A 72,089-nucleotide genomic window follows, 5' to 3' on the forward strand; every position below is an offset into this window, starting at 1 on the left:
GGGCCGCAAGAGGTGGCTGGACTGAGGAATCCAGAGGGTCTCCTAGACAGGGGATCGAAGGGTAAATAGTTACAAAATGCAATTATATAGTTTTTTGATGGGAAACTTTTGCACCACAAATAACTTTTCTTCTATCTCGGCCTTGGGCCTTCCCTTCGAGTTCTCAGAAGATAGTGAAGAGCTCTCTTGAGCTAGATTTAGCTTCCACAATTCTAGAATTTTAACTGGCTTGCTTGACCGACAGCATGGCTCGCTTGTAGTCAGCCGCAGCCTTTTTGTATTTAGTTGATCAAGGTGTCAGGGCAAGGATTCTTCCTCCATAGACGCTCTCCTGCCGCTTCAGTTTCCTATTTGATATAATCTCAACATTAAAGCATGTATTTTTCTTTACACCACTTTTAATGTTTTTACACAAACCAGAGCAATAGTGTTAACAGCCTCAAGGAAGACCTGTTGGAATTGCTGCAGTCACATATCATTTTAGCCTAAGATTTAAACATTTTCCAATTCTGATATGCCATAAAAAGCTAACGTGAGGTAGGTTAGGAGGTATTCTTTCAGCCAAACGTATTGATGTGTTGAGGTTTCATATTCTGATTTTCTACATTTTATTATTGCCTTGATTTTTAAAGTAAGTGGGTGGTACTTTCTTCATGTGTCACGATACATTTTGATGCCTTGATACTTGTGTACTTGTCACTAAAGTAATTCACATATAAAGATTACGGGGCCGATTCATGGAATAAATGTGCGCCGAAAATCATGGTGCAAGCTGGTGCAAGCGTGACAAAGCAAGCGTGCGAATCATGGAAGGGCCTGCGCATGTTTTCCCTGAGATGTGCGCCAAATCCATGCGTGGCGCACACAGGCACACACATCATTGCAACATCCAGAATACCAAGCGCGACGCCACAGCAAAAGCACACAACGTTAGCGCTCACACCAAAAAGGGGGCGGAACATGGGGCGGAATGCGCGTAATGGGGAACAACGCGTGAAAAATAAGGGCGTAACTGGGGATGTACTGCTGGGAAGTACACCGAATACCCACACGCACGCGAACCACACGTATTCATGGATTCAAATAGGGGAAACCTGCGCATGGCCAAAGACACGCACAAACACGTCCGCCACATGAAGGGAGGTGGTAGAGTCCCTGCGCATTACAAAGGTGTGCGCAAACAACAAACACGTATATTCAGCTATGATGAATGTCCCATTATGTGGCCCCCTAGTAGAAATGACATGTCAAGCAACGCTCAGGCATCCCAAAAAAGCAAAAAAAAGAGATGGCGGACATAAACCCGGGCCTGCTTGCAGGTGCCCGTCACTGGGGGTGGGTTGGGGACATAAGTCGGGGCTCCCAAGTGCATGGTGCCATGTGGCCTGCCTGTGGGGCATACCCAGGGGCGCGGGGTGGTCCCATCTGGCGTTGGCTGCGTGAGGGCCATGGGGAGGGTGGGGGACACACCCGGGAGGGAACACACTGCCAAATCACGTGTAAAACTTCACACACACCCCCGGAATACACGTACCCCACTCACGCCAGTGAAATTGCGTGTAAAACTCCCTGCACACCCCTCTTAATACACGTACCCTGCACGCGCCAGCCCTATCACGTCTGAAACTCCACGTGCACCCCTGGAATACACATACCCCGCTTGCGCCAGCCCTACTGCATGTGAAACTCCACCCGCACCCCCGGAATACGCACAGGCAGCCCATCCACCCTCCCCATGCCCCGCAGGAGGCCCATCACCCCTGGGCATGCCCCGCATGCAGCCCACTCCACAGGGGGGACTTTTTCCACATGTTTTTGCTGGCGCGAGCGGGGTACGTGTATTTCGAGGTGTGCGCAGGGAGTTTTACACACGATTTCGCTGGCGCGAGCGGGGTACGTACACGCGTTTTTGTGGTTGCGGGGGCTGTATGCTGGTCCACTGGCCTTTGCACCATGTATTGGATTTGTGTGATGTTTTTGGTGCACAGGGCGGGGCGTAACTGGCACTGCTGCAGGGTCGCTGCACCACTCTGCGCCACGGCTGCTTATGGATGTATAAATCCATGAATATGCTGTGCGCCTAAATGGGTTTTGGCGCACGCGTCTGGTGCAGACTGCCGCACGTGCACTGTGTGCGCCAGCCGCGTGCGCCACTTGTGCGCCGAATGCTATGAATTACCCCCTACATGTTTAGAGCAGCCATTCACTTATGATAATTTATGGATGCAAATGTGTTTGAATAAGCAGTTATTTCTGTGTTCTATGTTTTTCATTAATGAGAGCAAAACTAGATTAGGTTATGTTATGATGAAATATTGAATTACTTGACAACATGTATGCGTAGCAGTTTGGTACTTCCCCCTGCTGTGAAGTGGGGGTCACGTGCATTTACATTAATTTAATTCTTTAGAAATACAAATGTACTATTTTAACTGAAACTGTCTGTTTCTTGTCCCTGATTTTGGGGTGAGATTGTCTTGCAGGCATCACTAAACCGGTGGCATTCTTTTTGGTTGAAGGAGTTGGATTGAAGAGTTGTGGACACTTGACTTTAAGGCGGGGTGTAAATTGCCCAGGGAGAGTGTCATCCGATGACATGTAAAAATCGGCATTACTCATTGACATTAATTGCTGCATTTTTGACAATTAAAGAAACACAAATCTCTGAGAAGAATATAAGTACACTGCAAAGCCTGTGATACCCGATCTTTGAATATTAATAAAGCTGTGGTGTTCTATAGGATTTTGCTACTAGTTCGCTTAGTATGACATTTTAAATACAACTGCAATAATGGTTCCATTTACCCATAAAGCAGTCTGGGAGTGGTGAATGGTGATATTTCAGATATTGGGCTAAGGTGCTCCCTACTGCCACTATTCTCTCTTGATCACTCTTCTCTTACTCACTACACCACATCTATTTACTTCTACTTTCTCTGCTCAACTACTCTCTTTTGCTTTCCTTCCATACACCGGCATCACTAGCTCTCTTGCGACACCTCCACCACCACCACCCTCGCACTGGTTTTCAAAGCACCTTTTATTGGACCGCAGATTTGCTACAAGGATTGGATAGTAAAGAATGAGCATCAGCTGTAGTGTGTGGATTACTTTGTGCTAGGATTGTCTCAACAAATTGGAACTCAGGGTTGCAGCTTGTTGGGCAGTCATTGGCAACATGGTTCAATGAGCCAAACCATTAAGAACGGTGTCCACCATCTTGCCCTTCACACCATGTCATAGCCATTGCAGCACAATACATTATCTGTACACCTCCTGCCACAAGGCCTTGTAGACAGCCTTCCAGATCACAACAAATCACTGCACAATACTGAGGAGCTGTTCTTAGTGAGAACCCAAGGCTGTGGCCTGCTCCACGGGTCCTGCTGTCAACAGTCTATTTACTAGTGTATGCTCCTCCTAATTTCCATACTCCAAGAAGCAATCGGGTGGGTCACAATTGTCAAGGGTAGGTCTCACAGTAGCAGGCAACCAATACAGGTAAGACATTAGCAATGGAGGTCAGGGGCCCTCTTTATTCCTCTTCCAGGCCATACATTATGCTGCAGTTTGGGATAACATGCCACCATACTGTCCTCAGCTTCATTCCTAACATAAAACTATTCTCTTATCCACCCACCATTCACAAACCTATCCCACTCATTCTGTCACTCAGTCACTCATCCACTTACTAACTCATCCATGCACTCATTCACACATCCATCTGATTTTTCGGCACTCCACCCATTCACCCAGCTATATACTGACACAGTCATTGATTGATTGATTGTTTATTTATTATGCACTTATACACAAGTGTTTCAAAGCGCAATCATGCATGGGAGGGGAAGACATAGGGAAGACAAGACTAACGATCTTACTAGGTATGGCACATTCAAATCATGCAGGTGAACAGACAGGAAGTGCGTGAGCGGGCATTAGAGACCAAGTGTGCCCAGTCCTGTCAGAACATGGGTTATGTGCAGAGAGATACCACTCTCATGGGTCATAACCGAAGTGCAGTAGTGCTGAGTCAAGTGCAGGGCCCGGTGGCAAGTGAAGCAGACTGGAGAGGAAAGCTTTGGACCTGTGAGGCTCTGAAGGTACACCAGACAGCCAGTCAGCGAAACTGAGCAGAATTAGAGGATAGAACGCAAGAGAGCAGAAAGAGGTGGTTAGCAGTGGAGAGGGAGATAGAAGGAGGAGGTGAAGCGGAATTCTTGAGGAGTTACTAGAATTTAAGGACATCCGACTCAAGACAATTACACCCATAGCCATCCATCCATCCATTGCAACAGCAAGGGTACTACATTCCTGAGCTGCAGTATTTAAAATGTAACAGTGCCAGTAATATGATGAAAAACTGGCAGAGCTTGAATAGGACAATATCCATGCTTCTCTACAAGACTGCAATAATTTAAATGGAACAGTATAATAGCTCATCTACTGGACTGTAATATTCAGAGTGGTAAAGTAGGAAGTTTATCTGCAGAACTGTAATAACTGAAAAGTAAACATTTATGTAAAGTGCTTTGATAGCCCAGTGCTTAATAAAGTCCTAGCAATTTGCTGCAGAACCAACACAGCTTTGATTATGATTGTAAGTATGTTGTGGACATTTTGAACTCTAGAAAAAGGTTTAAAAAATCAAGGCTTACGAACCCAAAAGTCACGTCTTTGCATAGTTTGCAAATATGTGTTTAAAATGTGTCTTCAGTTGTGGATCATCAGAGGTATTCCTAACATTGCTTATTGTTTTTCTTTAAAGATATTTCTTGTAAAGTTTCCTCCAGCACCTCCCTATGCTCACTGTGGCCAGATCTTCACATTTACAAATCTAAATGCTGCTTTGTTAAATGTTTTCCTCTCAGACTTGGGAAAACAGAAGGCATGCACATTCTTCTTGTAGTTTGTTTTCTTATCTGCTCCTTGACTTCCCTTTATGTTATGGAAGTCATCCCATTGCTTGGAAGTCAAAATACATTACATTATAACATGCAATTCAAGATTACTTTAAATAGCGTGCCTTTGCCACATCAGATGACTCATTGCAAGAAAGATAGTGGGGAAGGCAGATTCAAAGCCCGAGGTATCGATGCATGTACCCCAGAAGTACCTGAGTACCCAATGCCAACATGATTCCAAGTGATATGTGGTGGTGCCACTCAGGCATGTTTTTCTACTGGAGAGGAGAGCCCAAGATTGATTAAATGAAAATCAAGACTTTGCAACTGGGTTAACCACTGTTGTGGATGGCTGTGTGATAGAGCTAGAAATGTGATCCATTGCATTGGTCTATTAATTTGATATTTCGTGCTCCTAGCACTGCCATGTAGAAGAGTTCACTCTATTAGTGTGTACGGTGGTAAGAAATGGAGAAATGACTCAGTTAGTAAGTATGAATTGGGATTGGGATAGTGAGCACTGCACTAATGAGATCTTCAAGATAGACTTAACCTTTTCAATTCTATTCCGGTGTTGATCTAGCATGACAAACCTATTAATTATATAACTGGTTGGGAAAGCTCTGCAAGACTGGATGTGGATGCATTTCCTAGTTGTGGATTCTAAGCCCCCATCATGGAAAGCAACTTGGGTAGTATAGACAGTTTTGATATACATCTTAAATTTGATTGGAATCTAGTGCATAATTTGGAGACCATTTTTGGAGTATCAGAAAGTGCATAGTGTCCACATTCGTACTCTTGTTAGTGTGTTCTGTAAACAAAATTAGGTAGTACCAGGTAGGGGATATTGGCAGTCTGGAGAGTACTAGATAAATTACTGTATTGGTTCTGTGTGGGAATGACAGGTAAGATATGATACGCCAACTAGCTTGGAAGTGAAAGAAACAACTTGTCTGATGGATTTTTACTAGCAGATTCAGAGTTAAGGTGTTGTCCTTTTGTAATAGGAGGATTTTAACAGTTGAAGTCAGCTGAAGGAAGGTTCTCATTTCTACATGACCCATGATACGACATGCAAACCATCACAATAGGTAAAACAACGGGTCCAGATACAGTTACCCCATCTGTTTGTCGATTGTTGATTGTTTGTTGTTGTGATATTTCTCTCCAATGAGTATAAACAGAACATCCAGGAAGCCATGCATGCGATCACACAACAACTCCCATGAACACTAGGGAGTTCGTAGTTTGAATCGCCACATCAGCGACATCACACAGTAGTGCATATACAACAAGACTGCACACACATTACAGCCTTGGAAAGCACTCCGCAATAAAAGCGGGATGAGGTTTCAATAATCCTCCATTTTTCTAACTTACAGACACGACACTTGACTAATAGACACGGAGCGACTACAACTTCCATGAACACCTGGGAGGCAGTCGCAGCCCTTAGCGCCGTAGTTCGGCGTGGAACTGACATGACACGTGATAATACAACTCCCATGAGTACATGGGAGGAGACCATAGTTTGAACCGCCACAGATCAGGTAACTTAGCGAAAGAAGTAAAACACTCAAATACAAGAACACCCAATGTCCGTGCACCTGTTTTCACCAATAGGAGAAGCCGAGGCTAAGGATGATTTGGATTAACTCAAAAATACAACAATTATTCCACACGCGAGTAGTCACGTGATTGCAGCATGTCACTATAAATAGGGAACACCCCCAATATGGCGACTGTGACCGAATTCCGAAAACAAGATGCGGCGGTAGCCAGAAACCAAGGTAAGCCAATCGAACCAATGGCTACTCCACTCTGGGGTTGGGATACCTCTTTTAGAGTCACAGCATACAATTATTAGAGACTCTATAGCTTGAATAGCCAAAATTGGTGCTCGTTTTTGTTAATCACGATGCAGTACAATATTGCACTCCATATTGGGGATAGAAGACTTTTCCAGGAACCATAGCCTACAAACCACACGTATTGTATTTTGTATATTGCAACAGTCATCACAACTTGGCCCCAAACTGCCACCAATAGATATCCTAGCAACTAAGAAAGATGTTTTAAGCATTACATCCTAGATACCCACATATTGGGATTTGACACCAATAGTTGAATAGGAAGCCTACAACGTGGATTACCTACAGGAATCCAGTCATACAACAGGTAAATTGGGCTTCAGATATAGATATAGAGGTTGTGTCATTTAAGAAAATGGTGGCATGATTATAAGAGCACTATCACACTCTGTATTGACCGTAGATACTGACCTGAGTGAGACCCTGGAAGCCACCCACACCAGGATCCGACTACTACATCTGACTTAGGACAGATGCACTAATAGTGACACACATGTCACTACAGGTAAGGGAAACTGAACCCTCGCAATATTCCTTGCCTGTCTTATTTAAGCACTCTGAGACTGATGATGCCCCATCTGTCTCTTTAACCCCATAGGGCCCGGAAAATTATCCATTATGCCCGTCTAGAAACCCGAAGATTTCCCCAAGATACCCATAAAAGGGAGGATTGAAAAAAAAATATTTATCTTACGCAGAATGCAACAAGATATTACCCGTCCTGAAGAAAGCGGCCATTAACCAGAACCGCTGAAACCGGTTGACTTTCACTAAGCAGTCATGGGCTGATGACCCAGACTCCAAGACCCACTATATTTATGATAAAAGGGCTTGAATAAATATACAAACCTAGAAATATCTGAGTGTCCCACTCATATACAAGAAGCAGGACACTCATATACATTTTTAACTGTATATCGACCAATTGGTCGAATAAGAATTATTTTTACTGATAAAACACACACATTGGAGGCGGGAATATTAAAGAAGAAAACCGACCACCAATGGATGTGCACCTAAATATTTTAGCATAGGAAAGTAGTGAGAGAGGAAAGGGAAAGGCTTTCTACACTCCAATTATAGCCGTCACACCAGCGACCTCTAGGGCTGTTGTGATAACTGCATATGTAGAACAGCAACACAGGGCTAACTAGCTAGCGACATAGACGTAGGAATAAATCCCTCTCAGTAAAAACATCTGTCAATTGTGTGTTACAAATATCGAGTATAGACAGGAGGTGACAGCCCCTTCACTCTATTTGTATCATCTAATTTCTTCAGGCCAGGGGATTGGTCTGTGTTGAAGCTTGTGGGACAGACATCATCAATTACTTTTGTTTGGGCAGGGTTTCAGTATATTTGTCATCATTCATGAGTTGACAAGATGGTAAGATCCATTTTATTTGATGTTGAGTTATCTGTATGTTTTAGGATGCTATGGTTATTGTCAGCGTTGTGGAAGTCTGAGTTAGTATTGGGTTCCAGGAGGTGGGTGTAAAATCCATGAGATTAAAGGGAGAACCTTTCTTTAGTTCCTTTGTCCTTTGTATCAGTATGGTTAAGGATGAGGGTTAAGACCTAGCATTGTGTTCCTTGTGCGAATTCTAAACAAGGAACTACTAAAAAAAAATAGTTGTCAACCTTTGACTAACTAACATGTGATGGAGTCTATATTCACCGTTCATCCAGTCTTAGAACCTTGTCTTTCTTGTTCTGTGTCCTGTGTAGTTCAAATAGCAACTCAATGTTGCTGACATTTTATAGAGCTAATGTTCTTGGTCCAGTTCTTCTTAGCTTGTATAAGATTCATCGGAATGTCACGTTGGTCTTCTTTGAATTTGTGCTACCAGACACCACCACCCCAGCAACAATCGCTCATCTGATGGGGGTGAGGCATCAGACTCTTCAACAATAGAAGGAGTTCAGGGTACATTCCCCACCAGAGAAGTCTTTATATGGCACCCTTCTTCTCTTCACCCTTTACTAGTGTATTACTCCAATACTTCCTTTGTATCACTTATCCCTCGCCCTTTGGCTGTCACATGCTCCATCGGCACCGGTGCACAAAATTGGAAGAGTTCCTCCACAACACTCTGCCACAACTACCTTCCTTTCGCCTGCTGGTGACTTGCCTTCTGACCTCTCTTTCGCACTAGCTTTCCTTCTTTTTTAGTGCATCCTCCTCCTCTTCTCTATATTTCACTTTCCCTGACCTTTTCCACCACTCTTCCTTCTCTGTCTCAGGTTGTTTCTGCTCCTCTTTTCATGATGTTTCCCCCTTTCCTCCTTGCTCTTTCTCTCACTTGTTTTATCTCTCTTGATGGTTCTCCTTCTCCACTTCTATGCCTCTCTCCCTCTTGATACTCCTCCGTCTCGCTTCTCTCACTCTTTTGATTATTGTTAATCCTCCTTTATCTCCCACTGTTTCATCTTACTTGCCTCTGTTTCTCTCTCATTGGTTCTCCTCCTATCCTTTAATTCCCTCTTGAAGTTTACTCCCCCCTCTCTCTCTCCCTCTTTCTCTCAATTGTTCTCCTCCTCTCTCATCTCTCGCTCTCTCGCTCTCTTTGTCGCTCCCTCACAACACTTCATGCTCTGCCCTCTCTTTCCTCCATCTCTCAACCCTGTCTCCTCTCTGTGTTTGCTTTTGTGTTGTTTTCCTGCCATCTCTCCATATGTGGAGACTGGGTGGATGAACTCTCAGCTACTCATAAGTGGCCTGTAACTTTACTGACTGAAGGCTAAAAAAGGAGGTATGTAAGTTGGTATAATGTGGTCCTGCCCCCCTGGCTACCCCACCAAAGGATAGCAGTGCTGGTCTATATCGCTGTGGTGCTTCTTTATGCACTTGCCTGATCCATTGTATGGCCAACAAACAACTTCCCTATGCAGAGCAAGGAAGCTCCCTAGTGTGCTCAGTAATGTTGGTATGCTTGCCTGCCATCAGATGTTGCCTGGTTTCCGAGGGACGAAGAAGGAATCTTGCAGAGTTAAATGAGCAGAGGCACATAAACCTTTGATCACATGTCATATATATCTCCACTACTAAGAGGCATACTACAATTCATGCTTATGGAACATGGGGAACGTTCTGGGTCACTATGTGGGGTACAGCCCAAAAAGCTAGTGATGGGGTGGATGCCTTGGAGGATATCTCGTACACTGCCTCTCTGGTATGGCAACCCCATCCCAGGGTGTCCAGGAACCCATATAATACCCTTCCCAAAGTAACATTGTCTCATGGGTCATGTAGAATTGGAAGACAAGAGATGAAGCCTTTGTCATTTGGATACTGTATAGCTGAGGTGGTAGAGATTTTATGTGAAAGGTAACATGTTTGTGGTTTCTGTCCTGTCAGTGAGGAATGCAATAGAGATGCCAAGCAGGATAAGGTCATTTGATGTATTAGATTTTCCTTTTAGCATGTCAAAGATAGAGGAGAGTGTAGACTCCATTCCCCTCATTGGTCTGAATCTGTGTTTTGACTTGAGATTGGAGGTTGTTGTTTACACGTGCAATCTACAGATACATCTCCTACACACAATAGGACACATCTTTCCACTTGACAGCTTCCACACTACAGAACATGCACTCATTCTCTACAATCTTGACTATCACAACACAATCCTGATTGGACTCTCCAACAACACGCTTGCCCCCTGCAAGCCAGATAAAACACAGCAGCAAGACACATCCTGCACTTACACAATCACTCACATATGATTTGTATAGAAACATCAAAGTAGTGCCAAAATCTTCATCAAATGTGTTGAAAGGTAATAGCTGGCCTTCTGACATTGGTAAGAAATGACTTGGGGTTGGTAGTTCTACAGACCTGCAACACAAACCCGTTTATACATGTGCTTCTGATTAGAATAGAGTTGGAAGGGGTCGAGGCCTCAAAACTGGTAGTAATTTATAATTGGTTATTTAAAACGCACTTAATAACCAGAGGTTTCTAAGCGCAGACCCGGGGATCGAACCTGTGTTGCTCTACGTCGTCTTGGTTCCAAAGCAAGTGCATTGTCCCTGAGCTATCCTCCTGAGACCAATCCTGTGGGGATGGACCCTGGCAAATATGTGGATGTTGTAATGAATATAATCACTGTGTGTAATGCTCAATGCTCATTGGGCCGCACCCAATATTTTATATGTGGAGATCTGACTATAACGTGTTTGTCCAGATAACAGGAGATGTTCAGGGTAGACCTAAGTGGTCTATGGGTCCCCAGCTTGTAGACCTGGACTACTTTTTTGGCTTAGGGACTATGATCCCCTTTGAAAAATCATGGGAGGTTATCAAAACTACAAGGAGGTTATCAAAACTACAAGGAGTGATCATTGTTTATTAAAAATGACATGGAGTGCAGCATCAAAATTAAGAAGGGAATGGTGGACTCCCACCCTTGAGGTAAGACAAGGTAGAAACCGGTTGAGAATCAAGCCTTACAATGTCTCACACTTATTGGAAAAATATAAGGAGGACCTGAGGAATAAAAAATCTGTACCGAATTATGCATCTCTCTTGGTTGAGTTTCAGGTGGTTGGTAAAAACAGAGATTCTCGCATAAACATACTTATGATAGGGATATTGTAGATGCTAACAAACAGTTATGTGACAACATTTGGAAAATAAACGCAATTTCGGAAGGGACAACTGAAGTGCTTTCGAGGAAAAGAAAACAACGATATAGAAATTGGGAAATCCATCATAGAGCTCAAATGATACAACATGATGCAGAAGTAATGTTAAAGGCTATTTGCAGCAGAAATACAACTGAAATTTGGCAACAAATTAATAATAAAAGCACTCCTCAGTTGGGTCGAGCACTTTGGAAACTTGTTTGCTCCTATTAATAGCACTAATAAATCCATAGAGAAAGAAGTAGCTAGTGCATGGTCATTTACGTTTGACAAAGACGATATTAAAGTATTAATTAAGAAGGCTTGTACTTCAAGAGCACCTGACCCGTATATTATGAAAGAGGCGCCTGTGCAGTGGGCTGATTGCATTAATAGTCTTTTTAAGAAGGTGATCAAGGCACGGGATGTTGAAAACTTGTGGCAATCAGCACTAATAGTGCTCATATTTAAGAAGGACAGTAGGGCGGACCCTAACAATTTCTGCACTTTTGCACTTTTGTATGTTCGGGGAAAATTGTTTGCTTCAGTGATTTTTGGACACCTGAAAAAATGGGGTAACCAAGTAGGCCAATTTGATCCTAGACAAACAGGGTTTGTGAAGGGGGTTGGAATCAATTTGAACCTGTTCTTACTAAATGTCTTAAAATTTAAGTCAATTGGAAATTGTACCAATATTTATTTGGCCTTCATTGATCTGGCTAAAGCCTTCAATAATATTGACAGTGACGGTTACATGACTTTATAACAAATTCATTTCTAACAAATGACTTTATAATGACAAATATATAACAACACAAAATAATGAACAATTCAGTAGCCTTTATTTGTAGGAACCACTAAACAATGTACCAACATGTCATACTAACTAATTGCCTCCCTTCCATCATCTTCTTTTCCTTCCCGACTATGGATATACCATGTTAAGTATTATGCTATTGTATACAACATGCAATATATATGGTTTTCCCATCAATCCAAAATCATACCATATCATATTTATTTGGCCTTTATTGATTTTGCTAAAGCCTTCGATAGGATTGACAGTGACAGTTACGTGTCTTTATAACAAATTAATTTATAATGGATTAATTTATAATGAGAAATATATAATGACAAAAAATTACAAACAATTGAGTAGCCCTTATTCATAGAAATCACTAAAGAATGTACCAACATGTCATACTAACTAATTGCCTCCCTTCCTTCTTCTCCTTTTCCTTTTTCCTTCTCGACTACGGATATACCATGTTCATTAATATGCTATTGTATACAACAAGCAATATATATGGTTTTCCCATCAATGCTAAAATAATACCAATCACTGAATACACTAACTAATATCACAATATATCACAAACTGTTGCACAAATTGTTGCAATTGTAATGACTCAGCCTTGATAAAGACCATGAGGGTTCAAAACATGTGTCGGATGACCACTTAAATCACCACAAACAATAAAAAGTACACAACCTAATTTCAAACTAAGACGCAAAGTGTTAGAATCCTTTCTTTCAAGTGTGAGTTATCCGGGAAAACACAAGTAATAATCATAACAAGAGGTGCAACACCTCCACAACCCATGATCTTACAGACAAACAGTTCATATATAACAAAAAAACTCAACAAGAAATTATCAAGTGCAGCTCAAGTGGATTCAATACCCTAGTGCCCAAACAACTCTACTCATAAATGAGGGAAGAGCCCCACAAGACATACTGAGGTTGAGGCAGACCAAAGACCAGGTGCATCTATTCAATGGGGAAGAAATACCGGTGGAGGGTGTCGCTGAGGTTGACATCAAGATAAGGGGGCATAGAATGAGACAGGAGGTGATGGTCACACCCATTAAAGAGATACCATTCCTTATGGGAACAAATTGCCTGAAGAGATTGTCTCTCCTTATTGATGGGGTAAAAGGGGTGCTGTGGTCCTTCGCCTAAAAAAATGAAACCTAAAACGGTAGTGAGCCAGAGTAACAGTGCAAAAGACTGTCACACCATTGCTAGATCAGATAGTGCAGTGGAGGTATATCTTCAAGATCTCTGTGCACCTAGTGCCACTGTCATTCTCATGTGCCAAGATGAAATACAAGGAGAAAAAGAAAAGCACTCTTTAGAGATTTATTTGGACCCCATGAAAAACTGGTAGATACCGATAAATGAAAACACATTGTGATTCTATCTAAGAGAGGACAACTGTAAATAAAATATTGCTGCAGAGCCAGGTCAAGAAAAATATATTTGAACAATTGTAGAAATACACATGAAAGAAGGGCAGGCCTGGCTCCCTTTGCATGTTGTGTGGAAGGGAAGGTAATTTTTTGAACCACCTCGCCTTCATTCCCTTCCCGATATGCACTCTATGCTCACCCCACGCCTGGCTACGTGCCTCTGGCCAAAGGTGCCAGGCAGCCTCTGGTCGACACATTGGTGCAGCATCTGTAAAAGAACGAAGAACGGACTCCATTTTGTAACAAACCCTGACTCCATTTTGAATGTACCCAGGCAGGCCTCAAAGCAAAGCCAGTTTACAGGCCTGTAGCTCTCCCCTGGAGCCGCGCACAGTTAGCCAGCTAATCCCTCCACCTCCTCCCTTGTAGTGTCCCTGCAGCTGCCCTGTTCTCATGGAAGACTGGGCAAGAACCGCTACAAAATAAACACTGTATCTCTCGCCTTCCTCCTTACATCACTGCCCTGCGAATGACCGGGCTAGAGCCTGGTCCTGGAAAAAAACATTTGCCTCCACAAATCTGCCTCCACATCTGCAGATCCTGCCCATAAGACATATGACCCACACAACCCCTAACCTCGTACCTCTTTTGATGTGGCAGATGCATGCCCCATGACTGTTTGCCACCCTACTTCACCCACAATGCTAGTCATGTCTGAGACAATAAATTCCCTTCTGTGTTAACATGTGATGAAGCCATCCCTCTGAGATGTAACAGAACAATCGATAAATGATACACCACACAAATTGAAATGAATATGATATTTTAACCCACATGCTTTTGTTATATGATGTAGATTAATTGTTTTTTAGTACGGTGCGTCCTATGGGTCCAATGTACATAGAACAATTCTGTAGCACTGTGACCACGGTATATATGAAGATATAGCCCACAATGTAATCAGAAACTCTTTTCTACTTGTTATAAATGAAGTCACAGAAAACGTGTTCAAACCCCATCCCAATCGTTTACTTATAATTCCACTCATCGAACTGGGCCAAACTTGAAGAGTCAAAGGGCCTTCTCTCCCCTTTCCAGCAGCGCAGCGCACGACAAGCGCACAGCCCCACCTTTTTCCCTCTCCATGATAGTGATGCAGCCAAAGGCCCATTTCTCATTGCTGCCTTAATGCAACAAATGTATACTCTCATCCTTCCACTGGGCCCGCACGGAGTGTTCACCCCCATGCCCCTGGCATAAGATGACCCCCATACCTTTCTCCCATCCAGGGATACAAGACAAATGTATGCTTATACAACCTGTGAAATATATGATTCTCCCCCCAACTGCCATGATGTTAATGGTTATATTTTATGGGTGACTTTTATTGTGTACTTTGAAGTGGTGTTTAGATTAGAGAGTTAGTATTAATCACCTTATCCAGAGCCATATAACATTCACCTCACACTGACCAGCCCGGCTGACGCACGTGATGTCCGCCTTCCTGCCCAGCAACTATCCAATTATCTGAAGGCAGTGCCTACGAGGCTATACTGGACCTTTGGCTCATCCAATGAAATTTATCTTCTGTACCTTATAGAATGTTGTCGTTAACAATGCTGTAACCCTTTTTAAATTAATGTCAGATTAATGTTGGGCAGAGCACTCTCAGAGTTTGCAGTCCTCTGCTTGCCCTATTTTGGCTTTAGATAAACTTTACCTTTAACTTCACCCGCACTTGGTCTTGGTCTCATTCCCTCCTGGGGTGTGTCCATTATTAACTCTCATTGGGGAGTTTTGAATTGTTTTTTGGGGGACTGCTCACTTTCAATGTGTTTGGGCATGCAGAAATGTTTGAAGCAGTGTTGGCCCTAGAACAGGAAAAGAGTTTCTTTAATGAAACATGTTTAAAAAAATGCCTGAAAGAGAGGAAATACCAAGTTTGAAAATAAAAAAAATCAACAAATCTTTGGCTTGGATGGTCCTGTATCAGGGTAAAGAATTGTGGAAAGATGCATGTTGAAAGTCACAATTGGTTCCAAATGCATTAATCACAATGTAAGCGGGACCAAAAATAAATTATATTTGGGAACTGGTATCATGCACAGAATGTGTATGGTTTTAGGCTAACTGAATCAGAAGGTTTGGTCTAGGCTGTGTGGAGCAGCACCTGAATTTGAGAACAAGCTATCAATTGTGATACATTACAAAGAAGTAAACAAAATAATCAATACATATATACACGTGCATATCAGAACAGAAATATAAATACAAATGCATACATCCATACTTAATTAATACTAAGACTGCATACAACAAATATATGTTCTAAAATTGCTTATCAGTACTTTTACAAACAAGGGAAACCCCTAAGGCTTATCCAAAATGTTTACACACATCTGTTAGGAATCTCACCACTGGAAGAGGATGTGAGACTGAGCCGTTGTGCAACATCTCCAACCAGGGCAAATCTAAATCAACTCTTTGTACGTTCCTCAAATATTTACTAAAAAAAACATACAGTCTTGTCTTAAGGCAAAACAATCTATTAATGGGTGCTGCAGAGTTTCTTTACAGGCAATCTGATGACAAAATCTACAATTAGACGAACCGGAACCCAACCCGCCTGTCACGTTCCTCTTCTCAGGAAATAGGGTTCAGGGCTGCACATTCTTTTGTAGTAAGAAACCTACTGAGAGAATAATTTAGTATTGAGCACATCCTGCATTGTCTTAGCCCAATCATCAAACTGCAGTAGCTTTTTTACTTGTAATGGGCTACCAATAAGAGAATCCAAGGTTAACCCCAATTTACCCAGAATGTCATGCCATTCATCCTTTAGATTGAACAAGAAGCACGCCTCTGGGGAGCCTAATCTTATGCCTTCCCCTAAAATTGCATACAAGGTATAATTGTGGCCTATCAGGAGTTTGCTGAAAAGGGAAAGTCTTCTCCAGTTTATAAGGCTTCCCGCTGACTGTGGGCCCAATTCCTAGTGAATAGCTATATACAGAACTAAATTGGGCAGACAGTGAAAGATAGGTCTCCAGATTTTCGCCTCTTACTTACATAGTTCAGACTTTACCCAGAGAGGAAATAATTCAAGGCAAGAGCACAGTTGGGGAACAATCTTAGTTTTATAGAAATGGAGTAAGGGGATCAATGAGAATTTCCCATACCAGTAATACACTTTTGTAATCTGTGCTGTGTACTTTCTCACCTTCCCTTCTAAAAATTGGCAATAATGCAATTTTTTTGAGATCAGAAAAATAGGGAACCCCAAGTATCTCAAAGAGGATCTAAGTGCAAGTTTTTCATTATTCAGGAACCACGCATAGCCCAAAGCTGTGGTACTCCTGGTCAGCCTCATTATTGATTTTAGGATATTCCTGAGCACTCCCAGGTGCAGCTGAGAGGGAACTATTATTTACGTGGATGATGTGCTAATTAAGAATGAACTCGGCCAATTACAAAAAGCTGGTGCAAAAGTATCTTTACTGAAAGGGCAGTGGTGTAGAAAAAGGGTAAACTCCCTGGGGCATGAAGTAACAGAGCAAGGGTAAAACCTACAAAAGAAAAAGGTTGAAACTATTCAGAAATGTAAGGATCTCACTAATCTGAAAGGCCTCAAGAGTTTGTTAGGAATTACAAGTTGCAACAGAAAATGTGTTGAATATTATGCAGAAATTAAAGAGCCATTGACTAAATTACTGAAGTAGGGGGTACCCTGGAAATGGGGAAAAGAGCAATGTGAGGCAGTGGCCAAGTTAAAAAACTGTTTGATAAAAGCCCCATGTTTAGCGTATCCAATAAAGAACCAGGATATCTTCATAGAGATAGGATTCACAGATCAATGTATGTCAGCAGTCCTATACCAAAACATGATACAAATATCAAAACATTGCATATGCCAGCAAAGCTTTGTCACAGGTAGAAGCAAAATCTTGTGAATATGAAAAGGGACTGTTGACCAGTGTCTGGCCATTACAACATTTCCGCCCCATTATTCAGGGGGAGTGGGTGATTGTTGAAACAAATCATCAGCCTCTGCAATTTTTACAGAGTAAAAGAATTAGATCAGGGAATTAAGCCCAGTTAAGAATCACATCATGCACATTGGCATTTCAAGGATTCCCAGTTGAGTTGAGATATGGGTAGAAAAATAAAAGTCCAGTTGCTCAAGGGATGGCAGACTTACATGATTGTGCAGCTGTCTGTGCCTCTGATGACAGAGTTAGAAACAAATGTAATCAAATTTGAACAATCTCCACACAAGGCTTTCTATGAAGACACATGTAGGGATCTCCCAGCCATGTATGTAGATGGGTGTGCATACCACATGGGGTGTGGTTCTGAAAAAGAACTAGTGGTAGGAATAGGAATTTGTCGGGTCAAGTATAATAGCATTCCAAGAGTAAACATGAGGTTAGGTTCCAAAAGCAGTCAACTTGCAGATCCCCTGGTACTGATTGGGCACTGCCCCAGAGTGGCTAGGTGCCTCTTCTGTGTCCGTGGCTTCAGTTCCGCAATTCTATTCTGCTGGACACAGTGAAGCATACGGTGAGGCTGGTTTGACTGCTGTGCTTGTGACTGCATGTTTGGGCATCCATTGAACTGAATGTGCAACTTTTCTCGACCCCCATTGTTAGTGTGTTGGGCTCCATCTGTATTGAAAAACTGTACTAAATTGCTGAAGTTTGTGTTATACTTAGCCACCTTGTGGCCTCATTCCCTTCCCCTCCTCTTGTTCCTCATCCTGCACCCACCCTCCCCTGGTACTGAATGGGCACTTTCCTCCAGATGCTAGGTGCCGATTCTGCATTGGTGGCTTCGGAATTCAATTCTGCTGGACACAAGATGCACACAGTGATGCTGGTTAGAGCGCTGTGCTTGTGACCGTATGTTTGGGCATCCATTGAACCAAATGTGCAACTTATCTTGACCCCCCCATTGTCAGTGTGTTAGGCACCATCTGCATTGAAAAACTGTGCTAAATTGCTGAAGTGTGTATTTAATCTCAGTTGCCTTGCAGCCTTCTTCCCTCGTTCCCTTCCCATCCCTTTTTCCTCGTCCTGCACTTTCCCTCCCCTAGTCCTGATTGGGCACTAGGACCTACATACATCTGCCTCCAGGGCAGCCTCACTGTCCATTGCAGCCTCCAGCAGATAAAGACAAAGGACAGCTCCCTGAGCAGCAGCACCAGATGGTGTCAGCTGTGGAAGCAGGAAGCCTGCAGCCGTCAACCTGCTGCAACGGACCTGGTAGGTGAGCCAGTGGGGTGCACCCCATTAAACTAACCATTGTCATATCATTTCTACATTGTTTACTGCACCACACATAAGCATCTCAGTAAATTGTATTGTTTAGCCTTCCCTCACATCTCCCCAGGAAAGTCACATTCTTTTGCATTTCTGCTGTTTTAAAAAGTAGGCCTTTTCCCTCTTTTTAGGAAAGTTGAATCTGGGTGTTTTGCATTGCTGCTGTGTTTAAAAACGAGGGTCCTGATTCACAGAGCGGTTTCTAATGGGAATGCACCATTATAAAACGCTTCTGTGAATCAGGCCCTAGGTCTTTTTCCCTATTTTTAGGAAAGTTCAATCTTGGTGTTTTGCATTGCTGCTGTGTTTAAAAGCTAGGTCATTTTCCCTCTTTTTTAGGAAGGTTGAATCTGGTTTACATTGTGGTAACTGTGGTACTGTTCACTTGTCCCATTGGCTCTCTCCAACTCTTTAGATCTGCACCCCACTTGGAGCACCTTTGTACTGTTGCGTGCACCTGTCTGCCCCTTCGTGCAACCCCCCCGCTGCATCCTCATATGGTCTCTGTTCTCTCTCCTTTCTCCTCTTCTCCCATTAATGGTGGCACTCGGTGGGAGGCCCTCTTGGCCTCCTTCTACTCCCCCAAGACCATCATTAGCGTCTATCTGAATGGCACCGTCTTGGTGCAGGGCCCTCAGCCCAAACTCATCCGTTTCGACAGGCATCTGCCACATCTTATCAACTTCCTTCCTTCTCCCACAACTCCTACTTGCACCTTGCTGGCTCCTCCACCACCTCCTTCTTCCGCTACCTCTCTGGCACCCTCCGCCTCCTCTCTGGCTATGATGACATATTCTTCTACCACTTCTGACCACTTTTGGGCCCCTCTACCGCTTCCACAGGGCATACCTCAATCCTGTACCCCACACGGAAGTCATTCAAATGTGGCAACCTGCTCCACGTCACTACTCTCAACTCTTGCTCTGCTGTCAAACACTCCTCAAACCTCTGCCACTTCCTCAAAGAACATAACCTGGATGTCCTCACTCTCACTGAGACGTGGTTCACAGTCAGCTCTATCACAGGTTTTGACACTCTCCTCCATGATGTCCACAAGATCCTCTCCGGAACCCGAACAAACTGTCCATTTGGGGGCGTATCTCAGATCTTTCCAGATTGGGTCTCTACATCTGTCATTCCTACACATGCCTACTCCTCCTTTGAATGGCTGGTCTGCAGGTTCTCCATCTCTCCTGGCCTCTCTCTGACTGTGGCCACCATCTGAGGCCACCTGGCAAGGTCGCTCTCTTCCTCCCAGAGTGGGCTGACCTATTCTCTTCTCTCCTTGCCTCTACCTCTCAACTTCTCCTCCTTGGAGAGCTCAACATCCACCTGGATGCTTCCAATCCCTCCTTGGGGCTCTCCTGCACCTCTGCAACACTCTCTCTCTCCCTCCAATCTACCCTCTGGTTCAACACACTCTTCCGGGCACACCATGGATTTTCTCATCACCTCAAAAATTCCCCTCTCGAACCCACTCACCACTCCTGTCTCTTGGCTTGGCCACTTTCTGGTGTCCTCTCACCTGACGCTCTCTGTCCCCTGGGCTAAGCCCACTGCAGCACTGCCACCTACCTTCTTGGCCATTCGGTGCATGAAGCGTGTGTCAGTGGATGCCTTTGCCGCTACTTTCTCTACTCCTCCCACGTCTGTGGCTGACTCACCCTCTGACACAGCCTTCTCTAACCTGCATTTTTCTTTCTCCAACAGTCTGGACGCCTGTGCCCCTGTCATGAGAATCCACCTGAAACCTACCACCAAGTGCAACTCTTGGTATGACTCCAATCTCGCTACCCTGAAACACAAGTATAGGGTGGCCGGAAGGAAGTGGAGGGCATCGGGCGCATCCTTTGACAAACTGGCCCGCCTCCTGCTCCAAAAGCAATAGAGACTCTCTGTCCTGTCCAAGAAGCGAGTCCACATCCCAGCCCACATCCCTGTGGCCTCTAACAACATGGCCAAACTCTTTAAAATCTGCAAGTTGCTGGCCAATCCTTCTGAAGTCTCCACCTCTCCTGTACACTGCCAGGCACTCTGTACTGCTTTCCCTTCTCACTTACCACTAACACTCAGGACATCCTGTCCTCTCTCCTCTTGCTCTCCTTCTACATCTCTCGACCTCCCTCTGGCTGCCTCTCCCTCTCCTCTTCTCTTCTCCTCTTTCTCTCCAACCTCACCTGATGATGTTTTTAGACAAGTCTGATTTATGAAAGTGTCATCCAAACAGGTGCTCCCCTGCTCCCCCAGAACCATCAAGGACCTCATTGACACCCTCACTCCAGCCTTGGCCAATTTCTGCAATCACTCTTTTGCCCTGACTTTCCCCTCTCTCCTCAAGCACTCCCTTGTGCAGCCCCTCCTTAAAAAGCCTTCTGCAGATCTATAATAGAGGTCCAGTAAAAAGATACCATCCCTGTCCACTGGGCCCCACTGGGCCTAACACAATCAACATGGTTACGTCTGTATACAAGGCGCTGCACATTTATACAGCAATCACTCTATCATTGACACGAGCATCCATCACCATACATTCACTCATAAGCATACACACACATCCATACACATGTTTCAATAAAAACAATGAACATAAACGTACCTTCTGCATTGGCCGGTGTGTGGGTGCTGAAACACTCTGCTCCAGGCTGCTCTGTCCATATGTGCGAGGAGGCGCAGGAGCGCCTCCTCGGACATACAGAAATGCAGTGCCCCAGGGAGAATTTTCAATGAGCTATGCAATGCTGGTGAAGCAAAACGCCCCAGCACTTGTATGGCTCAGTGAGCATGTGCGGCTGGGGCACTAAACTGAACTGTCAAAGGGAAACAGTTTTCCCTCTGACAGTTCAGCCAGCCCAGGAGCACTCCATCAGCTGGAGAAAGCAGTTGAGGGTGTGCTCACTGTTTCACTGGGCTGGCTCCTTAGCTCCTCCATAATGGATGAGCCGCCAGGCTCGGACTGGGCTATAGGGAAATGCCTGTACCAAAAATGTAAAATGCTAGTGTGGGCCAGTCAAAATGGGCCACAATTTTGGCCAATGTGGACCAGTTTGATGAGTTACTTAACTATGCAGTTAGTAATTTTGACCATTGTTGCTGAATATATCACAATTTACCTTGGGTACTATTGAAACAGTGGGCCTCATTACAACCCTGCCGGTAGCTGTGCCGCTAAAACCGGCACGGCTGCCGCCGGAGTTGCATCCGGGTCTGGCAGCCACGAATGGGCAATTTCCGGGTCATGCCGAGTTAGGCGGACCTGATTATTGCCCTTTCGCGGGTGCTGGTACCGTTAGATTCCCATTCCAAATTGAGTCCTATAGGGCTCAATGGGAATCGGGAGCTCGGATGCTCCGGCACTGTTAATAACGGTGCCGGTGCATCTGACGATCTGTGCTCGCGGGTGCTGCATGGCCTGCCAGGTCAGACCTGGCAGGCTTTCAGGCACCCGCGAGCACAACTTTTACTATGGCGGTACGGTAGCAACGGTGCTGGTAGCTTACCGGCACCCTTGTTATCGTACCGCCATAGTTGTAATGAGGCCTGTGACTAAAGGAATGAATATCCATTTACAACTGCAGGCCACTTTTTCATTGTTGCTTGAGACAGTTTCATGCTTCAGCCCTACCATGTGAGCCACACTGCCCATTTCTTCCAATGAAAAAAAAATATATATATAATACATATGTATATATTTTTTTTTAGATTTCATGCTGAGCTCTCAGGACCCCCCAGTGATGCACCCGCGGACCCCTGCAGGGTCGTGCCCCCACAGTTTGAATACCGCTGCCTTAGGCCGATGCAGCAACGGGTAAGATTAGCACAAGATGGTCGCGCCTTGTTGCCAGATTTCGCATGTGTACTAAAGAGGAAAACTAAGGTAAGGTGCATTGGATATGTTTGTGCAATCGATCAACGTATGTATAAAAATACATGCCTGAACCCTCGGAACAATAATATTTTCTGAGCATTGCTCTTGTCAAACTTATCAAATAATCTCTAAGGAGGTGAGGGGTGATGAGGATGGGATGGTATATGTGTGACTTGATTGCAAATGAGTTTACAAAGTTTGGTGGGATTCTGTCATGAGGGGGGAAAATTAGAGGGGGGGTGCCAAAATAATGTAATGGCTTATAAATGAGGTGACATTTGATGAATCTACACTTATTCTGGCAAACTGATAATCAATCTAGATATGAATGTTTTTGCGAAGTTTGGTGGGATTTTGTCAAGAGGGGGCAAAATTAGAGGGGGGGTGCCAAAATAATGTAAAGGCTTATAAATGTGGTGCCATTTGACAAATCTACACACAGGTTTGCAAAAAGATTATAGCTCTAGATATAAATGTTTTTGTTCAGTCTGAATGGATTTTGTCAAGTGGGGGCTAGGTTATATGACGATTGTGTGTGCATTCAGTTGACACTTTTGAAAAAGTGGATATGGTGGATTTGTAGCAAACTTGCGTAAGGAGCATTGGTAAGGACCTACAACCATGGTTTTGCAAATGTGCCAGTATTTAATTATTTTCCAAGTGTCATAATGTAGCTATAAAAAAAATAGCGGTATACCTTTAGTGAATGAGGGGTAGCCTGTGGCAATGGGCAGTGGCCAGATTGTCCGGTTCATGGAATAAGGTCATGATCCAGACAATCTGGCTACTGGCTATGACCACAAGGGAGAAAATATAGGATTGAAGTGTCCATGTCCACCAGGGACTGGCTTTGTGGTAAAGTTATTCGAAATTAGGATAGATATGAAAGGGAAGAAACATGTGCTTGTGGTAATATGGTCATAGGGTTCTCTTTTTGCCTTCTGCAGGCTGCCATGGAAAGCGAAGAGGGCCCTGTATGGAACCTTCGCCCTCCTTTTCCATGGTGGCCATCTTGGAAAAGGATGTTCCTTCCTATACTGGGACGCCACAGGCGTCCTGGTGTAGGAAGGAAAATCCTCTTTTTTAGCACCCCGGGTTCCGCTTTGGGAATCTGGGTTGCTAATGGCTTTCATCCCCCATTTCAGCGTTGGTCCGCGGACATATGCACAGTCCGCGGATATCAAAATCACTAGCTGGGGGTTCAGCATGTTCCATGTTACATGTATATAAAGTAAGGGAATCCTAGTAAAAATACATCAAATTCACAGTATGTATATGTATATTCAGTAAAAAAAACTTTGTTAAAGGGACGTTATGGTTAAGTTGCGCTACCAAAAACCTATGCATATTCAGTAAAAAAACTTTGTTAAAGGGACATTATGGTTAAGTTGTGCTACTAAAAACCTATGAAATTCAGTAAAATAACTTTGTTAAAGGGACATTATGGTTAAGTTGAGCTACTAAAAAGCTATGAAATTCAGTAAAAAAACTTTGTTAAAGGGACGTTATGGTTAAGTTGTGCTACAAAAACCTATGGAATTCAGGAAAAAAAACTTTGTTAAAGGGACGTTATGGTTCAAAGTAAAACCGAAAAACCCCTGAAATTCGCTAGTTATGGTAGGTAAGCAACCATAACTCGCGCCACCACTGTGCACTGCTAAGACTAACACCCAGGACATTAAATATGACATCACAAATGTCAAAGATGACATCACTGATGACATCAGATGCCTGGCTCACTCTTTTTTCCTTTACTGATATATCTAGGCCAGTAACAGTCAGGAACTAAAAATTCAAAAAGTACTATATTTGTAGAGTTATACTTGAAATATGTTCTTACAGTAATTCACTTAGGGTCCACTCACAGCATATGAAACATATACAAGGGATAACACAGAATTGGAAGACAGAAATGCTATCTATGTATGAAGATGATTAGTAAGGTTATCAACCCTGTCTTATAGTTCTGTTTTTTTTTATTACTGTACTTTCCCTGGGTATGCTCATATTTGTACACATTGCATTTACACTACTTTCCTTAGGGCCTAGTCACAATATGTGATAATTATACATAGGGAAGTAGTAGCTTTGAAGCAGAGCAATCGTTTCTGTGCATGAAGATAATCAGTTAGGTTACTTCACTTTCCCTGTATATGTTCATATTTGTATGTGTTGTTGTCTGTTTGTGTTTTGTATGCAGTAATGCAATAATGTAGTAAGTGGGTTTTATTATGTACTTATTAAATGTTTTACAGTATGCAAAACTCTAATAAGAAAGCATTTATAATTTTAGTATTTAATATGGCAAGATTATTAATATTGCATCTCCATCATGTCTGATGCACACTATGCCTATATTACTACATGCGTACGTTGGTATATTGGAAAACACTTGATAATACAATGCTATTTGGATTAATGCATTGCTTAATGCACTACGTACCTCATGATATTTATTCCAATGATCCTTGACACTTTTTTTTATTAACATTACAATGAGAATCCCTTGTACAGACTTTTCATGAAAGGTAAATGCACATGTGATGTCATCAATGACATTTGTGATGTCATCTTTGATGTCCTGGGTGTTAGGGAATTACAGAGTTTTTCGGTTTTACTTTGAACCATAACGTCCCTTTAACAAAGTTTTTTTTACTGAATTTCATAGGTTTTTAGTATCACAACTTAACCATAACGTCCCTTTAACAAAGTTTTTTTACTGAATATATATATATATATATGTAGATGAACAAGATCCTGAAATGCTGCAAGAATGGGGAGAAGCTAGCAGTTTGTGTTCTGTTACTTTTTTGAAAATCATCATCAAGTATGCATCAAGTATGCAGGAATTGACAGAAAGAAGATACTGTCAAAAATACAAGAAGTGGAGGACCAGCTTAAAACTATTGATCCAAGCGAAGAGGGAAAAGCCATGAGAAACAACATGGAGAAGGGATACAAAGCATTTGAGGATGACATCAAGTTGCGGAAACAACGCAAATGTATACGCGACAAGGATGACTACGAAAAGGGGAGGGTGTTTACCTTCGCCAAACGCTTTGATACCCTTAGACTAAAACTACCCGCTAGCACCCAATCTTCAGTAACGGAACTCCCAGCCGCATGCTCATCTTCGGAAGTGGACAGTACTGAAAGTGAAAGTGAGCAACCCATACGGAAGTTGAATTTTTTAGAAGAAATGCAGTTGTTGGGGATGGACACACGAAACGGCAACAAAAAACCAAGAGGCAAAGGCTGAGGCAAATCAATGGGACAGAGAGGAGGAAGAAAATAAGGAGGAGCAACAGGTTCAGACATCGGGGACAAGGACCAGCCAGCACGGAAGACCCGCTATGGCACCAAGAACTTGTAAAAACCAATATGGAAGAACAAGATATGTCTATCATTAACCTCTCCTCATATCCTCTATCTGACGACCAACAAAAAGTATTAAAACTTGGCCTAAACTTCTGCCCGACCAGCCATTATAACTATGCAGAAACATGCATAGACTTTGATCAATATATGCGCAAGGTCAGGCTAAAAAAGTTTTTTGCTATTAATCCATCCAAACAACCAGCTTCAGAGATGTCAGAAGGTTATACACCAGTTACCATTGAAGACATGACAACATTTGGTAACCTTATAAGCCTGGGATCAGATTGTGCAGCATCTGACGATAACACCAATCATGACTGGAACTCCAAGAATATTCACACGGATTGGCCAGGAACCAGTCAACTCAGGTGCAAATCAAGGTTTAATCCCATGTTTAATCCGGGAGGTCACATCGAAGCATTCCAGGACTTAGTGATTAATGATCTGAGAAAAATCAGAAAGATCAAATGGAGTTATAAAGACAACCTCACTCGTCATGAACTCAAGGTTCTAAAACATTTGAGTATTTTATCAGATTGTATTATTAAACCATCGACAAGGGTACGAATATTGTGGTGATGAACCGTGTGGACTACATCAAGGAGGCGGCAAGACAACTCAATGATCAATCCTGCTACGCCAAATTGGGAGAGGATCCCACTGCAGGTATGCATATGAAACTTTTTGACTTGCTAAATAAATACAAAGACAAGGGACTACTAGAGGATGATATGTGCAAGTATGCCACAACAAGACTGCAATCATGTATCTTGATATTGTTGTTAAAGTGGCTCAGGAAGAACTTGTGACAGAACTTTACAGGAAACCGACGAGTTGTAATGTACCACTACACGCCAAAAGCAACCACCCCACTCCCCTGAAATGGTCAATACCATATGGCGAATTTATTCGTATAAGAAGGAACTGTTCGAAGTTGGAGACCTTTGATGCAGAGTGTGGGTATATGGACCAGAAATTTAAACAGCAAGGTTACCCCAAGAAGATTCTTGAACGAGCCTACCATAAAGCAAGAGACAAAGATCGCTCCACACTTTTAACATCTAAAGTGGTGCCATCATCAGAAGAAAGTCAGAGTGAGACTCGTCTCATCCTTACCTATGGCACGAATTCCCAGAATATACAATGAATCATGCGAAGACACTGGCATGTTTTGCACCTGGATGAACATTTGGGGGCGATCTTGGGAGACAGGATGAATATTACATTTCGTCAATCCACCTCACTTAAAGATAATCTTGTCATGAGTTTTATGAGTGCCCCGTCGCTGTCTAGAGGCTCTACTTGGCTTCAAACATCCAATACAGGTTTTTCACAAATGCAGAAAATTCAAGGCCTGTCAGTATGCAAAAGATGTCTCCCATTACAATCATCCTATTTTGAAAAAGAGTATTCCCATTGCATCACAAATCACTTGTGACACAGAGTACGTGGTGTATGTGCTTGTGTGTCCCTGTGATAAATGGTACGTTGGCAATACTATAGGAAGGCTTAAGCTGCGGATGTTGCAGCATATTCGAGCCATCAAAAATGTTGATGTAACATACCCCATGGCTTTGCATTTTAAAGAAGTACACGAGGGCAAGTTGGAGGGCTTTACATATTTTGGCATTCATTCTATAGCCAAACACCCTAGTGGTGGGAATAGAGAATTGACACTGAGACAACTTGAAACCAAATGCATTCTTGATCTCGATACGAAGAAACCAAGCGGTCACAACTTAGATGAGGAACTCTATACCTTTTTAGGGACCTAAGTATAATCATTACTGTTTTTATATATTAGGCTATTTTAAGTCCTAGTGTTGTTCCTCCATCTTGTAAATACACATGTGTCACAGGTCTTTTCATGAGCCTATTTCTCTGTCTCCTCTTGCCTTTCTCTAAATATCTGTTATTACACGAATACTCTGCTTTAATATTAAATACAGAATCATTTTGAGACCATGTAGTTGATTGTGGATGTTTAATCCCATACATTAAGTTAGGGGTTGGATATATTTATACATTATTTCTTCTGATATTCTCTGATTGATTATCTTCGGTCCATTCTACTTTCGTATTTTTATTTATTTGTATCACTTTACTTCAGATTTTCTTATGTTTGCACTTCCTTCTCTCTCTGTTTGCTATCTAGTGGTGTGCACTATGGATGCAGGCGGTCAATAGGGTTTCCTTAGGATCAGTGGATAAGTTTGAGTTTGCACTGTTTCTGCACAGGGGGTACCCTTATGGTCTTGGAGATAGATTAGTCAACTGGGTCAATTTAAGTGTGACACTAAGGTCCCACCCCTGGCTTAGCAGAGGTAATATTTAAGTTTTTGCTTTTAGAATTTAGGTTTACTATTTTTGCCAAATTTTATCTTAATTTTGTTCCACGTAAGTGCGCCAAGGTCACATTAATAATGGGATGCTTTTTATATCGTCTCTCTTTTTCTCCTCCTCTTCCCTGTCCTACTACAATACTCTTTCCAAATCCATTACATTGATTGTTTAATTGTACATGTATTAATATTAGGTGTTTTAAATTAATGCTGTTCTATGCCATGCTGTTTTTTCTGGGATAATATTATATATACTGGACTTCATGCGTAACATGAAAATTAGCACCAATTTTGAGCTATTTTGCACTAGTCAAATGTTTACATGGACTAAGCACTTTAAAGTTAGTAATGTACTATCATTTTATAGCTGAAATGCACTAAGCACTTCATAGGCTACATGTGGTCTATTCAGAGTTACATATCCGCGATGTTGCTGCTTTGCTATGTTGCACATGGTAGCTTTTTGACATCTTAAAGTCCAGTGACAGATTACAGCATGCTGTTTAACTTATGAACGGTATCTAGAGCCTATATATTTTTGTTATGAACAGTGTTTAACATTTGAGGCAACGCCAGTCAAACTAATTATGCAATGAGGTAGGCTTTGGGAAGTATTCTACGGTGATAGAGTGTATAAACATCATTATTATTGTCATTAGACACACGTGAATGTTACTAAAAAGACTGTATGCGTTCAGAATGTAATATGCCCTAAACATAGTTGTCCCTGCAGAATGAATGCCATGCACTAAGCGCATATTATTCTTGAAGTAATGACACAGGTGGCAGGGGCATTTTGAAATTATTTTTATTTTTATTTTTATTTTCACTTTTAAGCATCTGTCAACAACAGCAGTAACATTGTTTAAATTAGTGGCTTTTATATTAATGGACGTTCTTAACATGCATAAATGTTGCAGCAATTGTTAAGTTTTTTGCACATGCAAAGATGTCTGCAATGATTTTCGAGCCTTAGCTATGTGTTAAAAACGGAGACATTCTATCTGGAATGGAGATCACAGAGACTTTGTATCCTATTTAAAGTCACCTTGTTTATGTTTTGCACGTTGAACGTGATCAAGCGGCCTGTAGACCGCGAAACGCGTCGTTTTCCTGCAAATTTCCTTGCCATGCTGACTTGAAACAATAAAGGATTGTCAGTTTGGATTTAATTTGGTGTATGAGCCTTTTTGCAGAGAGTCATCCAGGCTATCTCTGCTGTTCCTGGGAGTGCATTCCACCGACCTCCTTTTCCCGGTTCCATTGTGGATCTGGGGACCTGGTTTTTTGTTTACAATATATATATACATATATATATTCAGTAAAAAAACTTTGTTAAAGGGACGTTATGGTTAAGTTGCGCTACTAAAAACCTATGAAATTCAGTGAAAAAACTTTGTTAAAGGGACGTTATGGTTCAAAGTAAAACCGAAAAACCCCTGAAATTCGGCAGTTATGGTAACATAAGCAACCACAACTCGCGCCACCGTGCACTGCTAACGCTAACACCCAGGACATCAAAGATGACATCACAAATGTCATTGATGACATCACTGATGACATCACATGGCTGGCTCTCCTTTTTTATCCTTTACCAAAAATGTGTGATATCTGGGTCCGCTCCGCTGACCCATTTCCCTATTCGTTCCGCGGACAGAAGTCTCATTGGCCTGCGGTACGCCGTGCTGTCGGTGAACAGTGGATGTGGCCACTGGTTGGCTGGAGGGAAGCGTGCTGTGCATCAAAGGTTTTGGGAAACAACGGCATGGTGTATTGGAGGACAGTGTGGTTCCAAAAGGGACTGACAAACATACTTTACGCCATGTGGTGGTGGGAAGAAGGGAAGGAGAGGGTGGGGGAATGAGAAATGGTTCATGTGATATATGTCAGTAGGTGGAAGTAGACGTTGTGTGTCTGCAGTATCCATGCGTATTGTGCCAATTCGCGGCTGCCTCCACAGGTAACTACCTTGTGTGGGGACTGTAGGCAGTCTGCGTTACAGCACCGTAGCTGGTGAGGTGACCTGTTTCAGTGGTCACTTTTGGCACAGCAATGTATACAATGTTGGCTCCATGGGTGTGGGGATTGGTAGCACATCATAGAGTGTGTACTGCATGCCTGGACCTCATGGAGTGACCCATCATGTAGTGTGTCCACTGGGTGCAGTGGTGAAGTACTGGGTGCTTAGAAGTGTAAGGGCTGCACGGTATGTACGTGGCCACCTGTTCACCTGCATGACTCTGTTATGTTCTGCTGGGTGTGGGCAAGACCTACACTAGTGGGTGCATGGCGAAAGGCCGTAGGCCAGGCACCGAAGAGCCTAGGCCTGCACCATAGCCACGGCACCATAATGAAGGCATGTAGTTTAAAGTTTGCATGTCTCCGAGGGAGGTGACGTTTAAAGAATGGTGGGGCACGAAATTGTAAACCTGATAGAGGAGCAAAAGTAAACTGATATGCATACAGTACCATATGGTGTACATTATTGCTCATATTGCACAGTAGCTAGCCACATGTCACCATTTGCCTTTGGTATGGGTTGCCCTTTATACCACCCATCGTATTGTGCGTTTGTGGATTGCGGCACATGGCAAATGTTCCCATTCTTGGTGCCAATATGTTGTGTGGGGTCTGGGCAAGGCATACACTTTTGGGTACATGGCCAAAGGCTGTAGGCCGTTGGCCATGCACCCAAGAGAGTAGGCCTTGTGCACAACCAGCACCACATAAAGTCGCCATACAGGGTTAACTCTGCATCTCTCCGAGGATGGTGACCTTTGAAGAGGGGTTGTCGAGAACATTTTACACTTGGTGGAAAAAGCAAAAGAAGGTAATATGTGTTCACGAGCGCCTATGAGAAGGGCATTGCCATAGTCTAACCTAGACAACACCACCGCCCTGGCAATGGTGACCAAGTTGTTTTTGCTCAAAAAAGGTCTAATAATCCTCATGAGCCGCAAATAGTAGGCTGTGTTCTTTCGCAAGAGGTTGGCCTGGACTAGTGTTCAATGCAGTGGTCTTGCATGTGATTGCTACATGCTTGTGTGCCTATTTCATTCTTCCTAATGAGGGAGTGTTGCAAATGTAATAGTGGAAACGGATGAAGGACTGTGTCTGCTTTTCTCGGGTGCAGCCCTTGCTGTAGCTGGGAAGAGGCACGTGGTACATTCTGCCCTTCTGAGCATGGTAGCCTTGAAAATGGAACTGTGGGGATTATCCAATCAGGTGTGGAGGGTGTGGATGGTGACCTTTGAAGAGGGGTTGTCGAGAACATTTTATACTTGGTGGAAAAAGCAAAGGGAGGTAATGTGCATTAACTAGCACATGGTGTAGGTCAGTGAACATGTTGTACATTAGGGACCAATTGCTTAATATTTCCATTTCCTATGGGTTGCCCTGTACAGGACACTTCCTTGAAGAAGTGTCTTAACACATTGCGCCATGAGATGAACTCGTCAGCATCGCTAAGTGCACCTGTACTGTGAGTGTATAACGGTACGTCTGGAGTGCTGAACAGAAATGATAGTGTTCAATGCAGTGGTCTTGCATGTGATAGCTATATGCTTGTGTGCCTTTTGTATACTATCTAATGAGGGAGTGTTGCAAATGTAAAAGTGGAAATGGAAGAAGAACGGTTTCTGCCTTTCTGTGGTGCAACCCTCGCTGTAGTTGGGAAGAGGCACGTGGTACAATCTGCCCTTCTGAGCATCGTGGCCTTGCAAATGGAACTGTGGGGATTATCCAATGAGGTGTGGAGGGTGTGGTTCACAGGAAGGGGTGGTAACATTTTCACCCAAAACTCGATGCAGTGACTTTGGCAGAGATGGTGAGACACAGAGTGCTAATCGTGCGTGATACCTTTGTGCGAGATCTGCACATGTATGCCGTGGAAAGGGGCTGTGCTACTAACTTTCAGTTGGAAGGAGTGGAGGCTTTTTGGGGCAAAGTCTATGAGTGGGTTCAGGGTGCATGGATCTCCTTGGGACATGTGTGGCCTCTGTCGGTACTGTTGATGTGGTGGTCATGCATATTGGAGCACTACATTTGGATTACATGTCGTGCTCAAGTTTGCTTGCTCATCTAAGCCAGAGGTCGGGAGGTGTTGGATAAACAGAAGCATGTGTGACTTTATGTGCAGTTCTCGGATGTTCTGCACCGCCTATGAAAGCCTTAATAACCAGCAAGATTTGCAGTGGTTCCAAGAATATGGCATTTTATTTTATACCTCCATTGGCAATGCTGTTTTGTTCGCCACTCTGCACGAAGCGTTGCAGAGAATCCCGTAGAAATAGAAGAGAAGCGTTGACCTTCTGTCATTAGAAATGTCAGGAGGAGAAGCAAACAGGCAGTCAGCGAAAGAGAGAAAACACAAACAAAAGTATGCATGCATGTACATGACAAAAACACAACAAAAAAACATAAGTCTTTTCAGAGACAGTGCTAAAGACACACTCCTCTACCCTGTTTTACACCCCTCGCACCCCTCCCCACTCCTGTTCCTAGCACGGTAACTCTGCAGATTCCATGGTACTTTTAGGATTACACGTGCCACAACCGGCTCTTTTCAGGATGGCAGCTGTAGCATTGGCATTGTTGAGGCTAAGGCATTGCCCAATGTGGTTGCTGGTTGTGGTGTGTACACAAACACTGTGGCAGAAGGTCTGTTTGTACTGAGAAATGTAGGAGGCTATGGCGAAAGTGTGCAAGGGAAGTGGCAGGTATCCTGTTTGCATGCATGCACTGCACACACTTGCTCAACATTCATAACATATATTCCGTGCTGCTTCTGTGGGAGCCCTTTTCCAACATTTGTAGTACATGGATTACAGTGGAAAGATCATTCTGTGAAGTCAACAAGGTATGTCAGAGGCATCTTGTTGTTATAAATGCAGTGTGTGTATCATATGATATGTTGTGGCATTTGTACCACGCCTACACACAAGTGTGTGAATGCGCGACGAGGAAAGGGAGGCGGAACAGAGGCCACACAGAGACATTGATCCCACTAGGCCAGGTGACACAGAGTGTGCAAGTGAATGGGAAGGGGGAGGGCACAGTGGAGTACATGGGAACAACATAAAAAGGCAATAATTGCCACTACGGCTGGTGCTGGAAAGTGCAAGGATAAATGTAGACATCAAGTGGTAGGGTTGGACTGTTAGGGTTTCAGAAAACAGTCCCCAAGTGCGGGGGTTGGCAGAAAGCCAGTGCAGGGGTGGAACTATTGGGAGGGAGATGGGCTGGGGCACAGATTAGAGGGTGGGTGGGAAACCAGTGCACAAGCAGTTTTAGGCAGGAAGTGAGCAGAGGAGAGAAGGGAAAAAGAAGAAGCACATGGAAACGGTTTGGGGTGCTTCCAGACCCTAAGATGGTTCTCTGCAAGTTCCATGGAGGCAGAGAGCCTGTTCCAGGGGGAGGCCCCAGCAGAAGAAAGACATCTCCTTACAAATGCTTGCGTGCAGAATCAACTGACCCTGAGGGAGTAGGAGGCAGATGAGAGAAGAAAGGTGACATTTAGGAAGTGAGAGTGGAAGGTATTGAGGTCATAGGGACCAGAAGGCCTTGTGCATAATGCACAGGGTTTTAATTGTATTCTTAGCAGCCATTGGCAGCTATTGCAGACATTTCAGTCCAGTAGCGATACGATCCCAGGCCTTCAGCCCAATGACAAGCTGCGCAGACCTCTTATGGATGAGTTGCTGAGGGCAGAGAGTAGAAGCTGGAAGATTTAAAAAAGAATATGTGGCAATAGTGCAGTGTACAAAGAACCACAGCCGTGCACACACTGACCTTTTGGGAACTGCCTTTAGGTTCGTAAGACACAGATTCAGTGGTGGCTTTGGTGCCATATTTTTATGATTTATGTATGAGATGGGTTAGTTGCAAACACAATTCGTAGCATTGTCGGAAGGAAAGAAGAGAGTTCCAGTTTAGCTAATACACTTTATGATATGGCTAAATGTAAATGTTGCAAGTCGATACCTTTGAAGTGCCACTTCATGGTAAGAGATGGGGGAAAAACTACTATGCTTTTCAAAAACATAATGGACGCTTAGTTGCAGATATCTTGCGCAGAGGCACTTATAACAGAGTTTTAAATATAGTGCCAAAAAAATCTTCATACATTTATTTTGTGGTGATGGGTGGTCATGTGGATGAATTTGCTTTCCAATAACAGCACGCTTGCAGGCTGAATTTGTAACGGTCCATATGACGTCTTGTGGAGAACTGACAGCGTTAGATCCTGACGTCTTGGAAGGCATTGTTGGATATGTGTGCGACTACTTGACAATACCTAATGACGGTGTGGTGGGAAGAGGATAGTGGAAAGTGAAGAAGGACTGTTCGTGCTGTACTGGGGCGTGGCCCTCACGGTACTTTGCGAAGTGCACGTGCCACAATCTGCACTTCTCACAATGCTAACCAATGGAAATGGCAGTGTGTGGGTTTTCCAACCAGGTACTGAGAGTGTGGGTCACAGGAAGGGGCGGTAACACTGGTATTCATTACTGTGCGTAGTGATGCTGGCGGACATGGAGAAACGCATTGTGTTCACATTGGGTAATGCCTTTGTGATAGATCTGCACAAGTATGCCCAGGAAAGATGCTTTATGGCAATTTCGGTTTGGAAGCAGTGGATGTATTGTGGTGCGCTGATCTCAGTTTAGCCGATATGCATTTACTTTGCAGAGACTTGGCCAGTTCTGCTACTGTGCATGTTGTTGTCATGCATTATGGTGGCTTGCATTTGGGTTACGTGTCTTGTTTACGTTTGCTCCGTTGACTCAAGAGGCTGATGAATGCAGTGAAGAGGCTTTTTCCCACTGGCCAGGTGGTCATCTCCGCCATATCACCATGAAGAGAATGGACCACTTATATTGTCTGTTCCACCCACCCAAAGGCTGGAAGTTGTCTGAGTAACAGAAGCATGTCTGAATTTCTGTGCGCTCGTGGCCTGTTTTTCTGTAATAATGAGATCATTAGTTCTGCAAATGCAGAGGTCTTGCAATCAAATGGCATTTCGTTGCTGTCCATTGGTAATGGTGTTTTGTTTGCTCATCTCCTAGATGCATTCAAAAGGTTCCTGTAAGAATCTGAGGATGAAGAGTAAACACACTACACTATGAAACCAAAAACAAGCTCTTTGTGTGGAAGTAGATAATTAAAAAATAAAAAAATAACCCACAACGTCTCTTTTCAGAGCCACCCCTACAGCTGAAAGCCCTTACCCCGGTTGACATTTCTTCCCCCATGCACACACATCACACGAAAGCCGCATCCGGGGATTTTCATAACGGTGGCCATGGAAATGGGGCTGTAGAGGCTGAGCGATTGCGCAACAACGTTTCTGGGTGTGGTATGTACACAGGGGACCGTTGTACAGAACTGCTAGTGTTACATGAGAGCACACATGCCGCAATCTGCGCTTCTCACCATGTTGGCCAATGGAAATCCGACTGTGGAAATTGTCCAATCAGGTGGTGAGGGTGTGCGTCACAGGACAGGGCAGCATTATTTTGTTTCTTTACTCTGTGTAGTGAGGCTGGCTTAGTGGATGACCACTTTGTGCTATATCTGCTCCAGTATGCTGTGGAAAGAGGCTTTAATGGCAATTTGAAATTAGAGGAAGTGGAGGCTTTGTGGTGCAGTGTCGATGTTCGTAGTTTCAGACACTTGCTTGCAGAATGTCGATGAGTGGCCACTTGCGCAACTGTACACTTTGTGGTCGTGCACTATGGAGGCTTGCTTTTGGGTTCCATGGCTTGTTCACATGTGTACTGTCAACTCAAAAACTCAAAAAGATGATGAAAGCAGTGAAGCGCATTTTTCCCACTGCAAAAGTGCTTTTCTCATGTATACCACCAAGTACATTATATAACTATTCCAATGAATGTTGTCATCAGCGAGAGGTCGGTAGGCGTCTTATCAACAGAAACATGTGTAACTTCTTGCGTGCTGCTGGGATGTACTCCTGTGAGAATGACAACATTGGTTATCGATAACATTGGTTATCGATATGTGCAACTTCTCAATGGAAATGGCGTTTCTTTGTCGCCAGTGGCAATGACATTTTGTTTACAAATCTACAGGCTGCAGTGAAGACGATATTGTAAGAATGTGAGGCGAAGAACAATAAACACATTTTTCAATGGCAGCAGCTTTAAAACAAAAATACAAAACGGCTCTTTTGAGAGCCACCCCTGCAAACAGAATCCCCTACCCTGGTTGACATTTATTACCGCACTCCAACGCGCACAGCACGATAAATCTGTGGACATCACGATATATACAAGGTTGTACATGCCACATCCAGCCATTTTGCCCATGGCAGCCATAGCAATGGCCCTGTGCACACTACGGCATTGATGAATAAGGTTTCTGGGTGTGGCTTTTACGCATCAAACTGTGATACACGGTGTATTTGTTGATACAAATGTGCAGGTTGTGGTTATGGCTGTGTGCTTCACGCGCCACAGTGTACGGTTTTTGGGGGAGTTCAGAATATATTGATTGAAAGTGAATGGAACACACTGTGCATTGGCTGCTCATTTTGGATTCTACTATGTGCATTTGAAATGGTATGGAGTACCTGCAATGCAGTGACTGCTTTTGGTTTGTGTTTGTGAGACTTTGGTGACGCGGGATCATGCCGCCATTATTGTTCTTCATTGTGGAGGGAAAAGTGCACAATATGTTACAGTAGTTTCCATACTGTTTGCGATGAAGGAGGCATTTGCCTAGGTCATGCTTATGTTTCCAATCTAATGCATACATTTTTATTGCATTAGGCAGACACGGATGTTGTTGTGTTACTTTTCATTTAGTCCGGGAAAGGAGAAAGTACGGTACATTGTGAAGATGTCTATTTGTGCCTTTCCAACTCTGAAAGCAGCTTTTTTCATTGAGCTTTTTTCCTCTTCCAGTTGCTTTCCATTCATTTTGATCTTGTAACACACCACACAGAAAGAAAGGAAGGCAAGGCCTTGTACAGAAGGGGCACCACCTACAGAGATAACATAGGGGAAGTGCACAAAAAGAGGGACATGTTGGGTGGCCCTCACTTAAATAGCCATCCGTCATTATCATGCTCCAGGACCGACCCTTCCCAAGCACTTCCAAGTACTTTCCCTTTGTTGAGTTGCGCGTCACAGTGCATGCACAATACCATGCCCTTTCCTAGGTAAAGGTCTGCAGTGCAGCCGATGGTGTGCAAGGATATTTTAGGGATCCTCTGGCATACACGACTGTTCCTGTTGGTGGCCGGAGCAGCTGTGCAGAATGCTGTAAACGAAATTATCCTTGTGCACTGTTGTGCCTTGTGCTTCGATTTCTGTTCCCGTCACATGCAGTACAGCCACATCAGAGTATGCCATTAGCCGTAGGACCAGTATTCACGGGCATGAATACAAACTGAAATAAAAGAATGCTTACAACAAGGTGAAACGCAGCTTCATTACGTGGAGCAGGAAGAGAAGTGTTCCGCGAGAGCCATGCGGCTACACTACTTTTATAACTACCACTGATATTCTTTGCGCTCCGAAGAATGTGCTGCTTGTTTACTTCTCTTTACACGCACTTGTATGTTGGCCACCAAGGCACACCAGCTTTGCCATTTTGCAGACTCACTGCAGGCTGTTACACCTGCAATTAAATGTTTACTCTAAGTGTTCGACCCGCTGGCAAACCCTTGACACTTTCAGTCACAGTGCTCACTGCAGAGACGCTGTGTCTTTTTCACGGGTCATGGAAAGGCAAGCAGCACATCAATCAAACTAATACGACATTTAACCCACCCATCGTACATTGGAGGTTACTATTACTATTGTTTTCCAATGGGCCTCATAGAGCCAGGCAAGCTACAGCCATGCATTGGTAGGTCTGCACAGCAACCCAAACTGTCACCATGACTGCTTGAAATGGCATAGCCTATCATATGAATCCGTAGGCCGGGTGACAGGGGCGGTGTTACCAGCCCACAGAGGATGCCCTACGCATGTGAATAACTGTGCAACAGACAGACATGCGCTCCTACAACTACTAAAACGTGCATTGGAAGATGCAGCCAGTACTGGAGTCCTACGGAAACTTGCGTTGTGATTGCACATACGCCAGTCAGGTGTGATCTCCCTAGGAAACCTCCATATTACTCCCTTGAAGCCATCTGATACAGTAATGTGTGCCACAGACTCACCATGCATTGTTAACAGAAAAAGAAAAAAACACTCACACACTCCCAAACATTTAACATGTACACCTTCAATTTCTAAGATACATAGATACTGTTAGCAAAGGGAAGGGGTAGCACACATTGATACATACACAGGGGAATGTGCCTTTTCAACAAGTTTGTCATGAGGGTAGCCAAGGATTCCATGCACAAATGTTGTTAGCGGCACATTATTGTTCAGTTTCTCTACCACAAACCTTTCACCTTCACAGAAAACACTATGCTAAAGCTATGTTCTGGTTACAGTGCCCTACTAAAAACCTATGAAATAAACCAACAAAAAACGTTGTTAAGGGACGTTATGGTTAAGTTGTACTGCTAAAAACGTACCACCTTCAGTGCAAAATTTATACTGAAGGAACTTTCTGGTTCCACTGCCCTACTAAGAACCTATGAAATAAACCAACAAAAACATTGTATATATACATATATAAATATATAGAAATAAAGGGGGGGCTAGGCTTGTAATATTGTATTGTTAAATTAATGATAGATAGTATACATTTTGGCTTCCAAATAAGTGGAACAAATGGGGGATGTGTTTGAATTGTATGTTTTTGTTATGTTTAACCCATACATTTGCTTTCAGAGAGTTGCAGAGGGAGCTGTTTTATGCTGTGTAACACATGCTTTTGGTTTCAGGAAAAATTCTGAAAATGAAATGTTGCATACTTTTTAATTATTTGTTGTGGCTGAATCAACAAGCCAACCTTTCAAAACAAATAAATAACAATTCATCATCAATAAGTGTCAATACAACATTTAAATACAATGTTCAATATTAATAAAATCGGATACAAACAATCAAATTATGTAACAATTCTAAACATGTCTTTCTTCTTATTCCTTTGTCTCAAACAAACTATATAATTTCCAAAGATAATAAAAGTTTTAAGGCTGCTAAAATTAAGAAAACATGACATGATGCCCTTTAAAAATCCTTTCCCAGACCTCGTGAACAGTAATAATACAGTAATCGTTAAAATAGTATTCTAAAAAAGGTTTCCTCTTATTTAGCAGCTCCAGGCATAATTATTTAAAAAATCAACAACTAGGCTGAACTTTGCTCCAATGTCACTTTGTAGGCCATATGTTAAAACAAAGTCTTAGAAAATAGGTTATAAGCTTTGCACTTGGAAATTTGCAAAGAGAAGATTGAATTTGGTTAAAAGGTTTCAGTTCAAAATGTCCCTCTCTAAAAACCTTATATCTATGACATGATCCCCAAGTTAAGCACCAATCATATTGCCATACTTTAACTTTTGCCCTGTCCAGATTAGTCAAAAGCAAATCCAAAGTAATATTAGCCTCCACCATAAAATCGAGGACAATTTTATTCCAAGGACGCAGCAAAGTGTCAACCTGATCTTCCATCACAGTAAATATATGCAGAATCATAGTAGCAGATTTTTTTCTGTTTTAAAACACCTTAACTCAAAAATGATAAAATCTGCCATTTATACGTTATATTCAATGACAAAATCCCTAATTCATAACAAATTATTTGGATGGGTAAACTTAACTGGAGAGACAGTACCCTTTTCCAGTACAGACCCTAAACAGCATTCGATTCTGACATACTTTCCACCAATTCTGTCTCAGCGCCATAGAATAGAATAGGCACCACCATTTGCTTATAAACGGTGAGGAGTGGGAGGCAAGAGAACTTCCCATATCTACCATGGATAATTCTCCCTTTGTTTCACTGCTATTTCTGTTTTCTGCTTGATCTCTGCTAAGTATGGTGTTTCTCTTGGGCTATTATTCATATTTATGCAAAGGCAACAATATTTCTCAACTAAAAGGAGCAGTGTTTTAGCTATTGTCCAAACAAAAGGGTGGCTTTATCTGGAAGCCTTTTTTAATGTGAACCTCGTAATATTGGACTTTCTCACATTAATAGTTAAGTGGTGTTCCTTTACATTGCTCTCCAGCACCTGCAACAATCATTGGAGTCCAATCAGTGTTTTGGAAAATAGAACTAAATCATCCTCATATAGCTACTATGATAAACAAGCTTTGCCTATTTTCGGGGGATCAGACCGAACCAACTCTAAATGGTGTCCGATGTCTGTTATAAATAAGTTAAAAAGGGCTGGAGCCAAAATGCAACCCTGCTTCAGACCTCTACCAGTAGGCATTTGATGTGATAAAAGACCCTGCCTATTTAGCCTGATTTGTATTGAAGTATCGGTATGTAGCTGTGCAACAAAGATTGAATGTATGACAGGCAATTTGAAATTTTAATTTTCCATGTTAGGAGATCCCTCGGTAATGAAACAAATGCCATTTTAAAGTCTATAAAAGCAATATAAATGGGTTGCCCTAACTGCAGGGCTCTTTTTTTTAATGAGCGACAGAGCCATTGGATTGATTGAGGTACCCAACCCCTCCACAAACCCTGATTGCTGCCTATCAACCAAAGAGACCTGGTTCATTCAGGGCTTCATATCTCTTAATAAAACCTGTGCAAAAAATGTGCCTGGGGCGTCCAAAAGGGATATGGGGCTATAATTATAAGGGGAGTCAGAATCACCCTTTTTGAAAATAGGGATTATAATCGATTTCCCCCATGACTGAGGAAATTAATTTTGTATTAATTACTTGCATGAAAATAGTTGCCAATATCTTGGACCAAGCCTCTGGCTGTGCTTTGAGTATTAAATTAGTTAAACCATTCGGGCCCCGCACTCTTGATGAACTAAGACTCTTTATTAGTTCTACAATATCATCACATGCCACATCTCAGCATTATACTCCTCCTTCCTCTCTGTCGATAAAGTGGATCTGGAAGTGCTCAATCCATACTTTCTCCTCGATTGGCTTTTTCTGTAAGGGGAGTTGAAGTTCACTATTGCCCGACCTCAGTAAGGACCATATCTGTGCATTATTTTTCATCCAGGTATTGTACTTCAGTTTTAACTTACCAGTCCTCTCTCATCTTGTTGATTGATTCAAATGACCCAATTCCCGCAGTTCGTTCCTTAGAGCAGCTTTTTAAATTTTAACCTCTGTATCAAAGGTATGCTTATGGTTAAACATCGGCTGTATGTTTTTTTTCTTTGAATAATGCAAGGGCTGCTAAATAGATGCCAATATCAGACAATATCCCAGGGTCTAGGCCAGCATCACCTTGCCGTATACACTTATGTACACTCCATAATAAATCATTAGTCCACTTTAGCCTATTTCTACCACTGTTACCTCCAATTTTAGGCTGTATGGAGCAGTATTAGGCAGAGTAGTTGCTATTGGCCAGTTGTTAATAAGAAATCATGATCACTATTACTCTGTGATATATCCTTAAAATCTAAAATCTGGATACAATTTTCCCTATCAACAAAAATGTAGTCTAAGAAGGGTGTTTGAACTCCCCTGTCTCCAAGTTGGATTGGGTGGAATGTCTCCTTTGAAGGAGGCATTCAACATAACAAAACCGCTGCTGTCCATCAAGGTTAGCCCTTTTTTTGTTCTACCTGAGCTCAGAATCAGGGCTGAGTTGAAACATTGCACATTTAAGTCCCCAGCAATTACAGTAGAATTTATAGTTGTGTCCAGAAGTATTAAATTCAATATATTTGGGATCCCTTCTAAAAACTGTTTATCAGATACAGCAGCTGGGTTCCAATATACGTTCAAGAGGGTAAACACACCTCTTGTTAGGGTAGTTTTGACAGTTGGGTAAAGGCATTGGGTGATGCCCATTGGTCCAGGCTAGCATTAGGACACATTTTGCAGGCAATTAGTAAACCTGAAGAGGGGTTCCGCCTGACTGCCTTAACGCCTTAACCAATTAAACCAAATACCCCTCCCAGGTAAGTAACTGTAAGAGCCACATTTCTTGCCACATGATAATATCCAGATTCCACAAAGGATTGTGTTTCCTCGCTAAGAGATGCTTCAGCCCTCTTGCATTCCAAACTGCCAACTTCCAGTTCTATGTTAGAACGTCATTCAAGAGTTAATTGGACGAAAATCGTTTCTTCCCTGCTAAGGTACTCGGGAGTCATAACCGAACAGTCTTGTGTTTTCTCGACTCTGTCCCTGGTGTCATTTGTTCTTAACAGAGAAAGTGATCTAACTGATGTTTAATTCGCATGTAGTCTAGACCGCTCCTCCTCCCTTAATATAAACCCAAAATTGAATTAATTATTCCTTGCACCAACCAGTATATTTCTAACCATTAATGGTGGAATCTGCAATCTTAGCCATTTAGAAATTCTACTTGCCCAATATTATATGACTGCAACCCCTCCAAACCCGGGATGTCCATGGACAGACTTAAGACAGGCTTAAGACATCAGATCTGTTCAGCATGAGTACTTCCTCGAACCATCCTCTAGATTCCAAGATTAAGGGAGGAGCCAGATTGACTCTTTTTGGTACATTGCATTTAATTGTGTGTGGAGCTCTAAAATGAGATTGCAAGTCCCCAACAAATTCGACTCTCCTCCACACCTTCTGGGAGTCATGATGGGTCTTGGCACCCACCCTTGCCTGGTCAATCTATTTAGCTTTATTTCTCCCTCGATCTGCCCGATCGTCATGGGCCTCCAAAACCACCCACCTTACAATCTCAGGAGAAATAGCTTCTCATCTATAGTGCCTAGATAACCTTTCAGTCTTTTTCAACTGACAGTAATCAACCTGTTGGTTTGTCAATCTATTTCTTGTCTGCTCCAGGATAAATAAAATCTGTGGGGAGCGGTGTTTATTATGAGATTCATTAATAACTGACCCTAGAGAAATTGAACTGGAACAATTCCCCCTCAAGGTTGAGAAACTACTTGAACAACTGCTATAGCATCTTGATCAGGAAGAATCATGTTCCCGGGGAGAGGGTGTAAGCCTGAATTTTCTAGCAAATCACCCCATAGGGAATTATTCTGCAGAATCAACACATCTTGGCTTTTTTTTGTAATGCTGCACGCTTCTGTTTTTTCCTGTTATGTGGTCTTGAGTCATCCATCATGGTCTTATTTAGTTGTGACTCAGAGAGGGGAGTAGTGAGGCACTGAAAGTAATTGTGAGATCTATATGAGGCCGCTCTTGAGAAAGATTTTTTGATTTTTGATTTTTGCTTTAGCGCACCCTTTTTTTCAAAATGTGTTTAAATGTTGCTCTATTAATTGAATCATTTCATCAATCGGTTCAAGGTTGAGTGTGGGATCTACTGATTTTTGTTGCAGATCCTCTAAGAGGATTGTTGGGACAACTAGCGGATTACCCGCTAGGGATTGTATCTGTTCATTATAATGAGGCCGAGGGGCTGGCACTTCTATGATGGAGGCCATCTCGCTACCATTTCCACTTAAAGGCACCTGCGTGGAGTGACAGTGCGCCATCAAATCTTCCACAAGTAAGACTTTATATAGAACTGCCAATGTTGCAGCATGCTCCATTGCCTTGGCATCTTGCATCTCAAACAATTTAGCTAGTACCATTAGTGCAGTATTCATAGCAGTGAGAGTGACCTCCATCATAAGTGTAGGTAATGTATTAAAACCCGAAGGCCTCATAGGGGTTGTGTTGACAAAGGATGATGCTGATCAGCAGGTGGAGTTCAAGGAGTCAGTGTCATGGATAGGAGAATTTGATAAATTGATAAATTTGATACATTCGACAGTTTTGAGACAAAAGGGTCAATATCTGTGTCTCCTGAACCCAGCCAGAAATATCCTTTGGTGAAACCCGGGAACCTGCTAGATGTGAGCTGGAAACCCGGTGCGTCAACACTAGGTGGAGCTCCAGTTGGTATAGAACACAAATTACCCTCCTTTGATATGTATTTCATAGGTATCGATAAAACAGGGGTAGCTACAGGACAAACTCCTTGGTTACAGATTTCAGCTATAGTGACCCTTTGGTTGACATAAGGAAGGGTTTCTCCTCTTCCCTTATTTGGAATAACCTCCTGTAACCCAGCCATTGTACACATTTAAGGGCTCATGGGGGAAGCACCCATGTCCACCCCCTCCTCATTAAATGGGCAGGACTTCTGGCATTAGCGCAGAGTCCGAGAAGTCATTAAAACAAATTAACAGGCTGTGGTCTACATGAGACCCAGTTCATGTTTGAGCCATCCGGGGTGTCATGAGCTCTTGAACCTGGGCAGGGAAGAGTATGACATTATTAAACTAAAATGTTATGTTTAAATAAGAAATAGTATAAACAACTGAATCAGTTAAACAATAAATAATAGCACAATAAAGTATTAAAGACAATTGGCTCCACAATAGAAACCACCAAACAACATATATGAGAATAGCATTTGACCCTTCAACCGCTTAACTGTTTAACAGCACTCGCAGAGCACTCACGAAATGCGTGCTGATGCGCACGTCCATTGTTTTGAAAGCGGTTTGTGGGATGTGGACGTGGTAAAAAAAACTCATTAACAGATCCAGAGAAATAAGTCCAAAATGCATCCAAATAAGTTCAAATTAATTTAGTAACTGCAATAGATAATGGGCCTCATTACGAGTTTGGAGGTAGCCATGGAGCTATTAGCTGCCTCCAAACCGGGCTCCTTTTCCGGGTTCCTGCAATGGGGACTTACCGGATCATTCCGACATAGAAGGACCCGGTAAATCCGCCTTGCAGGAACCATTCCCCATTCCCATTTGAGCCCCTATAGGGCTCAATGGGAATGGAGGTAACAACAGGCACATTATACGTTTCCCATTGTTACCTCCTTCTTCCCCTCGCGGCACCCGAAAACACGCCTGGTTTTACCAGGCGCCCGATCCGTGTCCCGCGATGGGAACCCTGTAATCAGCCCTGACGGAATGAAGGGGGCAGGTCCCGTACCAGCCCCCTTCATTCCGTGAGCGCAAGCCTCGTAATGAGGCCCAATGAGTGTTACATGATTGGCTAAGATAACAAAAGTCTGTAAAAAGCAGGTCATATCACAATCCTTAGTAACTCTGATGAGAATCACAGGATTTTCTGGCAGGGATTGCCCAGCATAACAGGACTCGCAGAGCACTCACTAGATGCGCCTGTTCTGATGTGCAAAACCATTGTTTTTAAAGCGGTTGGCAGGATGTGGGCGTGGCAAAAATGCTCATGAATAGATCCCAAGAAATATATCCAAAATGCATCCAAATAAGTCAAAATGAATTTCGTAACTCCAATGAGAATCATGAGAACCTCTGGGAGGGATTGTGCAGCATAACAGCACTCAGAGCACTCACTAGATGTTGTATTATGTGTTTGTATATGGGATAATACAAAATATTTCTTCCAGGTCGTGAAGGAAAATGGAGACATGGCATTACGAAAAGAAATGTAATTTACTTGATACCTAAACGGTCTATTTGTCTTCTGATTTAGATATTAATCACTTCCTTCACCAGCGCTGCTGAAGCTGGGTGTGATCGAAGGGGACCCTAGGAGTCTTCTGGAGCAGTTGCACCTGGACCCAAACCCCCTGTACCAAAGAAGGGAGAATAGATGAGCAACTGGCAAGCATGAAAGAAACAACACAAATAGAGGACGAAGACTTGCTTCCACGTCCAGGAAAACTGTGGCATGGACATGGGCCAGCTTTAGGCCTTGTGATGGATCTGCCACCACCAGTTTAAGGGAGTTGTCATTTTACAAACAATTCTATGCTATTTCGTTTGATCCTTGTCTCTGTCTATGCTTGTCTCATGAACAATTGAAGGATTAACATTTATTTTGGAGGTGGTCCATTTCTTTCAAGCTAGGGTCATTGGTTTCAGTTTATTTCTTAGTGTTCTTTCCATGGACATTTAACATATATATGAACTAATATTGTGTTTTTAAATCTTTTTTTTTTTTAGCAAAAGGACTCAAAGAAGGATTCTACAACAAAAAGAACAATGTTGCAAATCATGTGGAAAACAATTGTCCACAGCACGCAGCATTCCGGGCAGCATTATTCAAAACACCATGCCCTGTTATTTAAAATGGTTTTAACTATACTATTGATGTTAACATTGGGGTGAGTCAGTGTATTGTCAGCTTCTAATAGAACCCGGCCCTGCATCTGGTGTAGTAGTTGAAAATGCCCCAGGGTTCATTCTCACAAATAGGATGTTGATATACCAGAATGTGTATACAAGCATGAATTGAGACCTGGTCCTGGAAAAATTCCTTAATACAACAGAAATTAAATCTGCCCAAGTGAAAGAGCGGGTGTAGGTCCAGAAACAAGGTGCCCAAAGGGCAATAAAAGAAATATCATTACAATTAGAGAAAACGTTTATGAACTTATCCGATTACAAGAAAAGAAGGGGGCGAAGAATGGCTGGCTTTCTTATTGCAGCGACTGTCATGATCATAATCGATTCTATTGTGCTATTGTGGGGATGACAGTATCCACAGCAAATGCGATTTCTGTTAGTACTTTGGGTGATAATGCCCAAGAGCTGGGGCAGGATTTGAAAATGATTCAGCAAAGAATAGAGGAGTTATAATGCCCAAGAGCTGGGGCAGGATTTGGAAATGATTCAGCAAAGAATAGAGGAGTGATAATGCCCAAGAGCTGGGGCAGGATTTGGAAATGATTCAGCAAAGAATAGAGGAGTGATAATGCCCAAGAGCTTGGGCAGGATTTGAAAATGATTCAGCAAACAATAGAGGAGTGATAATGCCCAAAATGTGGGGCAGGATTTGAAAATGATTCAGCAAAGAATAGAGGAGTTATAATGCCCAAGAGCTGGGGCAGGATTTGGAAATGATTCAGCAAAGAATAGAGGAGTGATAATGCCCAAGAGCTGGGGCAGGATTTGGAAATGATTCAGCAAAGAATAGAGGAGTGATAATGCCCAAGAGCTGGGGCAGGATTTGAAAATGATTCAGCAAACAATAGAGGAGTGATAATGCCCATAATCTGGGGCAGGATTTGAAAATGATTCAGCAAAGAATAGAGGAGTGATAATGCCCAAGAGCTGGGGCAGGATTTGAAAATGATTCAGCAAAGAATAGACAATCTCACGTTTGAGCAGAAGGAAGTACTTCAGTACATAAATCAGACTATTTTGACAATTAATGAACACTCAAAGATAATGGAACATAGTATTGACACTGTGGAAAAACGTGACAAACTGATAGAGAATATTTTGAATGTGGTGAATCCTTTGCAAAGCGTATTGACACAGTTCCTAACACAAGTCCCAAAATGGAGTGTCTCAACTAATACAAGGGCACATTCCTTTGTACTTTGGGTCATTTGTATTTGTATTTGTATTTATTTTTGTTTATATAGCGCTTTATGCCAAAGCACTTTACATTATAAAAACAATGATGCATAGAACATAATGAGAATGAATTGAAGCAATTTACAAACATGAAACAAGCTAACAAAACAGTATGTAGGGCAATTTACCCGGTTTATATTCGAGGAAAGAGGGAGGCGGAAAGGGGAGAGATGAGGAAGGCAGGACAAGGAGATAAAAATGAGGAGGGGGAGGGAAAGGGTATGCAGAGAAAAGATGAGGGAGGAGAGAGAGAAGTAAGGGAAATACAGAGGACTGTCAGGGTGGGGGATAGAGAAGAAGAGATTTTAAGGAGGCACGGAAGAGGAGTAGGGGGATCCGATATCATCCATCAAATGCTGGCATGTATTACACAAAGAGCGGTGGAAACAATCCAAGAGAAAATTGCATTTGAAATGGGAAGGGCAATTACCTTGTTCATAGATGTAGAAAGCATGGAGATAGTCTTTCTGTTGTGTATTCCATAAGTCACTCCAGAATTGGTACACAATGTGGGTTTTCGGCAGGGGCACAAATACATCAAAATTGTGACTCTTAAATGGTGGCATTTCAAGATTGGGAGCCCGACTTGTAGTTAGTGTCAATATTTGACACATGTTCCATTTTTAAGGAACAGAGCTTCCTATGTCAGGGGAAATAGTTTATACCTGACACATCAAACGCCACTTGTGGGTTGGGAGGAGATCATGGTATTGCTGAGGGGTGTGAAGTGTCTATAAGTAACACAAAACATGATGAGTTGGCATATGCAAGATACTGTGGTGACAGTGGGGTCGGGGTGGTTTAACATTGTTCCACGTGGATGGGGACCTGTGGGAAGGTAAAAGAGAGAATAATGAATTATTCCAGAAAGATTTTTTTCCAATTGATCCTGACATTGAATATTTACTGAAACATTCAAATGTGCACACAGTTAAAGTGTATATGCAGAGGGATAATGTCACTATGAGTGATATGGGTGTGACAGAGGGAGATATGTGGTGAACATGGGGAAAATGGGCAGAAAGGGGGTTTTTGTTTATGGCTGTGTTCATGGTATCCATGGTGATATGGCTGATTGTGCTTATGGACAGACTATGGACCTCATTACACGGACGGCGGTAAGGGTTTACCGTTACCGCTAAGGGCATTGGTACCGGTAAACCCTTACCGCCTTACTACGAGGTCCCTTTGCGGGTTGGTACTTTAACGCCTGCTGTTTAGCAGGCATTAAAAACCAACCCGCAAAGGGACCAGGGTGCTAATTACGGTACCGCAATTTGCGGCACCATAATTAGCGCCTTCCCCATTCCCATTGAGCCCTATGGGGAAAATATGGGAATGGGGAAGGGCAATTGGGGAAGGGGGAATTACCGCCCCGCCAACCTTGGAATAGGGGGGTAATTCCCCTTTCCTCCAAGGCGGTGCTGGTATTTTACCAGCATGGACCAAGGTGCTAGTAGCACCTTGGTCCTCCGCCTACCGTGTAATGAGGCCCTATTTATGGTAACTTTTACCATGTTGATTTTAGAAAAAAAGAAAAATCAGTTGAATGGTGCAGATGTGTTTTCAGGCAAAGGTTGGTACAAACAAACCCAAGAAAGGGTGACTTGGGTTTAGCATTTGAATAGAATACATTAGCATTGTGCCATAGGAGTGCATTGCAGTATAGGGACTAATACCTTAGAACCTATCCACTAACATACTAATCATTAACCCCTAACCCACTAATATATTTAGTGATTAGAATGGGATAGCTTAGACCATGGCAAAGGGTGCAAACTTAGGGTGCACACTGGGGTTGTGCTTATTTACAGACTTTAGATAGATTCTGCTATGTTCCTTAGAAAAATGCATGAATTAATCATTCTGCTTAGAGCTTCAGAGAAGGAAGACTGGATGATAGTGTTTCAACTAAGGTATCCAGAGTTGCTGAGATAAACTCTGTATAACGGTGACAGGTCAGGCGCATGTGTTAATGATCTGGAAAATTACAGGGAGTGCACTCCAGGCAAACGTTTGACTGATGGATGACATCACAGTCAGGGATAGAATATGGTATGTTTTCTGTAGCAAGCCATACGTAAGGAGGAGGTAGGCAGAAGTGGACTTAATAAGGCTGAGAAGGAAGAGCCTTGGGCTTTTTGGTTGGACAGGGATCAAGAGAGATAACATGTGCTTTAGATAATGTTACACTCATTAGCAAAAAGTTAAATTAGGCTTCAGGAAAACCCCTTTGCTCTTCATTCGCTGGAGAGAAAATGCATTTTCCTATGTGAAACTAGCTGCTGGCAAAAAGAAGGGAGTTACTGCGCTCTCAAAGCTGTAAGTGCAACAGTTATATCTCAAGGTTGATATGAAAAAAAATGTGTTTGCTCTGCCAAGTTTAGAAAGTTAGAGGCCTGCTTTGATGCTCATCGAGAAGATCATTTTGCTTGGGTTGAGAGAAGCCAATCGCTATTGACATAAATGCACTGCATCATTGTCGAGAGATTCTCACTTTGTTTTCAATGTTAAATGTGCCTAATGATCGCACATTGTGTTTATTGCTGTGTGTTTTCATTATGATCTGCAGACAATCTATAAAGTGTTTTACAGAATAACAAAAAGCTGCACATTGCTGGTTTTTGTGTGGCATGCTTATTTTTTGTAATTTGCAAAGGATAGAATTTGGTACAACCATAACTGCAAATACATTATAACATTTAGAGTGACCTGAATAAATACAAAGTCCAGTGGTGACTTTGGAAAGAGCCGAAATAAAAGGATGCTGTGAGCTGATTTTCTTGCTAGGAATCAGAGAAACACATAAGATAGTGCATGGGATTGCAGAGGCATAGAGATCAAAATATTTTACAGTTCTCATTGACCAAAGTCCAATACACTTTTATCAAAGACTAAACTGCCGGAATATGTCATGCGAAATGGTTTAGTGATCAAAACAAACAAGACAAGAATATTGACCCTTTGGGTAATATTCTTGGGTTGCCTCAAGGGTAGGCAGAAGGCCTCCTTTAAATGGCATTTGGGGTTGGATAAGTTAAAGCGGATGGACTCCATTGTCTATTTGGGAACCTGCATAAATGCCAGTATAAATGATTTTAAGAGCGAAAGTAAAAAGCTTAGATGTTCAGGGTTTGATAATACATAAGAGATATGGAAGCTTTATCATCCTCCCAGTTTTGACTTTCTATGAATTGAAAATAGTGTAAATCCTTACATATGGGGCGGAGGCCTCCTTAAGCCTCCCATGGCAAATTTAGGTCACATTAAAGGGAACCTTTTGGAGGAGAGTATTATGGATCCAAAAAGGAGTCCCAAAATCGAACATGAGACATAAACTTGGTTTAACATTAATGTACACAGCAATGATTTAGAAGTCTCTCTCATTCTTTCAAACATGGATAATGGCCAAGTTTGCACCCGTGTTTGAGTTATTGAGAAAGGTTGAGGGAAAGGGAAGCCTTTGGCCCATAGAGCAGTGGAAATGTACATAGATGGACATTTTAGATAATTCGGAAACCACAATAGAGGTTTTGGAGATTAATCCAGGTGAAGTGAAAGGGAAGCTCTGGCACCTGAATTGGATAGAAACCCAACAGGCAAGGAAAAAATACAAGCTGTTCTCAGATGTAAATAATGAAGTCAGAGCTTGCATTGGGGTATCCAAATATCTAATTAGATTCCAAAGTTCCTATTACCATCATCAATGTATGCAGTTTCATATGAACTTATACCTGACAAGGCAAATTCTTACCGCTTGAAATCAAGTGGAAGGATACTCCAGGTGTAGATTCTGCCTACATCGAGACATGCTGCAAACATTAAAGCATGTTTTGTTGTATTGTCCAGCTTTGAAGGCAATGAGAACAAACTACTTGGGAAAATACATTACAGAGAGGAATTCTCTGAACGCAGAGGAATGTTGGCTTGTGTTCTTACCAGGGGATAACCTTTTGCCGTTTTTTTCTTTGATAACATTGTTAAAGGACGTCTTTTACGAAGCTGATTAATGGAGGACATTGATAACTGTTTGAGATACTGATAATTTAGGAACACATTTTCTTAAATGAAGTTATAGATTTTATTGAGAGGAGCTAATTACTTTTTTAATGTATATTAATTAAATAATTCGCATCAGTGGTGTTGCAATAGAATTAGGGAGGATGACATTGGATAATATAATTGTTTTGCATGTAGTTGTGATGGGAAAGATGACAGGTTTGTAATAAAGCAAGCATCATAATAAAAGGAAATTAAAAAAGCACCCGAGCTCTCTCCCAGTCCTAATGCCTTGTCATACCCGGACAATTGCTTTCAAAGCACTCTGCATCTTAAACAAGACTGTCCATCTCAAAAGCCAATCCTACCTTCAGACAAACTGAAACCCATCCCACACACAAAAAACAGTCAAACAAATATCCCATACAGTCCACACTGCAGGCTAACCTACACACATACACACAAAACAAGCCATCACTGAATACGGCACACAAGGCCTGGACAACCTCTGTTCCCACCCGTTCACCTTTTGCAAAAATCCTCAAAACTAAACTCTTTCCTGCCATCCAATCAAGCCAAAACTCCTTTACATCCCTTATCTATCCTGATCGTCCTACCCTATTCTGCAAAGAATTGTAACTTCTTTGCACCTCCTCCTTTTTTAGAGAAGGTGCAGAAAGGCTTTAGTGGCAATGTTGGCCGCTGCTCAGTGCTCCTTCTGGTGTTTGGATTAATACCTGTCTGTTCTTGTCTAGGTGGTCCTGGATTTCTCTAATGTCATTGTTGTAATGTATTGCAGTTGAGCTGCAGATCTGTTAGGAGGGTGGTGGTGCTGTGTTGCAGGCTGATCGGGTTTAGAATTCCGATCATAGTTTTGCACATGTTCTGACCATGTTGCAGATACTCTGGGTATGTTGCAGATACTCTGGGTATGTTGCAGATACTCTGGGTATAGTGAGCTATCACTTGCTTTTTACGATTTCTGCTCCGGATATCCAAAGTGATATTAGTGGATTCGTCGTTTTCTCTATAGGTTTGCTCAAGTCGCAAGATTTTCATTTTTGAGGGTGTCGAGACTGGGGTTGAATCATTTCATGGTGTACTTCTTCCATGAGTACTCATGGGCTTATTTCGTTGGTAAATGTCGGGAGTATTTGACATCCATGCGTGGATATTCCTCAGATGTTCATCTAATGTTTTGTGCAGTTTCCTATTGGGGGCTGTGGTATGGAGCTTTCAGGTTTCTCTGGGAGGGCGTTCTGTATGATCCCCTTTGAATTCCTAATCGATGTTGGGGAAGCATTGACTCATTTTGTTTGTGCTGCAGCTTGAGTTAAATGTTGAAAATTACGGCAAGGTGGTCCCTCAAGGAAAGAGCACTAGACATGAGACAGCTGTGATATTCTCATTACAGAAGTCTCCATCCAATGTGTGCTTTGCAGCATGAGTAGGTCATCTAACCTGTTTAAAGTGCAGGGCACACATTTGTTGACAGGGATTATGAGGATATACAGGAAAAAAACACAGCTGAAAAGAACGAGTCTCATTACAGCAAAGCTGACATCTTCGCATTTCGAAAATGTCTAATGCATTGTTTGGACATGTCTCCTCTGGTTTTCATGTAACCCCCACAAGCCCTGGAGCGCATGATGCTGAACTAGGAGAGCGGGGGACAGCCCTACAACCCCCAACGCCCCTTGTTTTGCATTATGGGATTCAAAGTTTTCTCCTATACCTAATGTCCACAATACGCGCCTTCAGCATTTTTGTTCCCGTTCTTTTCATCGGCCATTACTGGGTTGTGTAGCCGCGTTGTCCTCCTTTTTTCTGCTAAAGACTGAAATCTCCCAAAATGGTGAGGTGTTGGCGGTTTACAAAAAAGCTGCAACAAAATATGAGACAAGACTGCTTGGACCTCATAACTTTCTCCTTCAATGTCTGTTTTGTTCTTAGTCTCTGTATAGGTGAACTTAAAATGCATTCGTTTGTGTTATGTGTGCAAGTGAATCTTGCAGCCTGCACCATTCCGTGCCGGTGTAAAATATGTCTGATCTGTTTCAGCCAGTGCTGCGTCTGTAATGTGGAATTGTTTGTGGGATGGACGAGTTTATACTTGTGCTACCCACACTTTGCTTGAGGGAAATCACCAAAATGTCTTGCATTTATGCAACTGACTTTTGTGTCAAAGAATGCTTGCACTGTAGCTGTCTGTATGTATGCCGCGCATGTGTGTGTTTTGAGTATGTTTTTGTGTTTGTGTGTGTATATAAAGAAATCATCGTGCTTTATGTGTGTGAGAGAGGTTTTCATATCTGCTTTCTGTATTGCATCTCGTACCTCTGTTAGGAAACCTTGCACTTGTGTTGCCAGTTGTCCAGAGTGCATATAAAATTAGCTTTATTATTTTCTGCGTTTTGTGCACTGCTATTGTAAATCCAGTACTTATTCTGTTTCAGAGGAAAACTTAAATTGCCTGTGTGTTACCTGTTAAGGGCGCAATTTTCATCAATTCCTTGGGCTGCCTTTTTTAAAGGAAGTACATTTTCAGTGTCTTTGACGTTTGTAACACATATGTGTCATATACCCAAACAAGCCAAGGGAGAGGCGTTGCTCATAGTTTTTTCCATATGTGCAGCAGCACTTGATGTGTGCACTGGGGAAGCCAGATATGCACGGGGACAATTCATGTTATCATCCAACACGTTCCCCACCCTGTCAAAGGTCTCTATCCTAGTACATACACTGATACAAGTACATACATGTTGAACATCCACCTGGGCCAATAGAGGTGGTCGCCCTTTCAGTTCCTCCCACCATTTCAGCGTGGAAGGATGAAGAGATACATGACTCATCTACCGAAGATCAGGCAGAACAACACACAGGGCAGTTGAAGAACAGGAGATTGAAGATACAAGGTCCCTATCTTCACCACCTGTTATGGAGAATTCTCTAGAATGGCTAATTTCCTTTGCCTACCGAGTCCCTCAGCAGCTTTTCTGGATTTCGAGGATTTATTTTTTTCACCTGGTAAGAGTGTGAGCCTTTTTTTCCTACTCTTACATGTGTTTTGCTGTGTGTGTGTGTAACATGTTTTGTGTTGATAGACTGTGGAGCCTCACATACTCCACAGGCAACATCTTTTTATTGTGTGCCACACAGCACCTTCAGTGCAGTCACACAGGGTTGTCTTTTAGACTTCCCAACTCAGACTCTATTTTCTGGGACTGACTACTGTCTCCCAGAACATGTAAAGTTGCCATTGACTTTATTAGTCTCTTTAAATCCACAGACCCAGTACAAACTATCGTACATAGAATACTGGAAAGAGTTAATACTTATCCCTTTTTTGTCTGTTTCTCTTGGAGCACTGTTTCGCTCCCTTTTTATCAAGACTTGGCTGGTGGCAGTGGTAACTACCCTATTTTTCCTGCCGCGGTTATCTTAAATAACCTTGGTATTTTTTTTAGGCTATCTTGGTAGCCTCGACCTTATATCCGCTAGACCATATATACTTTTTTTATATGGTTCCGATGGGTTTATTCACCATTTCTTTTTGAAAATGTCTTTCTCGTGTTTTACTGTGCATGCCAAACCAGATGTGGTTTCTTTGTTCACCGTCCTTTTGCGAGTTTCTACACTGAAGCCCTCCTTAGGCGCATGAAATTCTGGGTAGGCAGGAAGTGAGGGAGGGGTTTGAGGACCCCTGCCATGGGTTACCTTGGTAACCTAAGTCACACTCCTGTTTGATTGGCTAGGTAACTGTCCCGCCAGCACAGCCACCCTGCTGTGTGATTGACAGCCAGGCTGTGTGATTAGGGGAAAACTGCATAAAAAGCAGGTCTCTGGGGCTGGAAAGGCAGAGTCGCCACTGGAACGAAAGAACCGACAAGGAGCTGCCAGAAGAGGACCCCTAAAACGACTGAACCACCCGGTGAAGCCCTGCTGCAGGTCCGAATCTTCAGACTCCAACGACAGAGAAGATCTACCAGGAATCTACTTCCCCTGAGTTCGTGGGACCAACCAGTTCACCCAAACTGCAAGCCAGGACTCCCTCCTCTGGTCAAATTTGCTGTACAGAGCTACAGTGAACCGGATAGCCTGGAATATCGGACCCTGCTTGGGTTTTAAGGAGCGCACCTTTTATTTGTTGCTTTGCTCTGCTGCTGGTTTCTTCCCTGGGCAGTGCAGGACCCTCTAGTTTTCCTACTTCATGCCAGTCTGACAGTTGCTTCAGGAACTGTGAGCCTGCAGGACCTGCCAGGAACATCCGCATCAGCTACAGCTTCTTCTCCATTTAAGGGTACTGTGCAATTCCGGTTGTTCATTTTGTCCAACCGCCATGAAAGTGTGTCAAACCTTTCACCAATCGAAGGGCTCTTCCTTCTCTACTCTTTAAACTAACTTTTCTACCGACCAACTTCGTCCGGAACTCTTGGCAAAGACTTAACTGCGAACTACCCTGAACTGTGTGATCTTGAGCAAAAGACTTTTGTCCTATTGACTTTTGTAACGCTCACCTGATTCCCACGGGGGCGTCGATCAGAACTGGACTGCTAAGGTCTCCACCAGCGTTATTCGTAGTGCAGATACGGCTGACTAGACCGGCCTTCCTAGCTTCGTCTGCTTGATTCATAAAAGTAGTTTCCTAAAAGCAGGAGGAGGGGAATTAGCCACCCAGTGGATGCAAGGAAACACTCGTTTAATTTGTTCCCTATATTCCCCTTTTGTTGTCTCACCTTATTGCTTGTAATGATGAGCTCTCCATCCTGAACCAAGCGCAGGGGCGCATAGAATCCCAGTTGCTTCACTGGTTTGAAGATTTTGGGCGAGTTCCAGACGTGTTTGACTCAGTGGTAAATGGCAGGGGGCCTTAAGTATAATGTCTATAGAGTTCAATTGTCTGTTATTCACTCGTTTTTATCCCTTTTGTATTGCAGCTTAATCTGAGAAGAGTTCACCTGAAGTGCTGCAGGTTGCGCGTGGATAAGAGTCTGTATTACCCAGCGTTGCCCGGTAAAAGCGAAATAAATGTCTTTAACAAGTGTTCTTTCCTCCCACAGGTGCAGCTTTAAAGAGGTGGAACGCCGATGAAAGATGCCTAGGGGAGTGGTAACTTTGGTGAGTATAATATGGTTGCTTTGATTGTCTTTGTTAGCACCCGGCTCACCTTGTTCTCTTTGTCCCTTCCAGGTTCCACGGATGCAGTGATGAAATGATGGCTGCAGCGCTGAACCGCGGAGATGTAGACTGGTAAGTATGGCGCGGTGCGCCTGCTAGCGATGCGATGCTTTTATTTCCGACGTGTCTTTACCAATTCTGAAGTGCAGCGAATTCGGGAACAGATGAAGATTAAAAGGTAAGTTCTTGTTCTTATTTCTCTTTCTTCTAGGATGGTTTCCAGGTTTGAGGCGGGCGTGACAGAGGACTGGATGCTGCAGGCACGGTGAGCGTCATGCTGCTGAAGTGCAGAATAACGCGAAGCATGGGCTGCTGTTCGGGCGTGGTTTAAATAGCCTGCAAAGTAGTCCCAGGTAAGAAGTTCCCCAGAACCACACCCGAGTAAAAAATAGTCCCTGTAATAAAATAGTCCCATCCAGGCCTCACGTGGGCTTTGATTCATTTGCAGCATGGTCTGCAGGAGGTAAGTAATGTCTATGAGCCTGGCGCCACCGATGTCTATTATGAGCCTGGTGCCTAAGGCGCCAGGACTGAACCCAGATAGCCCCCAGCCGGGGCTGCTGGGGTCTCAATAAATGTCTGGATGCCTGCTCCCGAGGCTGCTGGGCTGGGTCCGGATGCCCGGGGGTAGGCATCATGACACCTTTTTGATTTGATTCCCTCACTGTAGTTCCTCTTTCTAGATTGCCCTGCTTACTTACCTGTTGGTGCTGCTCAATTTTAGTCTAACTTTGTCTTTCCCTCCCTTTTAAATTATTGGAGTGCCATTTTGCTCACACTTCATTTTGAGCTTAACTTGTCCAGAATCTATTGGGAGTGGTGTGGTGTATTAGGAGTGTGATTTTTTAACTGCTTTACTTTAGTTAAATGTTTTACAACTGATGTGTAAATAGATGTATATTATTTTACTCAGAAACCTTGAGTCAGTGTTTGAATCATAGTAATTGCTGTCCTTTGTGTAACTATTGATACTGCTCACTTGCTCTTGAGATAAGTCTGGCTGCTCAGCCATAGCTACCTCTTTACTGTGTAGTACAGGCTTGTACCAAAGGTGAATTTGTACTGTCACTTGTAGTCTTAATTGTGTGTGGTGTTCCCAAAGGGTACTGCATATAATTCTGCCTAACACTGGTGTACTGTGGTGAGGATCAAGTATAGTAATTACACTTAGAGTGCTGCTATTACCTTGGATCAACTAACCACAAGGCTAAAAATCACTAAAAAGAAATATTAATCATGTCTGATATGGAAAGCTACAGTCAGGAGACCCCCCTTAGTTACACTGTGGATTATCTGGAAAATCTGTGTAGAGAAAGGAATCTCTCTGTTAGAGGCAAAAAGTCTGAATTGATTGAAAGGTTGTTAGAGAATCAAAGTCTGGAAGGTGGGTCTGAAATACCTGACCCCTCAGCAAATGTGGAAAATAATGAGGATGATGATGTGTCTATTATTGATGAGTTAGAGGAAGAGATGTGTCTCATAATATAGGCCTCACTGCTCCCTTACCTGCTGAACAACCTCAACCTTTGTCCACTGGGACCCCACCAGGTCCTACACGCAGTACTGAATTCATTTCTCTAGAAAAGATGAGGCTTCAATTGGAATTCAACGCTTAAATGTTCAAACTGAACAAAAGCACCAAGAACTTAAGCTCAGAGAAATGGAGTTGAATCATGAACTAGAAATGAAAAGGTTATCTCTTGAAAATGCTTCTCTCCCAGAGTCTTCTAGGTCTTCCATTCCTAAGAGACCCCTTATGCCTAAAGAAATTGTGGGTATGTATGAGGTTAATCTTGATATTTTGGATTGGTTGGAAATGTTTGAATATAACCATGAAATTCAAGGTCTTACAGGGAATCAGTTGCTTCCCTGTCTCTTCTCTAGGCTACCCACGGTTGCATCTGATGTTGTGATGGAGTTGGGGGAGGTGGATAGGATGGATTATGAGTGTGTAAAGCTAGCTTTCATTGCTAGATTTGGGGAGACCCCTTCCCAGTACCTTAAGAGGTTTAGGACCCTCAAAAAGCATGATGGTACCCGTTGGGCTACCTGGGTATGTGAATGTTTGAAAAACGTGAATGGTTGAATTATGGGTTACAGAGTAAACACTTATGAAGGTATGAGGGATCTTGTTATGTTGGGGTCAATTTATGATGCCTGCTCTCCTGAGCTCAGACAGCACTTGGCTGATTCTAAGGAGACAGATCCAAAGAAGTTAGCTAAGGCTGCTGACTTGTGGGCTGCCAACAGGGCTACTCACAAGGATTCTGGGGCAACTCAGAAGAAGGATGAGGGAAAGCAGCCAAAGAAAGATAACAAGGATAATTCTAATACCTCCAATCCAAAAGAGGCCCCAAACAGCCACATAAGGGTAAACCACAAGGGAAACTGAATCAGTCTAGTGCACCATCTGGACCCAAACCAGGTGGAGGTCAGAACAAACCCCCATTCATCAAGACATTTGGGAAATGTTATGTTTGTTGGTCAACTGACCATGTGAAAGGGGATCCCAGATCTAAGGGTAAACCTTCAGGGGTCCACACTGTCTCCTTAGCCTTCTCCCCAGAGGAGGACGTACCTATGGTAAGTGGAAACTTTCACCTACTGGCTGATGAAACCATGAGAGTCTCAGCTAGTGTTTCTTTAGTGTCCCTGGGCTTGTCGGAATAACATAATTTAGATGTCTATAATTCCATACCAGATAATACTAAAGAGTATTTTAAAGATAGTGTTCTTGTGAATGGACAGGAGACCCCTGCCATCAGAGACACTGGAGCCAGCATAACTGTGGTGGATGAATCGTTTTTTTAAGGTGGAGGATGTTGCTAAGGCACCCAAATGCCTCACCAAGTTAGCTGGAGGCCCTGTGCAAATGGTTCCCCAGTTACCAGCACTCATCCAGTGTAATGATATGACTGTCAAAATACCTGTTAGTGTGCAGAGTGAAGTGCCTGGGAGAGTTTTGTTGGGCAATGACCTGAAAACTCTTGGAGTTGTGTTAAGTACCCCCAGGCCTCCCAGTAACAGGAGACAGGAGCTCACTAGACCGGCAAGGGAGAGGACCTTGAGAGGATCTCCAGAGGACTTAATAGAGGAAACTATCACTCCCACTCCACAGGAGTTCCTCACTGCTATTTCTGGAAAGCAAAACTTCTGGAAAGCCAAGCAAAACTCACAAAGGAACAGAAAGTTGAACAGAGAGGGTTGAACTTCCTTTATAAGCGTCAAGGGTTCTGATTGGATGAACAAACTCAAAATGTCTTCCATGGAGAGCTCTTATTGGCTGGACAAACCCAAAGAATAAACCTGAGATTAGAACCAAGATTCAAATTTCCTGATTCAATGATGAAGTATCAGCTGAGTTCCGTAAATCAACTGTGAGTTCGGCTTGAAATGTGTCTGCACCAAAACCCATACAATAGACACAAAAACAGAATGTTCCCTAAATGATTTGTGAAGCAAACTTCTTTTTTTAAAATGCATGCATACACACAACACATCTTCATGTGCAATACCAAGAGTTTTTCACTTTGATAAAGCCAACCCCATTTGTCTTTGACAATTCTGGTTATTGCAGAAAACGGTCTATGGCAAGAAACGCCAACATGGTCACTCATTAGGGGAGGGAGATATTTGAGATTTTGCCATGAGCTTGGCTTCAATGCTGAGTTGTAATAGAAGGCATTCCCATGAGTTGCAGACTGCTCAGAATTATTTTATGTATAATCACAACCACACACCAATGGAAGATTCTGAGAATGGGCATATGTGGAGTAATGCAGAACAAATTCAAAGATGCCTTATTATTGTGCCTTGAACAAATGTGATATGATATGATATGATATGGCATTTATAACGCACCTATACACAAGTGTTTCAAAGCGCGAAAAGGCATGGGAGGGGGAACAGAGGGAAGACTGAGACAACGATCTTACTAGGCCACCTGACATTCAGATTGCGCAAGTGCAGGGGAGGGGGATTGGGAAAATGCAGGGTCAGGGGGAAGTTCAGTACATAGGATCATCATTAATAAATAAATAGAATAAATAAAACAATAGGTACAAAGTGTGGCCATCTTGTGGCAAGTGCAGACATCAAGTGTCAAGAGCTGATATATTTTTAAAGCAAACTCGATAACATTCTGCTAGCAGAGGTACTCCAATGACTGGATTCAAAATGTATCATCATTTTTCTTGTTTTAATATTCAGTAGAGCCATACTATATATATATGACAATATAGAAGTGCCTCCAAGACGGAACCCCCTTGTCTGGTGTTAACATGTCCAACTAAAGGAGTCCATGTTGTGTTGGATGGGGTTTCAGCTCATCAGCTCAGTTGCAATTTGTACCCCCCTTTAGAAACATGGCCAATGCCCACCATGTATGCACTGGAATATGCTCATATGATTTCCAGTTGCCAGAGATATATTTCAGAGCAGCAGCCATCAAAGGATCCAGGAGTGTTTGCTTTTTACCGCCCAGGGTTTCATGTAATTATTCACACTCTGACAAATGACTTTCAGCAATAACTTCCCTTGTATTGGGAGAATCCTAGTGATTATCGACCATGTCACATTTTAGGAAGGACTTACTGTAAAAAAAAGGGCATATGTTCCAGTGTAGCATCAGTTGAAGTAGAGAACCTACAGAGTGGGGTGTCACATTGTTTCACTATGTGCAACCTTGTCAGTGTGCACAGCGATCTGTCAAGCATTGACTGTAACACCGAATCCGTATAGGCTGCACTGGAGGCACTGCTCCATACTACTTCCCATGTATAATGTAGGAGCTCTGTCACCAGCAAGTTCCCCCATTAATCCCGTCAGCCTGTGAGGTGGTGTTAGTGGAAGCGACTAGAAAGCGAGAAACGTTTATAGTAATTCCACCCGATATCTCCGCCCTTTGCATCTGGTAAATGTACTGAGGGCAGTCGGGGATCTCAGTAGCTTATGTGCCCAATCTAAAACACTTGATTTACATTGGAGAAACCGTAAACTCTTCTGCTTTGTTATTGCAATTTTAGCCGTCTTCCGATCAAAGTAAAGGAGCAACACATCACCAGAAAAAAGATTGGCTAATTTGTGTATTCCAGATTCTATTCATTTGGTCCATTTGGGAGGTCCTTAATTCCGGGTTGGTGCATAGGATTGGCCGTACAATACGATTAAGTAAGGTTAGCTGCAGTAACCTCCACAGCCAAGATCGGAGACTCACTGACCACAAATGTGATGGGTGGAAGGTTTCGAATTAATCTAAACCACTGGCAATTGCTCTGGGCAGCCTTCCACACCACCGTTTTGTAGCCCGTCTGCGCCATTCCAAAAGGGGACCAGCCATGTGCAAATCAGTCAGCAGCTGCCACCACCGAAGGTAGCAGCCCAGCCCGAACTGCTAGGCCAGGTCCCCTCTGCACAGAAAACCAAGCAACCCCAGACATGTTTTGGCCTTGCTGGACCTCCTCAATGAGGTGCAGCCTGGTTCGCTGTGGCGCAGCGAGCAAGGGACCGACATCTGGGCATACCCTCTCTCACAAGGCGAAACAAACTGACCACAAAAGTGATGGGTTCTGCTAGCGGGTGCCGCTCTGCACGTCTGGTCTGACCAGGCGTCCAGAGCGGCACCCGCGAGTAAACTCGGAATGTTGTGACGAGGTAACAACGGCACCGGTAGCACTACCGGCGCCGTTGTTGCCTTACTGCAACACTCATAATCAGGCCCATTGTCTTCCATGGTAATAATGATAACTACACACCATATAACAATCACCAAGTGAATCACTTTTATTTTCAGTATTCCTTCCTCAATAATATTTGCAAATTGTACAAGACTTCTACTTAATTAAAAGGTAATACGAGTTGGGTTTATATGTGTGCTTAGGGCATAAAAGACACTTTTGAAGTTAGTGCACTGCACGGGGTCCCTCACTTTTCATGTATCCCAAATTAGTAAAACCACTGCCTATGTCTCTGCATGGCAGTAACATCATAGCCCTCCCAGCACATTGTGCGAGTTGTCATCATTGTGTGTTACACCACTATCTATGTATAAACATAGGGGCAAATCGGGTACACAATAAGGAACTTGTTTAAGAATGTCTTTAAGAGCATTGAACTATTCAAATTGGGTATATTCTAATACAATTTTGTGCTAATCCATCTTGTGCAAATGCTGATTTCAATTTATCAGGACAACATGTAATTTATGAAATGTTCCTACTTGCTGAAGATAAAAAGAAATGCTAAACAAAATATAATGTATGGCATGTTCGTGTTTACAAGAGGCATAGTTTCAAGTACCAATTATTGCCATATGATTTAAATTTCACACTGATGTATTTAACAAAAAAAAGTTACGATTTGTAACAAAAAAGGCAGCTTATTCACATAAAAATATAAAAGGTTACATCCACATTACACATGAATATAAAAGACAAATTATTTGCAAAATGAAACATATATAGAGATTATTTCAACCAACATTACACATAGGATAGTTGTTCAACAAACAATTACATGGGAAAATATTTAAGAGCAAGTGGAAAAGTAATGGCCACAGATCGGTAACCAAATATGAATACAAAATGAATCGATCAACATTGATAAATGTGTCTGAAATCATGAAATGTTTTCCTATCAACATTCATTGGTCAAAATTGATAAACATAACTATATTCATTAAATGATCACTGGTCGACGTAACAACAGATAAATGATGAAAAGCTGCTTGACCAGGCGCTATTCATGTGTGTTCATCAGGACCAACCATTAGTGTGTCATTAAACGTTTGGACACAAATGGACTAAGCTACATAGCCAGGATGCCACATGTACCTGGTTCATGCTAGTCTGCCCATCCCAACAAGTTATTAGATATCATTTCCGAATGTAGAAATACATCCTGTTACTAGAATCTCAATAGGGTAACTTGGCTTACAGTTTGGGTTGTTTGGGTCTTATCATGTATCCTTCTGGAGTCAGAACAGTATTGTTACAAAAATGATTCACATTGATCTCTGGATAAGAATAATGAAGAGCATTGTAAGTGAAAGTTCACAACATAGAATTAAGATATGTCCTCTAAAGACCTTTAAGCTTGTCCACTTACCTATTCCAGAGATGGCTGCTGTGCTCCAATTAAGTGAGTCTTGAATGCTTGATGTCTAATCTAAAATACATTAAAAATATGCATACGTGATATATGTCTATTTTATAAATAGCACAGTACAATGCTACAAATCCAGCAAAGTTGTAGTACATACCTCGATTCGTTATGTAGCATTTAGATCACAGAATTTGAGACTTTGACAAATTTCAACAACTGGCAACTTTTGCAAAATCAATAGTTTGGAGTAAAACGGAGTCTGAAAATAATCCCACACTATATTTGTAAATGTCTTATTTACAATAATGCATATTAGAGGTGCAAGGAGCCCTTCCAACGTGGCAATAATGTACCTGTGCATGCGTTGTCACCCAGTGTAAGTGACACCCGAGTGTTTGCAGTTGCAATGTTGAGTTCTTAAATCATGACGTGATGACATCCAATGTCACTTGTCAAAAAGTTAATTTTGTATATGTTTCCATCTACATGATCGAATATGTTTATTTATTTATCTATTTAATTGCGCATGGTTTATAACAAACCTTTACAATAACATTTAAAAATGATTCATTACAATACAAACACGTTAATCTAAAAGAACATTAGAATATAAAATACATAAGTAAAACACCTTACCACATGCAATCAATAATCTATTTTAAAATCTATTCCCAAAAATGTTAAATTGCAATATTCAATGAAATTTCATTACTAATTAAAATTCTCAACCAGAACTTCTCTGTCTTTAAAACACAATAATCATAAACAAACCTACCAAAGAATTCATAATGTAGTTCAGACAAGACTTCACAAACAATCACAAGATAGAAAAGTGTCTCTACTTCTTTATTGCAAAACCTACAAGTATGATCATTCCTCAAAATGATTTCCATAGCACCCATTACCTCTCTGGTAGAGAGTAGGTTTAGTTTAAAACACAACAGATCTTTTCTATATTTTCTAGATGGGTGCTTTTGTAAATACAAAGGTAAAACATTGTAGGCTCTAATTTCATATTTAAAATGGTAAAAAAGATGGTTATCCATAGCTATTGCACTTTTTATTTATCCAATCAAATTCAAAGATTACTTTTTTTACTCTCTTTGTAGAGATAAGAATATCCTCCACCGTTATGCCATAAGCACCTAATGATTTGATTATTAAAAGATACCACTTAGTCGAAACCTCACAGGACTTCTGAACCAATTTAAATCTTAAAGCAGAAAATGCAGATTTTTCTGAAGGCAATAGACGCTTTCTCAACAATTGCTATCTTTTCCAGTCGACATGGGCATAAAGGGAGATGAAACCAACCTTGTGCCTTAACACTGCTGTTGGGATCCTTTGTGGCAAAATTAAGACCCTTTTCCATAAAAGTGCTTCAAACCTTTCCCAACAATTATCAACAGGCCTGTTTTGGCACCATAAAGCAAATGAGGCTCTGTCTTTTGGTGGTAAAATTTTATCAAAAAGAAATCACAGAAAACTGTCCAAATTTCCTTTCAAAGACTGCTATCTCTGAAGCATTCATCTGAATTTTCTTTTTCATGATGTTCAAATCATGTCACTTCCTTCTGTTTACTGTAATCATAACTCATTTTGGACTACCTCCAAACGTACTTTATCCAAAAACCAATTAAATATATCTTCCATATTTTATTACAATGTATCATTATAAATCTTCGAACTATGTACATTTATATGCAGGTCCAAAGATAAAAAAAAATAGGCATTTGTAGCCGACATTGCTCTTTGTAAACCTATGGGAGTTAGAGAGAATCAACCTACATCATCTGGATAGGCCAAGTGGTTTATTTGTGGGTTTCCCGGTTTGAGTGGATTATTGAAAGCATTTCCAAAAATATCACCAGGGTCATTGATATATATAAATTAAATAAAAACAGTGCTAAAACACAACCTTGGCATAAACCACAATAGGTTTTAAGACAGCCAGTTGAATTCCCACTCTGATCTAAGCGAATCTTAACTTCAGGGTTTGAATGCAATGCAATCAGCATACTAATGAAAACACTAGGACAACCTAACCTATATTGTTTTGCAGAGTATAGTTCTGTTTACATGGTCGAAGGCCTGTGTAATATCTAAAAAAGCACAGTAAGGACACTTTTTTGCCGTTTGGCCTGAGTCTGCAAAAGATGAATAATAAAACAAATGTGAGCTGTGTGGTCTAAAGCCTGATTGAAATTTATCTAGGTACCCTACTGCAGATGCCAACTGCTGTAATTGCATTAAAATGAATGCCCCAAAGATATTACTTGAGGCATCCAAAATCAATATTGGGTGGTAGTTTTAAGGGCATTGCCTATCACCATTTTTTAAAATAACAACAATCAGGTATTTTTCCAAGATACTGGCAGTAAGATTTCCCACAAGATATTTTGAAACAGGGCCCACAAAATAGCTGCCCATAAGTTAACATTTGATTTTAGTGTTGCATTTGCTAGGCTATCTGGGCCCGGGGCATTTGAGGCTTTGCTTCTTTTGATAAGCATCTGAAACACGTTTGGATCAACAATCATATAGTCAGACAAACACGAGTCTATGCTCAGACCACCTTTAATAAACTCAGGCCCAATATATCATTAAGAGAAATGGGACTCCCAGATCTCTGCTTGAATGGGCTGAAGTTGGAGCAAGCTCTGAAGTGCGGGTTCCTTGACCAACCTCCAAAAGGCACGCATATCTTCTTCGGAGAATCGTGACAAGCATGACTTCAGTGCCCACCATATGTAGATAGATGCGATTACTTTTTGCCCAATTTTTATAATTTTGTTTTAAAGAATTAACCTCCAAATTATAGGGAATAATATCCCTATTTAAATGTCTCAATGCTTTTTGCAGGGCACGTTTCCTTTCATCTAATTTTTTATCATATTTATGTTTAAAAGCCTGCTTTTCCCTTGAGGGGATGGAGATCAGCACTTTTGGAACATACAATTTTGTAATAATTTTTGGACTGTTCTGTTCTATCATAAACTAATGATTTTAACAACATATCCCTTTCTCTTCCAGCCATTTGCAATATACGTTTTCGTTAACATGCACCACTAGCACAGGTTTCCACACCAATGAATGATCTCTTGGAATAACATATATAACAATTTTGGCAGTTTGCTTCTCAGTTTCAACAATGGCCACCTCCAAAAACAGTGCTAACCAACAGTGGTCACTTGAGTTCATATTTTTTACCTCAAACTTGGAACATCTCCGGTTTATATCATCAGAGATCCAAAATTATCTTTTTCTTTTTTAAACTTTCTTTATTGGTGATTCACATCACACAGTATGGGTACATAACCATTGCAACATTGCGTGACATTATCAAAACACAAGCATACGCCATGTTCCGGTGGATTTACGGTACAGAGGTGTGTTCCACTGTCATTCCGGTGATCCAGATTAGCTGGTAAGTTATAACAATATGAAGCGTGCAGGCCCCTCTTACCCCATCTCCTACAGAAAAAAGGCCTATACATATGCTTTCTCAGTTGGTGCCGGTACCCCCACGGCACACCTCTTTCAGTCTCCTGGTTCAGGGTTTAAGAACAGTAGGTAAGCATGAAGGGACCTCAAATATCGTTCGGTCTTGGTGTCCACACAGCCTCCCATATTCTGTATCAATGTCACTGTGCCATGTTAGTTCTTTAAGCCACATCCTTATCCCCAGAGGGGTCGAGCTAGTCCATTTCAGTGGAATAAAGCATCTGGCTATTATCACGCAAGTTGTAACCAGTTTTCGGCGCTGCTTAGGGAGGTTTGGGGCCCACCCAAACATGCAAAATAGTGATTCCAAGGGATGCTGTGTCCCAAAATTACAGAGCAGCACTCCACCACTTCGTCCCAGATCGGTTGTAGCTTGGTGCATCATGTGAAGTTAGTCAGCCAGGTCATGGCCCAGCGCCAGCAACGAACCAGACTTGAGCTATCAAACCAGTTGATACGGGCCAGGGACATGTATGTGTGGTGTAGCAATCAGCTGTAACCGTGTATTAAAAGCCCCTTTATGTGTATTTTTGCACACCACCACTCACTGTGTACCTCTACAGGGGGTCCCGGAATCCTCCTCCTATTGTTGCTTGCACTTTAAGGGCACATGTGGAGATTTGCATTGGATTTTCGTGTATAATGCAGAAACCACCCCCCTACAGCCCGGTGAATTCACAACATATTTCAGGAGCGGGGTTGTGGCGGCTGCTCCGGGAACACTGGGGACAATTCCTTAAAGGCTGCCCTCCTTCTTAGTTATTGTAAACGGTGGTGTAGTTCCCCTCCCATTTTTTCCATAAAGTTTTCTAGGGTGACAAAGGATTAATTTGGGTACATATCCCCCATAGGGTGTATCCCTGCGCCCCGCCACTCCTTTGCAATAGTTGCATCACAGATTGGGGCTATCATCTCCACATTCCACAACTGGATGCCTGGGTCAAAGGGGAAATCTTTCCTCAATGTCCTTAAGGCCCTCATCCATGCATGGATAGTGTATGCCACTGGATCAAACTTGAATTTATCTGCCACCCTGAGAGAGAGAAGGACTCCCTGAAGAGAATAAGGGTGAACCAAGCAGTTTTCTATGTGTATGTGGGGGGTAGCAGGTGAAGTGGCTGGCTGAAGTGAAGTACAGCTGTGAGGCTAAGAAATACAGTTCTACATCAGGGGCTCACACCCCCCCTCTGTCCCAAGCTAAGGTCAGTATTTCGCAGCTCATACGGGGGCCTCAGGGGTGCCATGTGAGCCTAATCAATAAAGCCTTCACATCATTAAAGAATCCCACCCCCGGCCATACAGGGATGTTCTGAAACATATACAACAACTTGGGAATAATCACCATCTTGGCACCTGCTATCCTAACCAGCACCGAAAGGGGGAGTCTGCACCATCTCTCACTTTATCTTTCAAGGCCTGTAGATATTGAAGGTGGTTGTCCTCCAAGAGCGTACGGGCGTCTCTACTGACCCTCACTCCCAGGTATGTAACAGCTCATGGTTCCTAGCTAAACCCCACAGTATCCAGTGGGCTTTCTGTGTTCCCGTTGAGAGGAAAAAGGGTGATTTACCTTTATTCAACCTCATGCCCGAGAATTCCCCAAATTCCATCACCTCCTGTGACGCCAGAGCCAGGTTGGTTGCCGGGTCCGTGAGGTATAGGATTGCATCATCGGCATATAACAACACTAGTTCTTGGGTGCCCCCCATAGATAGTCTCCTAGACCCGTAGTGTTTCAGTAGTTTTGCCGCTATCACCTCAATTGCCACAGCAAAGGTCACGGGCGAGAGTGGGCAGCCCTGTCTGGTCCCTCGACCCAACATAAAGGGTTTAGATCATGTGCCGCCAACCCCAATACAGGTGTTTCATCCTGCATACAATAGCTTTACAGCCAACAGGAAATAAGGGGGGGTACCCAACTGACGCAGCACCTTGAACAAGTAGTCCCATTCCACTGAGTCAAATGCTTTCTCCATGTCCAACAGTACTGCATCCGCCTGTACTTCAGGATCAATCTGGGCCAGTATCGCAAAGATCCGGCGCAGATTGGATAAAGTCGATCTGATGGGTATAAAGCCTGATTGGTCTACATGGATTATACGAGATATAAGCGGGAGGAGCCTGTCTGCAAGAATCTTAGCAAAGATTTTCATGTCCAAATTTAGTAGTGATATCGGGCGGTGCGAGGCACAGTTTAAGGGGTCTTTATCAGGCTTTAAGATTAAAGTCATAACAGCTTCCCACATTGTCAGGGGGAGGCGCCCTTCCCTCCGTCCCTCCTCCCACACTTTTAGCATATGTCAGGCCACCTCGGGGCCCCACTCCTTATAAAACTTGGCTGCGATACCATCCGCGCCTGGTGCCTTAGAGGTGGGTAGGGCTCGGATTGCGTCGATGACCTCTTCGATGGTAATGGAATAGCCCAGTGCCAGGACAGCCTCCTCGCTCAGGACCGGGAGGGCAGCCACCTTATGTAGCCCTCCAGATCTACCCCGGGGTGCGACCTCATGGAAGAGTATACATTTGCATAGTATCACCCTGTTTCTCCACCACAGTCTCCCCTGGAGTCTTCACTGCTGCTAGGTCTGCGTTGTCTCTCTCGTGGCGGATCATCATTGCTAGCAGTTTACCAGGCCTGCCCTCCTCTCCATATCTACGGGCCATAGCCGGGCGAGCAAAGTACTTGACCTCCCTATCGGCCAAATCAGGTCAGCCAAGGGCCTGAACCTCCTTCCTTCGTCCATCTGCCTTTCAAGTGTCTTAATTTTCACCTCTGTGTCCGCTACTTGTCTGCAGATTGTGTTATGTACCCCCAGTTCTAGGGACAGACAACCTCTCAGGAGCACCACCTTAAAGGCCTCCCAGACCGTACTCATCTTATGCACAGAGCCCAGATTGGCACTGAAGTATGATTGAATTTGTTTGTGGGCTTCACTCCTAAATACAAAGTCTGATAGTGCTGTTGATTTGAATTTCCAGAAGGGGCCTTGCACTCTTTCCCCCTGTGGGCTTATTGACCAGCGAAGCGGTGAGCGGTCCGATAGTGTTCTGAGAAGAAGGATGCATTTGGTCGCCCGGTGGGCCAGCCAGGGTCCAGCCAGGATGTAATCCAATCTCGAAGAGATAGCATGCACTGAAGAATGAAATGAATATTCCCTGTCTTCTGGGTGTAGTAGCCTCCATACGTCTCCTCCCAAATCTAAGTCCAGCATGCTCCCCAGTATCACCTCTGCTGCCTTGGACCGAGGACATTCCCCCCCTGCTGATCTATCATTTGTCGGATCGAGCACTGTGGGATGTTTTTACCCATGCATCCAAGCCCTACCATAACACTGTGCAGTACTGGCATGGAAAACATCATGATGGCCAGAACTCCCCAGAGAGTGCACAGGGAAAACATGAAGAATAGGCTGCCACCCATTTTTGCCTATGTTGTGAGCACAGGAGGGCACTGCCTAAAACCACCATTGGGCTACACACACAGTAGCTTGAAACCATTGGGAATGGCAATGCTGATTGCCAAAAAGCAACCCAGAACTGTGGGGAATTCATTTTCTTAATCCCAAAAATGGTTGCATTACCAGTACTCACCACTATCAGAAAGCCGGCGTTTTAAAACCACCAAACTTTTGTGTAAAACTGAACAAATGAAACAAAGCCAGACCAAGGAAAGACTTGCTAAGAGGTGGATACAATGTAAAACTATATTCTGAAATGACTTGAAGGAAGTCATTATTTAATGTACATGTAAAAATTGTAAGTTTTGATTTAAACTGGGAACTAAAGTGACATTAAGCTGAAACCTGGCTTAATGAAACTGGATTCTGCCTGACAACTACCCCCGACAGGAGTTGAAACTGGATCAACAGCCACTCTTCCCAGGCCTAGCTGCATCCTGCTGCCCCTTGCCAAAAGGAGTTCACCTCTCTGATTAGATTAGGGGTGGAGCACCTGGGAACTGGAAGGGACAGAACAATGCAACTTCCTTGACTCAGGCAAATGTTATATTGGGGGCGTCATAAAATAGCTTCCTCTTGGGAGAAACTGGGGGGCAGCTGTGCCTCTGTGAACACGCTGGCTTTGGCGAAGTGGATAAACCAGTTGTTCCACCCTGTGTTGTGGGAAGCCACATCCCTTTTTGACCAGAGCATAATTTTAAAAAGATAGATAACTCATAGTGCGGACTTGTCAGAATTATATAAGTAATATCATTATTTTTGTGATTTTTCTGTGAACATTTTAAGAGGCGTTAGGACCCTGTGGTGTATTCTGGGGGGGTTCTAGCGGAAAATAGGGTCTCACTCCAAATGAATGCATGTTAAAAATCTGACACTTTATCATCTGTAACCCATATCC

This window comes from Ambystoma mexicanum, chromosome 4q (assembly GCF_040938575.1).
Source record: "Ambystoma mexicanum isolate Mex_15411 chromosome 4q, UKY_AmexF1_1, whole genome shotgun sequence".
NCBI lineage: Eukaryota > Metazoa > Chordata > Amphibia > Caudata > Ambystomatidae > Ambystoma > Ambystoma mexicanum.